At 44.8% G+C, this 71,531-nt stretch overlaps 3 protein-coding genes across 4 annotated transcripts; all 3 read right to left on the bottom strand.

Annotated features, from left to right (window-relative positions):
- Nucleotides 1-11,528: 11,528 nt before the first annotated feature.
- Nucleotides 11,529-48,742, bottom strand: stag2b (STAG2 cohesin complex component b). 2 transcript variants are annotated; one of them, XM_071399594.1, is made up of 32 exons: nt 48,500-48,742; nt 45,334-45,462; nt 45,162-45,240; nt 43,902-44,054; nt 42,731-42,904; nt 42,337-42,541; nt 42,061-42,212; nt 40,836-40,909; nt 40,579-40,702; nt 40,332-40,430; nt 39,993-40,072; nt 38,909-39,016; nt 36,477-36,588; nt 36,237-36,354; nt 36,055-36,158; nt 35,677-35,769; nt 35,498-35,587; nt 34,179-34,382; nt 27,733-27,803; nt 27,038-27,206; nt 26,761-26,853; nt 26,423-26,597; nt 26,042-26,181; nt 25,613-25,714; nt 24,621-24,769; nt 24,226-24,354; nt 23,146-23,372; nt 22,801-23,053; nt 22,087-22,194; nt 21,776-21,902; nt 16,181-16,258; nt 11,529-14,192 (listed from the first exon to the last, which is right to left on the bottom strand). In XM_071399594.1, the coding sequence occupies exons 2-32, from the start codon at nt 45,375-45,377 to the stop codon at nt 14,169-14,171; spliced, it is 3,858 nt and encodes a 1,285-aa protein (XP_071255695.1). In that variant the 5' UTR covers nt 45,378-45,462; nt 48,500-48,742; the 3' UTR covers nt 11,529-14,168. The 2 variants fall into 2 exon arrangements, 1 of the variants encoding a protein (XP_071255695.1); XR_011674825.1 differs by lacking the exon at nt 11,529-14,192 and having other exon boundaries at nt 16,246-16,258; nt 22,009-22,194.
- A 6,057-nt stretch (nt 48,743-54,799) lies between these two features.
- xiap (X-linked inhibitor of apoptosis) lies at nt 54,800-61,665 on the bottom strand. The gene is made up of 8 exons (XM_071399531.1): nt 61,503-61,665; nt 59,482-59,742; nt 58,826-59,381; nt 58,567-58,666; nt 58,401-58,479; nt 58,230-58,269; nt 56,350-56,532; nt 54,800-55,884 (listed from the first exon to the last, which is right to left on the bottom strand). The coding sequence occupies exons 2-8, from the start codon at nt 59,719-59,721 to the stop codon at nt 55,691-55,693; spliced, it is 1,392 nt and encodes a 463-aa protein (XP_071255632.1). The 5' UTR covers nt 59,722-59,742; nt 61,503-61,665; the 3' UTR covers nt 54,800-55,690.
- Nucleotides 61,666-68,630: 6,965 nt separating this feature from the next.
- psmd10 (proteasome 26S subunit, non-ATPase 10) lies at nt 68,631-71,008 on the bottom strand. The gene is made up of 5 exons (XM_071399530.1): nt 70,759-71,008; nt 70,508-70,606; nt 69,971-70,117; nt 69,545-69,711; nt 68,631-69,407 (listed from the first exon to the last, which is right to left on the bottom strand). Exons 1-5 carry the CDS (start codon nt 70,873-70,875, stop codon nt 69,248-69,250), a joined length of 690 nt encoding a protein of 229 aa, XP_071255631.1. The 5' UTR covers nt 70,876-71,008; the 3' UTR covers nt 68,631-69,247.
- Nucleotides 71,009-71,531: the final 523 nt, after the last annotated feature.

Below are 71,531 nucleotides of genomic sequence, written 5' to 3'. Positions count from 1 at the left end.
AAATCTGCCTGAATGCATAGTGCCAACTGTAAAGTTTGGTGGAGGAGGAATAATGGTCTTGGGCTGTTTTTCATGGTTTGGGCTGGACCCCTTAGTTCCAGTGAAAGGAATTCTTAACGCTACATCATGCAATTACATTCTTGACGATTCTGTGCTTCCAACTTTGTGGCAACAGTTTGGGGAAGGACCTTTCCTGTTTCAGCATGACAATGCCCCAGTGCACAAAGCGAGGTCCATAAAAAAATGGTTTGTCGAGATCTGTGTGGAAGAACTTGACTGGCCTGCACAGAGTCCTGACCTCAACCCCATCGAACACCTTTAGGAGGAATTGGAATGCAGACTGTGAGCAAGGCCTAATCACCCAACAACAGTGCACGACCTCACTAATGCTCTTGTAGCTGAATGGAAGCAAGTCCCTGCAGCAATGTTCCAACATCTATTCGAAAGCCTTCCCAGAAGAGTGGAGGCTGTTATAGCAGCTAAATGGGGTCCAACTCCATATTAATGCCCATGAATTTGGAATGAGGTTTTCGACAAGCAGGTGTCCACATACTTTTGGTCATGTAGTCTATGTGACTGTATATAAATGTAACCAAGGTTTGAAATTATGATTTTTTGGGGGGTCAAACATATCTGTTTGGGCTTCTTGCAGTCAATTTGCAAATTATTTGTAATTATGTTCCGGCCTTCTGATCATCCCCTCAAGAAAATAAATTGTCCTGTGGCTGAATGTAGTTGATGATCCATGCAATAGGGGCTGTCCATTGATGTTGAGGAAGAAATGCTATACACTTAATGATTGTGTCTGTATCTGCGCCGGCTTTGTGTGTGTCTGTGTGTCACTTGTGTGTGTGTGTTCACTATAGGTTTGAGCCCCTGCATTTGTATAATCAACGTTGCCCCCTAATGGTTGAGGAGAGATCAATTGATAGATCACCTGGAGAAAACAGACTAACATAATTGCATTAGAAAGATAGCAGGAATTTACAGTTACATAATATGTTTGGGGAATTAGTCATTGTATACTGAGTCCATAGATTTGTATTGTAGGTCTTCTACAGAAGGGCAAATCAAATTCACAGCAAGGCTGTAACAAAAGCCTGCACCTCTAGCTCTCCAAGAGGACAGTTGATCACTGGATGTGTCCCAGAAGCCACTTTGTTGTTCCTAATTCCCTATGGGCTCTGGTCAAATGTAGTGCTCTATAAAGGGAATAGACTGAAATGTGGGACACAGACCTGTGGTCCACGTTCTACATGAACAGAGACATGGTGCTACACCCAGAGACTGAGGTCTGTGGTTCTCTGTCACATATTTACACTCAGCAAACACTGAAACAATGACCTCATCACTGCGAGACGTAGCCAAGGCATGAAGTCAGCAGTACCACAGTGAATAAAACCAAAGATATTCTAGTTAATTGATTTTCCTATTCCTCTCTGATAAAACCTATCTCATCTGTCACTGGCCCGTCTCAGAGGCCTGTGTAGGTTTATAGAAGGGTTTTTCCTAACAGGTAATGATACACTGTGCCGCTCGCTGCATTGGTGCTGGTGATCATATTTATTTGTGCTAAATAAGATGTGTTGAAGAATGTTGTTTCCTAATCATCATTCTCCTCAGGACTGGAGTAGACAGATCGCGTCAAGCAGTTCAAGAGGTGCAGACAAAAATGACCTTAACATCAGAAAAAGTAGCCAGAGACACCGGCTCAAATTGAAAAACGCTCGGTGAGAAACTCTTACTACTTGGTTAAGACATGCCGTTTAGACAATAACGGCCTTCATCAGACAGACAATGAGCGGAGCCTCTCGGCATGTGGAGGGTCAAATGGTTAAACCCTCATTATCTAGAAGAGAGAATTATGGGTAGGATGTGGCCTACTTGTGATTCGCCCCTTCTAGCTGCAATCAATACCACACACACATTAACAACTGGAGAGGAACACACACACACACACACACACACACACACACACACACACACACACACACACACACACACACACACACACACACACACACACACACGTTATCCTGGGGTTATGAGGCTCTGAAATTGTTGTTACAGTAATTCATGAAGCTTTGATTTCACCACAGCCACAATAAAAGTCAAATAAAACCACTTCCTGTTTAGAAGTCTGATCACTGCCCAGATGTCCTCCTCTCTCACAGCCTCACTCGTAATTGCTACGGGAACTATTCTTCTGATTTCACTGAGTCACAGTTCCTATATTATCACCCGCAAAAAGTAACCGATTCATAATTGCTGTAGGAAATGAGTCAGACTCCTCCTCCTCTGATCTGATCTCACATCAATGTGTTTTATACAAACTAATGTCCCTCCTTTGATGGCTTCATGGCCTGAAGGACTGTTTCCATTCTAGAGGAAGAATCTCTCACTCAGGCTGTCTGCCTGTCGTTAGGTTACTCAGGCTGTCTGCCTGTCGTTAGGTTACTCAGGCTGTCTGCCTGTCGTTAGGTTACTCAGGCTGTCTGCCTGTCGTTAGGTTACTCAGGCTGTCTGCCTGTCGTTAGGTTATTCAGGCTGTCTGCCTGTCGTTAGGTTACTCAGGCTGTCTGCCTGTCGTTAGGTTACTCAGGCTGTCTGCCTGTCGTTAAATTACTCAGGCTGTCTGCCTGTCGTTAGGTTACTCAGGCTGTCTGCCTGTCGTTGGGTTACTCAGGCTGTCTGCCTGTCGTTAGGTTACTCAGGCTGTCTGCCTGTCGTTAAGTTACTCAGGCTGTCTGCCTGTCGTTAGGTTACTCGGATTTTAGATTGGAGTTAGTAAGTGAGAGAGAGCGAGATATTTAGGGGGGTGCAACGGGGTTGGAGAGAGAGAGGGAGGGAGAGGTTTCAGCGGAAGACAGAGGGACGGAGGGCTTTGGGAGGGACAAAAGTGTGTGTGTGTATGTTTGTGTGTGAGAGAGAGAGACAGAGAGAGACAGAGCGGTATCATAGATGTCTGAACCCACTTGCTCCCATCAGCTGTCAGGTCACAGTCCTGAGTCCCTGGATTAACGTGTCACTGTCACTGCCTGTCTCAGTGACGTCACTCCGGGACAGAACACACACACACACTTTAAGGAGAGCACACACACACAGGGACTAACTATAAATGTGAGGTTTTAATAAGAACCAGAGGTTTCAGGGGCTCTCTCTCCTCTCTCCTTCCCCCTCTCTGTCTCTCCTCTCTCCGTCTCTCTCCTCTCTCCTTCCCCCTCTCTGTCTCTCCTCTCTCCGTCTCTCTCCTCTCTCCTTCCCCCTCTCTCTGTCTCTCTCTCTCCCCTCTGTCTGTCCCTCTGTCTCTCTCTCTCTGTCTGTCTCTCTCCTCCCCCCTCTCTCTGTCTCTCTCTCCTCTCCCTCTCTCCCTCCCTCTCTCCCCTCTCTATGTCTCTCTCTTTCCCCTCTGTCTGTCCCTCTCTCTGTCTCTCTCTTTCCCCTCTGTCTGTCCCTCTCTCTGTCTCTCTCCCCCCCCTCTCTTTGTCTCTCTCTCCTCCCCCTCTCTCCCTCTCCTCCCCCCTCTCCCCCTCTCTCTCTCCCTTCCTCTCTCCTCCCCCCTCTCTCCCTCCCTCTCTCCCTTCCTCTCTCCTCCCCCCTCTCTCCCTCCCTCTCTCCTCCCCCCTCTCCATCTGCAGGATTTCTTTGGTCCATCTACACGCATCACCTCTAAAAACACCACAGAATGTCTTTGTGCTTCTCTACCAGGGGTATAGCTTGGTGAATAGCTTGGTGTGTCTCTACCAGGTGTATAGCTTGGTGAATAGCTTGGTGCGTCTATACCAGGGGTATAGCTTGGTGTGTCTACCTGGAGTATAGTTTGGTGAATAGCTTGGTGTGTCTCTACCAGGAGTATAGTTTGGTGAATAGCTTGGTGTGTCTCTACCAGGGGTATAGTTTGGTGAATAGCTTGGTGTGTCTCTACCAGGGGTATAGTTTGGTGAATAGCTTGGTGTGTCTCTACCAGGGGTATAGTTTGGTGAATAGCTTGGTGCGTCTATACCAGGGGAATAGCTTGGTGCGTCTATACCAGGGGAATAGCTTGGTGCGTCTATACCAGGGGTATAGCTTGGTGCGTCTATACCAGGGGTATATATTGGTGCATCTCTACCAGGGGTATAGCTTGGTGTGTCTTATACCAGGGGTATAGCTTGGTGCGTCTATACCAGGGGAATAGCTTGGTGCGTCTATACCAGGGGAATAGCTTGGTGCGTCTATACCAGGGGTATAGCTTGGTGCGTCTATACCAGGGGTATATATTGGTGCATCTCTACCAGTGGTATAGCTTGGTGTGTCTTATACCAGGTGTGTCTTATACCAGGGGTATAGCTTGGTGTGTCTTATACCAGGTGTGTCTTATACCAGGGGTATAGCTTGGTGCATCTCTACCAGGGGTATAGCTTGGTGCATCTCTACCAGGGGTATAGCTTGGTGTGTCTACCTGGAGTATAGCTTGGTGAATAGCTTGGTGCGTCTATACCAGGTGTAACTACGCCATTCAATCCTGGACAGATTGGTTTGGTGGAAAATTCTCAATTTGGGTAAGAACAACACTCCAGGCCACTCTTGAATATCTTAAACTAGATAGACAGTATGTAAATTATAATGGACATATATAACTAGATACTGTCTATGTAAATTATAATTACGTATATAACTAGACAGTATGTAAATTATAATGGACGTATATAACTAGATAGACAGTATGTAAATTATATTTAGGGTATTTGGCCCTCAAGCCCAATGGTTTGCCCACCCCTGCTATACACAAAGAAGCGGTTCTCTGAGAACACCCTCTGACCCTCCTCTCGTGCGTGCGCGTGTGTGTGTGTGTGTGTGTAGGGGGGGTTGACCTTAGTTCAAGCCCTGACCTCTACCTCTGCTCCTCAACTCTCCTGGACTTAAAAACCTCACCTAGGCCTGTTGTGGTGACAGGACCCACACACTAGTCTCTCTGCCAACCTTACACAAGGACAAGAGTGGCTGGTGCCAGTTTCACTCATTTACCAACTACAACGTCTAACACTCGTTCAGTCAGTCATTCACCACACCTTTCTTCACTCTAGCACTCGGTCACTTACAGGGGAAAATGAGAGGCAGTCAAGAGTGTGCTGAACACACCGCACCACAGGGTTCCCACGGCATAATATACACTGCTCAAAAATAAAGGGAACACTTAAACAACACAATGTAACTCCAAGTCAATCACACTTCTGTGAAATCAAACTGTCCACTTTTGTGGACAAAATTTGTGGCCTGCTGGAGGTCATTTTGCAGGGCTTTGGCCGTGCTCCTCCTTGCACAAAGGCGGAGGTAGCGGTCCTGCTGCTGGGTTGTTGCCCTCCTACGGCCTCCTCCACATCTCCTGATGTACTGGCCTCTCTCCTGGTAGCGCCTCCATGCTCTGGACACTACGCTGACAGACACAGCAAACCTTCTTGCCACAGCTCGCATTGATGTGCCATCCTGGATGAGCTGCACTACCTGAGCCACTTGTGTGGGTTGTAGACTCCGTCTCATGCTACCACTAGAGTGAAAGCACCGCCAGCATTCAAAAGTGACCAAAACATTAGCCAGGAAGCATAGGAACTGAGAAGTGGTCTGTGGTCACCACCTGCAGAACCACTCCTTTATTGGGGGTGTCTTGCTAATTGCCTATAATTTCCACCTTTTGTCTATTCCATTTGCACAACAGCATGTGAAATTTATTGTCAATCAGTGTTGCTTCCTAAGTGGACAGTTTGATTTCACAGAAGTGTGATTGACTTGGGGTTACATTGTGTTGTTTAAGTGTTCCCTTTATGTTTTTGAGCAGTGTAGTTAGAACAGACATACCGTGGAATCCCTGACCTCTTCCTGCTTGTCTTCATACTCCGTAAAACCACCTCTCTTTCTCTAATGAACAGAAATGCATTGATTCTTAGATTTAACATCCACGTCTGCTCTGATCCACAAAGTTTTTATTTTCTAATCCGATAGATGTCTTTTTGCTTGTTACATTAAAAAACAAAATCGTTATTAAATTACTCTATAGGGTACTTTCCACACCTGTCGGTCTGTCTGTGTGAGGCCAGAGGTGACTAGTGAATGAATATTCTCTTATCTCTGCCCTGACATCCCCAGCGAGATTACAACTGATTACTTCATTAATGATTTAACCAGGGAACTAGAATCCTATGGATTTAACGCTTTGAGGTGCAGCCTACAGACAAAATGTTAAAGGCTTTGTTTAAACACTAACGGATTCTAATCGATGATATTACAAAACGATACACATTGAACAGTTATTAACGGAATAGAACAGCGATGGGAGTAACTGTCAGGCAGGTCTAACTGACCCCTTAGACCAGTTCTCAGACCGCCTGCTTTAGGTTCAAACATCCGTTAAAGTTCACTGCCCAGCGCGGCTTCAGATTGCTGGTCTGAAGGGTTGCATCCCAAATGGCACCCTAGTCCCTATATATTTTCTATGGGTCTTGGTCAAAAGTACTGCACTAAATAGGGAACAGGGTGCCATTTGGGATGGAGAGGGTGTCATTTGGTATGGAGAGGGCGCCCTTAGGTTATCAGGAGTAATTATAAGCCATATCTCTGGCCTCTGCAGCTGGAGGAACTGCCAGGCTGAGATTTAACCTCTCAGCCCTGACCCTGTCAACACCTACCAGAGCAGGGCAGTGAGAGATTCTATACGTACACACACTAGAGCAGGGCAGTGAGAGATTCTATACGTACACACACTAGAGCAGGGCAGTGAGAGATTCTATACGTACACACACCAGAGCAGGGGAGTGAGAGATTCTAGACGTACACACTCTAGAGCAGGGGAGTGAGAGATCTAGACGTACACACACTAGAGCAGGGGAGTGAGGGAGATTCTAGACGTACACACACTAGAGCAGGGGAGTGAGGGAGATTCTAGACGTACACACACTAGAGCAGGGGAGTGAGGGAGATTCTAGACGTACACACACTAGAGCAGGGGAGTGAGAGATTCTAGACGTACACACTCTAGAGCAGGGGAGTGAGAGATATAGACGTACACACACTAGAGCAGGGGAGTGAGAGATCTAGACATACACACACTAGAGCAGGGCAGTGAGAGATTCTATACGTACACACACTAGAGCAGGGGAGTGAGAGATTCTAGACGTACACACTCTAGGAGCAGGGGAGTGAGAGATCTAGACGTACACACACTAGAGCAGGGGAGTGAGAGATATAGACGTACACACACTAGAGCAGGGCAGTGAGAGATTCTATACGTACACACACCAGAGCAGGGGAGTGAGAGATTCTAGACGTACACACACCAGAGCAGGGCAGTGAGGGAGATTCTAGACGTACACACACTAGAGCAGGGGAGTGAGAGATTCTAGACGTACACACTCTAGAGCAGGGGAGTGACAGATCTAAACGTACACACACTAGAGCAGTGCAGTGAGGGAGATTCTAGACGTACACACTCTAGAGCAGGGGAGTGAGAGATCTAGACGTACACACACTAGAGCAGGGGAGTGAGAGATCCAGACGTACACACACTAGAGCAGGGGAGTGAGAGATTCTAGACATAAACACACCAGAGCAGGGGAGTGAGGGAGATTTTAGACGTACACACTCTAGAGCAGGGGAGTGAGAGATCTAGACGTACACACACTAGAGCAGGGCAGTGAGAGATCTAGACGTACACACACTCAAGCAGGGGAGTGAGAGATTCTAGATGTACACACACTAGAGCAGGGCAGTGAGAGATCTAGACGTACACACACTCGAGCAGGGCAGTGAGAGATCTAGACGTAAACACACCAGAGCAGGGCAGTGAGAGATTCTAGACATACACACACTAGAGCAGGGCAGTGAGAGATCTAGACGTAAACACACCAGAGCAGGGCAGTGAGAGATTCTAGACATACACACACTAGAGCAGGGCAGTGAGAGATCTAGACGTACACACACTCGAGCAGGACAGTGAGATGGCGCTGAAGAGGATGGCTGACGTTTTACATGCTCCTGACCAATTGTGCTATTTTGTTATTTTTTTTTGCGTTGTTTGTAACTTATTGTATATAATGTTGCTGCTACCTTCTCGTATGACCAAAAATAACTTCTGGACATCAGAACAGCGATTACTCACCACGAACTGGAAGAAGCTTTTTCCTTTAACGAGTCCGACGAGAAGGATATACTGCTCTCCCGGGAACAGGCCCAAATCCCCGTTGTTTGAGTGAAGAAAAGATGGGGAGAAAAAAAAGAGGACGTGTACTCAAAGCATGCGCGGACCAACTGGCAAGTGTCTTCACTAACATTTTCAACCTCTCCCTGACCAAGTCTGTAATACCTACATGTTTCAAGCAGACCACCATAGTCCCTGTGCCCAAGGAAGTGAAGGTAACCTGCCTAAATCATTACCTCCCCGTAGCACTCACGCCGGTAGCCATGAAGTGCTTTGAAAGGCTGGTCATGGTTCACATCAACAGCATCCTCCCGGATACCCTAGACCCACTCCAATTCGCATAACGCCCCAACAGATCCACAGATGACACAATCTCGCACTCCACATTGCCCTTTCCCATCCGGACAAAAGGAACACCTACGTGAGAATGCCGTTCATTGACTACAGCTCAGCGTTCAACACCATAGTGCCCACGAAGCTCATCACTAAGCTAAGGACCCTGGGACTGAACACCTCCCTCTGCAACTCGTTCCTGGACTTCCTGACGGGCCAACCCCAGGTGGTAAGGGTAGGTAGCAACACATCTGCCACGCTGATCCTCAACACTGGGGCCCCTCCTGGGTGTGGACTTAGTCCCCTCCTGTGCTCCCTATTCTCCCACAACTGCGCGGCCAAACACGACTCCAACACCATCATTAAGTTTGCTGACGACACAACAGTGGTAGGCCTGATCACCAACAACGATGAGACAGCCTATAGGGAGGTCAGAGACCTGGCAGTGTGGTGCAAGACAAATGAGCTAATAGTGGACTACAGGAAAAGGCGGGCCGAACAGGCCCCCATTAACTTCAACGGGGCTGCAGTGGAGCGGATCGAGAGGTTCAAGTTCCTTGGTGTCCACATCAACAACAAACTATCATGGTCCAAACACACCAATACAGTTGTGAAGAGGGCACGACAAATCCTTTTCCCCCTCAGGAGAATGAAAAGATTTGGGTCCCCAGATCCTCAAAAGGTTCTACAGTTGCACCATCGAGAGCATCCTGACCGGTTGCATCACCGCATGGTATGGCAACTGCTCGGCATCTGACCGTAAGGCGCTACAGAGGGTAGTGTGTACGTCCCAGTGCATCACCGGGGCCAAGCCTCATGCCATCCAGGACCTATATAATAGGCGGTGTCAGGGGAAAGCACATACAATTGTCAGAGACTCCAGTCACCCAAGTCATAGACTGTTTTCTCTGCTACCGCACGGCAAGCAGTACCGGAGCGCCAAGTCTAGGACCAAAAGGCTCCTTAACAGTGTCTACCCCCCCCCCCAAGCCATAAGACTGCTGAACAATTAATCAAACGGCCACCGGACTATAACATTGACCCCCCCCCATTTGTTTTGTACACTGCTGCTACTCGCTGTTTATTATCTATTCATAGTCACTTCACCCCCACCTACATGTACAAATGAACTCAACTAACCTGTACCCCCCCCCCCCCCACACTGACTCAGTACCGGTACCCCCTGCATATAGCCTCGTTGTTATTGTGTTACTTTTCAGTTTATTTGGTAAATATTTTCTTAACTCTTCTTGAACTGCACTGTTGGTTAAGGGCTTTTAAGTAAGCATTTCACGGTAAGGTCTTCACTTGTTGTATTCGACGCATGTGACAAATAAAGTTTGATTTGAAACAGATTCCGGACGTATACACACTATAGCAGGGCAGTGAGAGATTCTAGACATACATACACCAGAGCAGGGCACTGACAGGGATCATGGACACACGTGTTTGAGTAAGTTCAGGGCTGAGAAAGGAACCTTTTTAGTTTCCCTACACAGCGTTACTTTGTCATTCTGAAAGGAGGGATGACGAGAGAGAAGTCTGATGTGAGAAGGATAGACCTCTCCAGATCTTTCAGACAAGTAGCGTATTGAATGAAACCCTTCCCTTCACATCCCTCTATTCCGCTCATCTCTTCACCTCTTTCCTTCTCAGCACCATTCACCAGATCACAGGCAGCAGCCGTAGTGAATGGTGCTGAATGGACCCCTTCCCTTCACCCCTTCCCTCGTTCCCTGCACTATTCTAACGAGCAGCCATTGATTGGAGGTTCTCTTTAGCGCTGTGTTTAACAGAGGCCTCCGCAGTCTTTCATCTACTGCCAGAATCTCCTATAACAGCCATGGACTCCATCTCTCCCTCCTCCTTCTCTAGACAGACAAACTGATTGCTACCAGCATGGGGGAGCTGTGCCCTGCATAACTTGTAACAGTAGGTAGAAGATAAACAATGTATAAAGAAGATGGGAGTAATATATGGAATGATACACTAGTTAGAATATCAAAAGTGGGATGGAAGTTGCACTTTAATTTTCTATTGTTGAATCGATACAGTCTGTTAACAGTGGCTACGCATATATACACGTAACACAGGCTGCTCAACCCATTAATAGTAAGACACCAGCTATATACACTGAACACAGGCTGCTCAACCCATTAACAGTAAGACACCAGCTATATGCACTGAACACAGGCTGCTCAACCCATTAACAGTAAGACACCAGCTATATACACTGAACACAGGCTGCTCAACCCATTAACAGTAAGACACCAGCTATATACACTGAACACAGGCTACTCAACCCATTAACAGTAAGACACTAGCTATATACACTGAACACAGGCTGCTCAACCCATTAACAGTAAGACACCAGCTATATGCACTGAACACAGGCTACTCAACCCATTAACAGTAAGACACTAGCTATATACACTGAACACAGGCTGCTCAACCCATTAACAGTAAGACACCAGCTATATGCACTGAACACAGGCTGCTCAACCCATTAACAGTAAGACACTAGCTATATACACTGAACACAGGCTGCTCAACCCATTAACAGTAAGACACTAGCTATATGCACTGAACACAGGCTACTCAACCCATTAACAGTAAGACACCAGCTATATGCACTGAACACAGGCTGCTCAACCCATTAACAGTAAGTGTATAAAGCTGTTATCTTAAAAGGCAAAGCAGCTCTGACAAAGTGTCGTAACAGGACCACCCTTCCAAACTTCGTCTTGTTGACTCATGAGGAAAAACAGAACGTGAGAAGCCTGCGCTTCAAAGGCTACTCTGACTGACACTTGATATGCAACAAGAAAACCCAAACATGTTGGTGTCTGGGATTTATGTGACTATATAGTGCCTGGGGCCCTGGCCAGTAGTGTAGGGAATATGGTCTTTCATTTCTGAGGAAACATCGCCCCCTTGTGGCAATGAGTAGCTGTGGTAAAATAAACAAAACATGCTTTCATTTCAAACAATGCGAACTGATTAAATAAAAATCACAGCACTGATGTCGAGTTGGTTTACTTTTATTCAAAAAGTGACTGTCTCCAGACAAGTAAAAATCTGACTGAGTGACAATAGCATGGGGGACAAACAATACCACAGAAGAGTGTGTGTGTATGTATGTATGTATGTATGCATGTATGTGAAAAGATTAAAACACACAAATGGCCAAAAAGGAAAAACACAAATGAAAATAAAGCTTGATGTTTGTTTTATATACAGGAAGGTTCAAATAAAGGAATTATACCAATGTAGTGGTAGTAAGTGACAAAACAAAAGCCACAGTCATTTTTACTCCAAAATATTTACTTACATAAAATAATAATAATTAGGTAAAACACACAGGCTGTTTTTATCTACTTCATCGACATCACATCTGGACCATCTCGAATGTTCTCTGTCGTCATAACAACCCCAATAATCACCTTTCATGGCTACCTCTGACATGGAAGAAAGTTGTGAGAGAAAACAAATGTAGGACCTTTCCAGAAACAACCCCAAGCACCCTAGTGTCACGAGGCCCAACCAAATCTCATCTACATAATCTTTCCGGGGCTACCTCAAGTCTAACCCCGAGGTGCTAGTGTAGCTCTATAGTAATTTGCTGGGTATAAGCGATACGATAGTAGCTTCACCATTTACCTCTGATAGACTAGTTGGGATGAAGCCTAATTGCTTATACCTTACCCATTCCTATCAGATAGACACAGGTGCCTTGGAGAGTCTAGGTATATAGGCAAAGAATGACTAGAATGGGAAAAAGCATCCCTTAAGCAATATCAATTTCATTCTAGTAATACTATTTCTATGGGGCTAGGGGCAGTTTCTGGACAGGGCAGTTGATTTCCTTCCACTATAGCATGTTTAAGGCTCAGGCATGGAATGATTACAAAGTAGATAGATTTACCTCAGTAGACAAAACATTTAATTAAAACTTATGGACGACATAATAGTTCATGTCACATTTAAGCTTTGTCTAGCTGCCAGAGTGCTGCTACTGTTAAGTGTCCCAAATGGCACCCTATTCCCTATATAGTGCACTACTTTTGACCAGGGCCCATAGGGAATATAGGGCCTGGTGAGGGCACTAGGGAATAGGGTACCATTTGGGATGAAAACAATCAACCTTTCTATAGGATTATAATGATGACTGGTTTTTAGTTAGTTACACAGTTTTATATTGTGGAGTTTCGTGACAGGACATTATTATTACTCATGGATGTTGAAAATCTTAAAGCTGAAATTTCACAAGCCAGATTTATTTTGTCATAATGAATCTCATCCAAACTAATTTACACGTAGGAAAAACGGTAGAAACCCCAAGACGTTAAGAAAAAAAAATACAAATTTAAAAATCTTCCGACACCTGACTACCCATGCTTTCATTTTAAACAGTTTTACTTACACATTTCTGAAACATTAACTTTAGGTTGAACATTTTAATAAAAAAAAAAAAGCACAGTTATAAAATCAGCACCGATTCATATATAACTTTATTTAAAATTTAGAGATAGCTATTTCAACACTAAATATGCTGGATTTTCAGGAGATGGAGAAATGTATTTTCTGTGTATTAACGTGCTGCTTGCTTGTCTCAGTCAGCACAGTGGTGGCACTACCAGAGAGAAAATCCCCTCGCTGTCCGTTGAGAGAGAAAACTCTACAGATAGGTAGAAGGGTGCAAATCTTTGGGTAAGCTTCAGGACTTGTGTGACAGCCTAGTTCCTTGTTAAACACTTTTGGCTGCATACCAAATGGCACCCTATTCCCTATATAGTGCACTACTTTTGAGATGCATCCTGGGCCTCTTCACAGCAACTACTGGGGTCCTCAGTCAGACAGTATCCAACAACCACAGAATGGAAACAGTACCCACACATTTGGATGTGACGAAGAGACCTTCCGGGCCAAACGTTGCAAGAAACTATACTGAAGCATTTACAACAGTGTGGCGTTATTTCTACGTGTTTCGTATGAAGGAATCTGCTCTTGGAAAACGATTGTGCCCTTTACTAGGGCCAACGGTTGGATGTGTGTTGCTACAGTCATGACTCTTACAGCTGATCTAGTTAACAGGTCACCAACTGAACCACCAGCAGTCATCATCACAACCACAGAACCAACAGATTCTGACAGTCCAACATGGAGGAAAGGAAAACTAAAAATAGCATAAAGACCGTGTCCATCCACTACTACTACAGCACAGCTAGCTAGTTACCTTTCCTACTAACAACCTGTTTATAAATTACTAGACCACACCGGGTTACTCACTATACTAGCATAGAGACAGGGTTAGAAGACATTTCCAAATCTCATTCCATCTCCATTTGGAAGAAAAATAAAACATTCTAGAATAATGGAACTTTCTTCAGACTAAATGTCGAGGATTCCTTTAGGTTTGACACTGGTTTGCCACTAACTGAAAGGGGAAAAGCTTACCCAAGGATTATAAAAGTATTTTGTTTTCATTCAGTCCCCTCTGAGCAAGCAACACTGTGTGTGTGTGTGTGTGTGTGTGTGTGTGTGTGTGTGTGTGTGTGTGTGTGTGTGTGAGACCATGGAGGATAAACCAGAGAAGACTTCAGATCCGCATCTTAACTTCTCCATAAATACAAAATGCCTCTCCTCTTCGTCTACAAATACCAGTTTAAAACATGGACACTCCAAGGACCTGCAGAGACAAAAGTGATCATTACACATCTGTAAAAGCACTTAGCAACAACATGTCGGTCTTACGTATTACTATAGTGAGGCTAAACCAACCTCCCAGATCTCATCTCGACTATTGGGAAATCTGGAGAACTTCAGTATTGGATTGTGTTTTAACGTAGCGCTGGCAGGCAAAGCTTGTGTTTGATTAGCGCGGAGTAGAAATGAAGCATTCGATAGACTGAGTAAAATTATGTTTCCCCTAAAGAGAGGCATTACCTTGATTTAGCTTTTTGTTTTCCTACTGTGTTGGACAAAGTTTCAGTAGCCTATGAGGAGTTAGTTTGTATGTTATGCATGCTAGCTTGTTGCATCACTAGACCACTGTACTCCACCCCTTTTTATCTTCTTCCTGAGGAGAACTTCCCCAGGCTTTCCAACAGAAAAAGCTCAAAAGGAATGTATTCAACCAAATGATCTTCCACATTTAACCCAACCCCTCTGAATCAGAGAGGTGCGGGGGCTGTCTTAATCAACGTCCACATCATCGCCGCCCGGGGATCAGTTATTGGGGGCCGGCTCATATTTTCGAACCAGCAATCTTTTGGTTACCGACCCAAAAGTTCTTACTAACCGCTAGGCTACCTGCTGACCAGAATGTGTATAGCCTGGGCTTCCGAGGCTAATATTACTAGAAAAATCAGAGGTTGGAACCTAAATTATTTTCCAATCATTCAGTTCTGAACAGAACCATAATTGTTTCCGTTACGTTCCACTGTTCTGACCAGCAAAATCTACGGTTTATATCGTTCCTTTCTGAAATACATTTTTTATTTATTTTTACATTTAGTGAGACATTAAATTGCTTCACCAATCATGCAGTGCGGACAGAGCAGCTTGCTAGGGAGAAATGAATACATTCATCTGAAATGGGTCTTCCGTATTTAAACCAACCCCTGAATCAGAGAGGTGCGTCAGGCTGCCTTAAATCGACATCCACGTCTTCGGCGCCCGGGGAACAGTGGGTTAACTGCCTTGCTCAAGGGTAGAACAACAGAGTTTTACCGTGTCAGCTCGGAGATTCGATCGAGTAACCTTTCGGTTACTGGCCCAACACTCCTACCCCCCAGCCTACACACGCAATGATTTACAAGTGGCAGACAGACACTGGGTGCCAGCTGGAATTGTCAATGTAATGCATCTCAATAGGAAAATTATGATTTTACACAATATAGAAACAGAAATAATCTACAAAATGACCTTGTAAATTCAATGACGTGTATTCATAACATCTTAGCTTTTATAAGAAACTAAATGACATTACAATGTTACATATTAGTTTATTTTAGTTGATGTCTTTTTTTCTTCTTTAAAAAAAAATATATATATACTTTTTTTAAATGTGCTTACGGGCACCTGGTTTGTAAGTAAGCATTTCATGGAAAGGTCAACACCTGTTGTATGTGACAAATACAACTTGATGTGGTATTTCCTGGCGGTCTCCCGTCCCAGTATTAACCAGGCCGACCCTGAACAGGCGAGGTTAGGGTGGTATGACCACAAGCGTAGTGGTGACCCAGCACAGAGGTGCAGTGCTCGTTACATATTAGTTTCTAGGGAACAATAAGTGCTTTAAAACATAGCTCGTTTTTTTTTTTTTTTACCTTTATTTAACTAGGCAAGTCAGTTAAGAACAAATTCTTATTTACAATGACGGCCTAGGAACAGTGGGTTAACTGTCTTGTTCAGGGGCAGAACGACCGATTTTTACCTTGTCAGCTCGGGGATTCGATCTTGCAACCTTTTGGTTACTAGTCCAACGCTCTAACCACTAGGCTACCTGCCTCCCAATAAAATAAAAAAAACTCTTATTTTCTGGTGCTCCTAAATTTAAGTTGCGAGCACCAGTACAACCAATGAAAATGTTTAATTTAGAGCGCTGTGTATGTATAAGGAAGAGTATTACTATAGAGTAATAATGGTTGAGTATAAGAGAAGAGAGTTACTTACAGACTCGTCCATGATAGAGCCAGGGTCAAAGTAGTCTGGTTTCAGCTCTGATCTCTCTCTCCTGTTCTTAGAGGGGGGCTGGAGAAAGAAGAGAAACAAATATGAAATGATTTAAATTCTGATTATATGAGCTGATTGTGATAATTACACACTGAACAAAAAATAAACGCAACATGCAACAATTTTAAAGATTTTACTGAGTAACAGTTCATATAAGGAAATCTGTCAATTGAAATACATTAATTAGGCCCTAATCTATGGATTTCACATGACTGGGAAAACATGAATTTGTTGGTCACAGACACCTTAAAAAAAGGTAGGGACGTGGATCAGAAAACCAGTCAGTATCTGGTGACCACCATTTGCCTCATGCAGTGTGACATCTTCACATAAGAGTTGAACAGGCTGTTGATTGTGAGCTTTGGAATGTGGTCTCACTCTTTAACGGCTGTGCGAAGTTGCTGAATATTGGCGGGAACTGGAACACACTGTCGTACACAACGATCCAGAGCATCCCAAATATGCTCAATTGATGTCATGTCTGGTGAGTATGCAGGCCATGGAAGAACTGGGCCATTTCTAGCTTCAAGGAATTGTGTACAGATCCTTGCAGAACATGAGGTGATGGATGAATGGCATGACGACTGGCCTCAGGATCTAGTCACGGTAGAGTGCATTCGGGAACTATTCAGACTTCACTTTGTCAACATTTGGTTACATAACAGCCTTATTCTAAAACGGATTTTAAAATGTTTCTCAATCTACCCCATGATGACAAAGCATAAACTGTTTAGAAATTTTACCAAATGTACAAAATTTTAAAACTACGTTTTATAAAATAAGTTTTCAGACCCTCCTGTCTCCATTGATCATCCTTGAGATGTTTCTACAACTTGATTGGAGTCCATGTGTGGTAAATCCAATTGATTGGACATGATTTGGAAAGACACACACTTGTCTATATAAGGTCCCACAGTTTTTTTGTATTCAAATTTTTTGATGTTGGTAATTTTACCCCCTTTTTCGTGATATCCAATTGCGATCGTCTCATCGCTGCAACTACCCAATGGGCTTGGGAGAGGCGTCCTCCGAAACATGACCTGCCAAGCCGCGCCACTTAACACCTGCTCGGTTAACCCGGAAGCCAGCTGCACCAACCTGTCGGAGGAAACACCGTTCAACTGACCCCCCGTGTCAGCTTACAGGCGCCCGGCCCGCCCCAAGGAGTTGCTAGAGCTCGATGAACCAAGGAAAGCCCCCCGGCCAAACCTTGGGATCGAAACCCAGGCTGTAGTGATGCCTCAACACTGCAATGCAGTGCCTTAGACCGATAAGGTCCCACAGTTGACAGTGAAAATCAGTGCAAAAACCAAGACACCGATGGTCACTGACAGAGCTCAAGAGTTTCTCTGTGGAGATGGGAGAACCTTCCAGAAAGACAATCATTTCTGCAGCACCCCACCATTCAGGCCTTTATGGTAGAGTGGCAAGACGGAAGCCACTCATCAGTAAAAGGCACATGACAGCCAGCTTGGAGTTTGCCAAAAGGCACCTAAAGGGCTCTCAGACGATGAGAAACAAGGTTCTCTGGTCTGATGAAACCAAGATTAAACTCTTTGGCCTGAATGCCAAGCGTCACATCTGGAGGAAACCTAGCACCATCCCTACAGTGAAGCATGGTGGTGGCAGCATCATGTTGTGGGGATGTTTTTCAGCTGCTGGGACTGGGAGACTAGTCAGGATCGAGGAAAATATGAAAGAAGTAAAGTACAGAGAGATCCTTGATGAAAACATTCTCCAGAGTGCTCAGGACCTCAGACTGGGGCGAAGGTTCACCTTCCAACAGGACAACGACCCTAAGCACACAGCCAAGACAACACGAGTGTCTTCGGGACAAGTCTCTGAATGTCCTTGAGTGGCCCAGCTAAAGCCCGGACTTGACCCGATGAAACATCTCTTGAGAGACCTGAAAATAGCTGTGCAGCAACGCTCCCCATCCGATCTGCAGAGAAGAATGGGAGAAACTACCCAAATACAGGTCTGCCAAGCTTGTAGCGTCATACCCGAGAAGACTCGAGGCTGTAATCCCTGCCAAAGGTGCTTCAACAAAGTACTGAGTAAAGGGTCTGAATACTTTTTTTATTTTTATACATTTGCCAACATTCCTAAAAACCTGTTTTTGCGTTGTCATTATGGGGTATTGTGTGTAGATTGATGAGGGAAATGTTTTTTTTTAAAGTAACAAAATATGAAGGGTCCAGCAACTCTGTGCATTCAAATTGCCATCGATAAATTGCAATTGTGTTTGTTGTCCGTAGCTTATGCCTGCCCATACGATAACCCCACCGCCACCATGGGGCACTCTGTTCACAACGTTGACATCAGTAAACTGCTCGCCCACACGACACCATACACGCCGTCTACCACCTGCCCGGTACATTTGAAACCGCGATTCATCCGTGAAGAGCACACTTCTCCAGTATGCCAGTGAGCATTTACCCACTGAAGTTGGTTACGACTTCCAAATTCTCTAAAGCTGGGTGTACACTACACAATTTCATCCCCGATTTAACTGTTCCAGACACATTTTTGAGATCAGAGACAAAACCCCCATGTTGATGCCTACTAGGGGGGGGCACACAGACGCTCGTTTAATGGGAGCAGATTAGAGACGCAATCCGAGGGCTATCGATCTCGACTTTGAGCAGTGCCACACGTCCCAATATTTTCAAACGTTTTGATTTTATCGGCACAAAATCTTCAATGCTTTTGTAGTGTGAGATGTGCAACGCCAATGAGCAATAGTCAATGAGAGCTCGCCAGTGAAGACCCCAGTAAGATGAGCATGCTTTACATCACCCAATGTGTAGACTCAAAGGAGCCATGACTACTACTAAACTCAGCAAAAAAAGAAATGTCCCCTTTTCAGGACACTGTCTTTCAAAGACAATTCATAAAAATCTTTTAAAAAACTTCAAAGATCTTCATTGTAAAGGGTTTAAACACTGTTTCTCATGCTTGTTCAATGAACCATAAACAATTAATGAACATGCACCTGTGGAATGATCGTAAAGACACTAACAGCTAACAGGCGGTAGGCAATTAAGGTCACAGCTATGAAAACTTAGGACACTAAAGAGGCCTTTCTACTGACTCTGAAAAACACCAAAAGAAAGATGCCCAGGGGCCCTGCTCATATGCGTGAACTTGCCTTAGGCATGCTGCATGGTGGCATTATGCCAGCAGCATACCACCCTGCATACCACTGCTGGCTTGCTTCTGAAGCTAAGCAGGGTTGGTCCTGGTCAGTCCCTGGATGGGAGACCAGGTGCTGCTGGAAGTGGTGTTGGAGGGCCAGTAGGAGGCACTCTTTCCTCTGGTCTAAACAAAGATCCCAATGCCCCAGGGCAGTGATTGGGGACACTGCTCTGTGTAGGGTGCCGTCTTTCGGATGGGACGTTAAACGGGTGTCCTGACTCTCTGAGGTCATTAAAGATCCCATGGCACTTATCGTAAGAGTAGGGGTGTTAACCCCGGTGTCCTGGCTAAATTCCCAATCTGGCCCTCAACCATCACGGTCACCTAATAATCCCCAGTTTACAATTGGCTCATTCATCCCCCTCCTCTCCCCTGTAACTATTCCCCAGGTCGTTGCTGCAAATGAGAACATGTTCTCAGTCAACTTACCTGGTAAAATAACGGTAAAATAAAAAAAATAAAAAAAATGAGGACTGCAGATGTGGCCAGGGCAATAAATTGCAATGTCTGTACTGTGAGATGCGGGAGACAGGACGGACAGCTGATCATCCTTGCAGTGGCAGACCACGTGTAACAACACCTGCACAGGATCGGTACATCCAAATATCACACCTGCGGGACAGGTACAGGATGGCAACAACAATTGCCCGAGTTACACCAGGAACGCACAATCCCTCCATCAGTGCTAAGACTGTCCGCAATAGGCCGAGAGAGGCTGGACTGAGGGCTTGTAGGCCTGTTGTAAGGCAGGTCCTCACCAGACATCACCGGCAACAATGTCGCCTATGGGCACAAACCCACCGTCGCTAGACCAAACAGGACTGGCAAAAAGTGCTCTTCACTGACGAGTCGCGGTTTTGTCTCACCAGGGGTGATGGCCGGATTTGCGTTTATCGTCGAATGAATGAGCGTTACACCGAGGCCTGTACTCTGGAGCGGGATCGATTTGAAGGTGGAGGTTCCATCATGGTCTTGGGCGGGGTCACAGCATCATCGGACTGAGCTTGTTGTCATTGCAGGTAATCTCAACGCTGTGTGTTACAGGGAAGACATCCTCCTCCCTCATTGTGGTACCCTTCCTGCAGGCTCATCCTGACATGACCCTGCAGCATGACAATGCCACCAGTTATACTGCTCGTTTGTGATGCGTGATTTCCTGCAAGACAGGAATGTCAGTGTTCTGCAATGGCCAGCGAAGAGCCTGGATCTCAATCCCATGGAGCACGTCTGGGACCTGTTGGATCGGAGGGTGAGGGCTAGGGCCATTTCCCCCAGAAATATCCAGGAACTTGCAGGTGCCTTGGTGGAAGAGTGGGGTAACATCCCACAGCAAGAACTGGTAAATCTGGTGCAGTCCATGAGGAGGAGATGCACTGCAGTACTTAATTCAGCTGGTGGCCACACCAGATACTGACTGTTACTTTTGATTTTGACCCCCCCTTTGTTCAGGTACACATTATTCAATTTATGTTAGTCACATGTCTGTGGAACTTGTTCAGTTTATGTCTCAGTTGTTGAATCTTGTTATGTTCATACAAATATTTACACATGTTAAGTTTGCTGAAAATAAACGCAGTTGACCGTGAGAGGAAGTTTCTTTTTTTGCTGAGTTTAGCATGCGTTTGTACTTGCCTTTAACCAGAGCCAAAGTGTCAAACCATTCAAGCAATGTTATTCAATTCATAATATTATTATGAATATATTTGAACTCTGTATGGCAAGCGTGAATGTCTGACTGAAATTGTTTGCGGTTGCTTTGAGCCACAGATCGTTGTAACTACTTTAAATCTACATCACATCATTGTTTTGGCGAGACAGCGTGCTATGGAGAATCCTCACGACCAAGTGAAGAATCTTGTAGTGTGTGACCTACCATCCGTGCCACATCGTTCAGTGTGCGCACCACTACGTCGGCAAGACAAACAAAAAAAAACTACAGGAGAGATTAATGTGAGAGGTTTAGCGATGTTAGGATTTTTAAAGTTGTGTAGTATACAACCGGGTTAAAATGACGTGTGAGGTAGCTTATTGTAGAGAAATTAATATTAGATTCTCTGGCAACAGCTCTGATGGACATTCCTGCAGTCAGCATGCCAATTGCACACTCCCTCAACTTGACAGCTGAAGCATTGTAGAAAATTACAGAACATTTATGGGATCTTATATTTTAGCTCATGAAAGCAACATTATACATGTTGCGGTATTTTTTTTATTATAAAGATTTATTTTCAGGATATTTAGTGTTTGACAGAGATCTTTGTGTTTCACCACATAATTCGCTGTTAAAGGTTTTATAAACCAAATGCCATATTTGTAGTAAAAGGTCAAAGGTCTCACCAGGTCGATGTCCATGGTGTCAAAGTCCATGCCCTCGTTGAGGTCTTCCATACGACCCTCTGACGACATCATCACGTCCTCTACGATAGGCTCCTCATCCTCCTCCATCAGCCCTGTACCACGCCGACTACACACACACACCATAATTAGTACAAACTACCATCAATATAGAGTAGCTGTACATAAACAAATGGTTAGTCCACAAAGAGATGTGTAAAGGAAGTAGCTCTTACATGGCCTGTTGCAGGTTGGTCCTGGGCTCGAGGTTAGGGAGGGTGTGTGTGTGTGTGTGTGTGTGTGTGTGTTCTTACATGGCCTGTTGCAGGTTGGTTCTGAGCTTGGCGTAGTTCATGGCTCTCTCCTGCTGCTGACGAACCTCCTCCTGCTGCCTCTGAGCCAGCATCCACGTCACCTGGGTACTACAAACACAGACAACAATAAGTTAAATAACCACACTGGTGGTTCAGGTAGGTATACAGAGACAGACAGAGAGAGAGAAGACGAAAGAGAGAGAGAAGACGAAAGAGAGAGAGAGAGAGAAGACGAGAGAGAGAGAGAAGACGAAAGAGAGAGAGAGAGAGAAGAAAGAGAGAAGAGAGAGAGAAGGAGAAAGAGAGAGAGAGAGAGGAGAGAGAGAGGAGGAGGAGAGAGAGAGAGAGAGGAGAAAGAGAGAGAGAGGAGAGAGAGAGAGAAGGAGAAAGAGAGAAGGAGAAAGAGAGAGAGAAGACGAAAGAGAAAGAGAGAAGAAAGAGAAGAAGAAAGAGAAAGAGAGAAGAAAGAGAGAGAGAAGGAGAAAGAGAGAGAAGAAAGAGAGAAGAAAGAGAAGGAGAAAGAGAGAGAAGAAAGAGAGAAGAAAGAGAAGGAGAAAGAGAGAGAAGAAAGAGAGAAGAAAGAGAAAGAGAAGAGAGAGAGAGAAGACGAAAGAGAGAGGAGAAAGAGAGAGAGAGAGAGAGAGAGGATGAAAGAGAGAGAGAGAAGAAAGAGAATAAAGAGAAAGAGAGAGAGAAGGAGAAAGGGAATCTTACTTGTAGTCGATGGGTGTCTGGTGGAGTTGAGGGGTTTGGGGGAGTGTGTGAGGGTGAGGATGCTGCTGGGAGTCTGAAGGGAGGGCGTACACTCCCATGTAGCTGTCGTCTCTCCCCCGTTTGGCCTCCTCCCTCATGTCCCCTGGTCCTCTCATCATGGTAGAGGTGAGGTGGGGGGAGGGCATCATCACAGGAGTCTGCATGCTCTGGTGCTGCCACGACATATCTGTACTGCTGCTACTGCTCTCCTCCGCTAGAGAGAACACACAGTGTTAAACACACACCACTCTAACATGGCCATGTAGTGACTCCAGTCTGACTTCCTGACCCTGGTGCTGTAGCTACCTTCAGGGAGTTTCCTCTTGGCTGCGGCGACGGTAGCAGTGGGAGTTGCAGCCTTGGTCTTCTTGGATCTGACCGACGACCCTCTGGAGGAGTAGCCGGAGACAACAGACATGGTGTCGTCGTCCCCGCCGGCCTGCAGGGAGTTCCTGTAGGAGATGAGCGGTAGCCAGCAGTCGTCTCTCTGGAGGGCCATCTGGAAGGTCATGAACCTCTCCAGATACATGTGACTACAGCGGAGAGAGGAGAGATGTTACACACACACACTGAACAAAAACATAAAACACAACATATAAAGTGTTCGTCCCAGGTTTCACGAGCTGAAATAAAAGATCCCAGAACAAAAAGCCTATTTCTCTCAAATTTGTTTACATCCCTGTTAGTGAGCATTTCTCTTTTTCCAAGATAATCCATCCACCTGACAGGTGCGGCATATCAAGAAGCTGATTAAACAGCATGATCATTACACAGGTGCACGTTGTGCGGGGGACAATAGACTACTAAAATGTGCAATTTTGTCACAACGCCACAGATATCTCAAGTTGAGGGAGTATGCAATTGGCATGCTGACTGCAGGAATGTCCACCAGAGCTGTTGCCAGAGAATTACATTTCTCATACTGCCAAATTTTCAAGAATTTGGCAGTACGTCCAACTGGCCTCACAACAGCAGACCACATGCAACTACACCAGCCCAGGACCTCCATCGTCTGAGACCAACCACCCGGACAGCTGATGAAACTGAGGAGTATTTCTGTCTGAAATAAAGCCCTTTTGTGGGGGAAAACTCATTCTGATTGGCTGGACCTGGCTCCCCAGTGGCCTCCCAGTCATGTGAAATCCATAGATTAGGGCCTCATTTATTTATTTAAATTGACTGATTTCCTTATATGAACTGTAACTTTGAAATTGTTGTGTTAATATTTTTGTTCAGTATAAATACACACAACTAAAGAGGGGACACGGTCCTCTTATCCTGCTTCATGACATATCATACGAGTCATCACTTACACAGACATCAGTTACCACACACACACACACAGGTGCACGTGTCTGATTAGGAGAGGCAGAGGTGTGTACTCACACAGTCCTCTTGTCCTGCCTCATTAGTTTGGAGGAAAACTCAGAGAGGATGTCTAGGAAGGCCAGGTGAAGAGGAGGGTTGCCCTCTCCCTGGGGACTGGGCTCCTTAAACGAAAACTCTATACCATCCCTGGGGGGGAAGAGAGCGAGAGAGAATAGGTAGGGAGAGGGGAGTGAGAGTAGAGGGAGACAATTTTAGATCAGAAGAATGGGAGGTATCTAACAGCATATGTAGAAACATACATTAACTAGTCCTATATACAGCTCACATTCATCATATGCTAATCATGTTCAGTAATTCTGATCATATTAAAAAGCTGAAGAATTTCTTATCTGCTGGTTATGTCAGTCTTGTGTACAATAAAGCTACGGAGAAAGAGATCAGAGGAGACTGACTTGTGCAGCATGGCGATAGCGTCTCGTGTTTTGACCTGGTCCAGACCGAAGGTGAGAGAGAAACGTCTGGCCAGCTCCTTGATCCCACAGAACGCTGAGGACGAGCGGTCAAAACCTGTCCCCAACTCTGACAACATCTCATGGAACAACTGGTGGAGACAGGGAAGAGAGGGCAAGACAGGGAAGAGAGGGCAAGACGGGGAAGAGAGGGCAAGACAGGGAAGAGAGGGGAAGACGGGGAAGAGAGGGCAAGACAGGGAAGAGAGGGGAAGACGGGGAAGAGAGGGCAAGACGGGGAAGAGAGGGGAAGACGGGGAAGAGAGGGCAAGACGGGGAAGAGAGGGGAAGACGGGGAAGAGAGGGCAAGACAGGGAAGAGAGGGGAAGACGGGGAAGAGAGGGCAAGACAGGGAAGAGAGGGGAAGACGGGGAAGAGAGGGCAAGACAGGGAAGAGAGGGCAAGACAGGGAAGAGAGGGGAAGACGGGGAAGAGAGGGCAAGACAGGGAAGAGAGGGGAAGACGGGGAAGAGAGGGCAAGACGGGGAAGAGAGGGCAAGACGGGGAAGAGAGGGGAAGACGGGGAAGAGAGGGCAAGACGGGGAAGAGAGGGCAAGACAGGGAAGAGAGGGCAAGACGGGGAAGAGAGGGCAAGACAGGGAAGAGAGGGCAAGACAGGGAAGAGAGGGGAAGATGGGGAAGAGAGGGCAAGACAGGGAAGAGAGGGGTAGACGGGGAAGAGAGGGCAAGACAGGGAAGAGAGGGCAAGACAGGGAAGAGAGGGCAAGACAGGGAAGGGTGAATAAATGTGTAGAATAAAGACATGGTTCTTGGCCTGCAGTCTGGAGATCAGGAGATCTAGCTTGACTAAAACAACAGTGTGTGTGTGTGTGTGTGTGTGTGTGTGTGTGTGTGTGTGTGTGTGTGTGTGTGTGTGTGTGTGTGTGTGTGTGTGTGTGTGTGTGTGTGTGTGTGTGTGTGTGTGTGTAACCCACCTGTTGTAGACTGAGGATGAGTGTCTTGGCACATTGGATCTTGTCTATCTGTCTGGTCTTTGACATGGTCTCCTTGATGATGTCACCATAGTCATTGTAATACTAGAGAGGGGAAGACGGTTCAGACACAAGTCAGAGTCTCTTACAGGAGAAAAAAAAAATGGACTTCTGATCATTTGCAACCAAGCAGTACATGGGATGACTCCGGTAATGAGCTGGTGTTTAATGAGTGTCGTAGGCAAGGAGAAGTGATAACCGTATAATCTATGGAATGGGCTTCTATTCAAGTCAACGATGGGATAGCGTGTGGACTGACAACCAGTGTGAGTGTACCCATGAGTTTAACAGTCAAATTGCCAGGGTTAGAGGTGCTTTGTAAAGATTCTATTTCTCTGGTCATCACTGTGTAAAGCGTTTCTCCATTCTCACCCTCATGTACTGCTTAAAGATGTCAGCGCCAGTGTTCATCTCTACTACGTTATAGATGATAAGTTTACAGTAGGCCGCCAGGAGGTTACGTCTCTTGTGAAGAGCTTCTATCTTCGCTGCCTCGTCATCCTGCTGGCCATCTGTAGATACGACATAACAGATAGTTACACAGCCAGGCAGAGGTCTTATCTAGCGCGTCCACCTGGCTGACCATTTAAAAAGGTAATGTCAGGTACACATATCACAGGGCCAGACGGTAACGTCATTCATTTAGCAGGGTCTCGTTTGGCCGTCGCTAACCAACAAGAGCTATTTTCAAGTGAAAATAAGCAACCTACTAGAAAAGACTAGCGGTATGTGTGTGGTTAGCAGTGTGTGTACCTGTGCTGCAGTTGTCATCGTCCTGGTCTATGAAGACATGGTGCAGTATGAAGGACAGTAGTTCTGTCTGTAACGAATCATCAGGACTGTAGACCAGCGGCTCCAGCTGCTCTCTGCCTCCTGAGACCATCTGATGACTGAAGACCAGCAACACATCACACAGTATGGTGAACGCCTGGGGGGGAGAGAGGAGATGGACGGTTGGTTATCAGCGGTCTGCCTCCTTGGCCACGTCTTCCTCATCTCAATGGCGTGGCACGGGGATTCTGAGAATTTCAGGTTTGAAAATAACCGGATTTAAAATCACTAGGATGTGAATAGCTGCTGCAGGACAGTACCTGTTCCTTGACGGTTGTGTTTACGTTGGTGAGGTAACGTTGACACATCAGACAGAACATCCGCATCTGTTTCCTCAGGCTCAGCAGCTCCTCCTACAAAAACACTATTACGTGATCAACACACATCCTCCGAGATTACATACAACATGAGTGAACCATCAAAAGACTTGCTGTATAAACCTTCACTGCCTCCCCAATGCCATTTTCCTAGCTACCAGATAACACAAATGAGAAGGTTCTGAGCTGCCAGCCAGTTGGCTGCCAGCCAGCTGCATACCTTTCTGTGGCTGCCCTCTGAGACCTTGGCCAGGTGCCACAGGACAACGTAGTGGGTACACTGTAGAGCATGGACCACTATCTGCTCTGGCATGTCACCGTTCTCAATGCCCGTGTTGAGCAACTTGAAGTTACTGCTGAACAGATCCCACTGGGAGAGGTCATGAGCACTGGGGGAAGAGAGTTAAGAATGTCAGGAGACAGAGAGAGAGAGACAGAGAGAGCCAGAGGAGAGAGACAGAGAGAGAGAGGAGAGAGAGAGGAGAGAGAGAGACAGGAGAGACAGAGAGGAGAGAGAGAGAGACAGAGAGAGGAGAGAGAGAGAGAGAGAGAGACAGAGAGAGAGAGAGGAGAGCCAGAGAGGAGAGAGAGACATAGGAGAGGAGAGAGACAGAGAGAGCCAGAGGAGAGAGAGCCAAAGAGAGAGAGAGGAGAGAGAGACAAAGAGAGACAGAGGAGAGAGAGCCAAAGAGAGAGAGAGGAGAGAGAGACAAAGAGAGACATAGGAGAGAGAGCCAGAGAGAGACAGAGGAGAGCCAGAGAGGAGAGAGACAGAGAGAGAGACAGAGAAAGAGCAGAGAGGAGAGAGAGACAGAGGAGAGAGAGAGACAGAGAAAGAGCAGAGAGAGAGGAGAGAGAGACAGAGAGGAGAGAGACAGAGAGGAGAGAGAGACAGAGACAGAGAGTGTTCTTTACTTGTGGAATGCTGTGATTCTCTTGAGAGTAGACAGGACCTGGTAGGCATCATCATCATCAGGCTCCTCACCCTGAACACAGAGACAGATCAGTGTCAACCACACACAGAGACAGATCAGTGTCAGTATCAACCACACACAGAGACAGATCAGTGTCAACTACACACGGAGACAGACCAGTGTCAACTACACACAGAGACAGACCAGTGTCAACTACACACAGAGACAGATCAGTGTCAACCACACACAGAGACAGATCAGTGTCAACCACACACAGAGACAGATCAGTGTCAACCACACACAGAGACAGACCAGTATCAACCACACACAGAGACAGATCAGTGTCAACCACACACAGAGACAGATCAGTATCAACCACACACAGAGACAGATCAGTGTCAGTGTCAACCACACACAAACACAGATCAGTGTCAGTATCAACCACAACCAAGATGGCGTAGCAGTGTAGACGTGTATTTTTTAGTGCTCTCGTGCACATTGTATTTTTTCGTACTTCTTGTATATATATTTTTTTTTTTTTTCTATCTCTTTTCGATTTTCAATTCGATTATACCTTCCGGTAACCTATCTCACCCAATGTGGTACGGAATCGCTATCATTTTTTATCTTTGGAACACATCCACGAACCCCCAGTAGCTAACCAGCTACAAGCTACCAGCTACAAGCTACTTAGCCATTTTTAACCGATGCTAGCAGCTTTTACCGTTGGAACTGTGGAACACATTCAAGAACCCCCAGTAGCTAACCAGCTACAAGCTACCAGCTACAAGCTACTTAGCCATTTTTAACCGATGCTAGCAGCTTTTACTTTCGGCACAGACACCAGCCCTGTTATTAGCCTGGATATTACTCACCAATTTAACAGCATCGGACTGTCTCTCGACAACAACGCCGGATCCCTGCCGTAATCCCTGAGCCACTACTTCTGATCCTCACAGCTAGCCTGCAGCTAACGCAGCTAGCACAGCTAGTGCCACTGCTACGAAGCTAGCATCAGTTAGCAAACACAATTCTACAATCACAACCTCTCTCTCGCCATCCGGCCTGGATTCTCTGTCGACACGTCCACATCTGGTCTGCAGACGAATACCCCATCCGCTGTACCCTCAACCGGCCTCCGTCTGAGCAGACCCCCTTCGTCTGAGCAGACTCACCCCCCCGGGCTACTAACTTTAAACACCGCGTGCTAGCTTAGCGGCGACTTCCCTGCTCCATCTACGGCTGCCCCCTGGACACTATGATCACCTGGCTACATAGCTGATGCCTGCCGGACTGTCCATTAATTTACGGTACTCCATTCTGTTTACTTGTGTTTTATCTGTCGGCTCTGTGTTTTAACTCAGGCTCTGTGTGTAGTTAATCCGACCCTCTCTGCCTAGTCGTCGCCATTTTTACCTGCTGTTGCTGTGTTAGCTGACTAGCTGCTGTTATCTCACCTGTTGTTTTAGCTAGCTCTCCCAATCAAGACCTGCAATCACTTTATGCCTTACTGTATGTCTCTGCCAAATATCAATATGCCTTGTATACTGTTGTTCAGGCTAGTTATCATTGTTTTGGTTTGCAATGGACCCCGTAGTTCCACTCTCCGTACCTCTGATACCCCCTTCGTCCCACCTCCCACACATGCGGTGACCTCACCCATTGAGACCAGCATGTCCAGAGATACAACCTCTCTTATCATCACCCAGTGCCTGGGCTTGCCTCCGCTGTACCCGTGCCCCACCATACCCCTGTCTGCACATTATGCCCAGAATCTATTCTACCACGGCCATAAATCTGCTCCTTTTATTCCTTGTCTCGAACGCTCTAGGCGACCAGTTTTGATAGCCTTTAGCCGCACCCTCATCCTACTACTCCTCTGTTCCTCGGGTGATGTGGAGGTTAACCCAGGCCCTGCATGTCCCCAGGCACCCTCATTTGTTGACTTCTGTGATCGAAAAAGCCTTGGCCTCATGCATGTCAACATCAGAAGCCTCCTCCCTAAGTTTGTCTTACTCACCGCTTTAGCACACTCTGCCAACCCTGATGTCCTTGCCGTGTCTGAATCCTGGCTTAGGAAGGCCACCAAAAATTCTGAGATTTCCATACCCAACTATAACACTTTCCGTCAAGATAGAACTGCCAAAGGGGGAGGAGTTGCAATCTACTGCAGAGATAGCCTGCAAAGTTCTGTCATACTTTCCAGGTCTATGCCCAAACAGTTCGAACTTCTAATTTTAAAAATTAATCTCTCCAGAAATAAGTCTCTCACTGTTGCCGCCTGCTACCGACCCCACTCAGCTCCCAGCTGTGCCCTGGACACCATCTGTGAATTGATCGCTCCCCATCTAGCTTCAGAGTTTGTTCTGTTAGGTGACCTAAACTGGGATATGCTTAACACCCCGGCAGTCCTACAATCTAAGCTAGATGCCCTCAATCTCACACAAATCATCAAGGAACCTACCAGGTACAACCCTAAATCCGTCAGCATGGGCACCCTAATAGACATTATCCTGACCAACCTGCCCTCCAAATACACCGCTGCTGTCTTCAATCAAGATCTCAGCGATCACTGCCTCATTGCCTGTATCCGCTGCGGGTCCGCGGTCAAACGACCACCCCTCATCACTATCAAACGCTCCCTAAAACACTTCTGCGAGCAGGCCTTTCTAATCGACCTGGCCCGGGTACCCTGGATGGATATTGACCTCATCCCGTCAGTTGAGGATGCCTGGTCATTCTTTAAAAGTTACTTCCTCACCATATTAGACAAGCATGCTCCGTTCAAAAAATGCAGAACTAAGAACAGATATAGCCCTTGGTTCACTCCAGACCTGACTGCCCTCGACCAGCACAAAAACATCATGTGGCGAACTGCAATAGCATCGAAGAGCCCACGCGATATGCAACTGTTCAGGGAAGTCAGGAACCAATACACGCAGTCAGTCAGGAAAGCAAAGGCCAGCTTTTTCAAGCAGAAATTTGCATCCTGTAGCTCTAACTCCAAAAAGTTCTGGGATACTGTAAAGTCCATGGAGAACAAGAGCACCTCCTCCCAGCTGCCCACTGCACTGAGGCTAGGTAACACGGTCACCACCGATAAATCCGTGATGATCGAAGACTTCAACAAGCATTTCTCAATGGCTGGCCATGCCTTCCTCCTGGCGACTCCAACCTTGGCCAACAGCCCCCCCCCCCCCCCCCCCGCTGCTACTCGCCCAAGCCTCCCCAGCTTCTCCTTTACCCAAATCCAGATAGCAGATGTTCTGAAAGAGCTGGAAAACCTGGACCCATACAAATCAGCTGGGCTTGACAATCTGGACCCCCTATTTCTGAAACTGTCCGCCGCCATTGTCGCACCCCCTATTACCAGCCTGTTCAACCTCTCCTTCGTATCATCTGAGATCCCCAAGGATTGGAAAGCTGCCGCGGTCATCCCCCTCTTCAAAGGGGGAGACACCCTGGACCCAAACTGTTACAGACCTATATCCATCCTGCCCTGCCTATCTAAGGTCTTCGAAAGCCAAGTCAACAAACAGATCACTGACCATCTCGAATCCCACCGTACCTTCTCCGCTGTGCAATCCGGTTTCCGAGCCGGTCACGGGTGCACTTCAGCCACGCTCAAGGTACTAAATGATATCATAACCGGCATCGATAAAAGACAGTACTGTGCTGCCGTCTTCATCGACCTGGCAAAGGCTTTCGACTCTGTCAATCACCATATTCTTATCGGCAGACTCAGTAGCCTCGGTTTTTCTAATGACTGCCTTGCCTGGTTCACCAACTACTTTGCAGACAGAGTTCAGTGCGTCAAATCGGAAGGCATGCTGTCCGGTCCTCTGGCAGTCTCTATGGGGGTACCACAGGGTTCAATTCTCGGGCCGACTCTTTTCTCTGTATATATCAATGATGTTGCTCTTGCTGCGGGCGATTCCCTGATCCACCTCTACGCAGACGACACCATTCTGTATACTTCTGGCCCTTCTTTGGACACTGTGATAACCAACCTCCAAACGAGCTTCAATGCCATTCAACACTCCTTCCGTGGCCTCCAACTGCTCTTAAACGCTAGTAAAACCAAATGCATGCTCTTCAACCGTTCGCTGCCTGCACCCGCACGCCCGACTAGCATCACCACCCTGGACGGTTCTGACCTAGAATATGTGGACATCTATAAGTACCTAGGTGTCTGGCTAGACTGCAAACTCTCCTTCCAGACTCATATCACACATCTCCAATCCAAAATCAGATCTAGAGTCGGCTTTCTATTTCGCAACAGAGCCTCCTTCACTCACGCCGCCAAACTCACCCTAGTGAAACTGACTATCCTACCGATCCTCGACTTCGGCGATGTCATCTACAAAATGGCTTCCAATACTCTACTCAGCAAACTGGATGCAGTTTATCACAGTGCCATCCGTTTTGTTACTAAAGCACCTTATTCGACCCACCACTGCGACCTGTATGCCCTAGTCGGCTGGCCCTCGCTACATGTTCGCCGTCAGACCCACTGGCTCCAGGTCATCTACAAGGCTATGCTAGGTAAAGTGCCGCCTTATCTCAGTTCACTGGTCACGATGGCTACACCCACCCGTAGCACGCGCTCTAGCAGGTGTATCTCACTGATCATCCCTAAAGCCAAAACCTCATTTGGACGCCTTTCCTTCCAGTTCTCTGCTGCCTGCGACTGGAACGAATTGCAAAAATCTCTGAAGTTGGAGACTTTTATCTCCCTCAACAACTTTAAACATCTGCTATCCGAGCAGCTAACCGATCGCTGCAGCTGTACATAGTCCATCGGTATATAGCCCACCCAATTTACCTACCTCACCCTCCCCATACTGCTTTTATTTCCTTTTCTGCTTTTTTTGCACACCAGTATCTCTACTTGCACATGATCATCTGATGATTTACCACTCCAGTGTTAATCTGCTAAATTGTAATTATCTGATTTATTGCCTACCTCCTCATGCCTTTTGCACACATTGTATATAGATTCTCTTTTTTTCTACCATGTTATTGACTTGTTTATTGTTTACTCCATGTGTAACTCTGTGTTGTTGTCTGTTCACACTGCTATGCTTTATCTTGGCCAGGTCGCAGTTGCAAATGAGAACTTGTTCTCAACTAGCCTACCTGGTTAAATAAAGGTGAAAAAAAAACAAAATAAAAAAAAACACAGAGACAGACCAGTGTCAGTATCAACCACACACAGAGACAGATCAGTGTCAGTATCAACCACACACAGAGACAGATCAGTGTCAGTATCAACCACACACAGAGACAGATCAGTGTCAGTATCAACCACACACAGAGACAGATCAGTCAGTATCAACCACACACACAGATCAGTATCAACCACACACACAGAGACAGATCAGTGTCAGTATCAACCACACACAGAGACAGATCAGTGTCAGTATCAACCACACACAGAGACAGATCAGTGTCAGTATCAACCACACACAGAGACAGATCAGTGTCAGTATCAACCACACACAGAGACAGATCAGTGTCAGTATCAACCACACACAGAGACAGATCAGTGTCAGTATCAACCACACACAGAGACAGATCAGTGTCAGTATCAACCACACACAGAGACAGATCAGTGTCAGTATCAACCACACACAGAGACAGATCAGTGTCAGTATCAACCACACACAGAGACAGATCAGTGTCAGTATCAACCACACACAGAGACAGATCAGTGTCAGTATCAACCACACACACAGATCAGTATCAACCACACACACAGAGACAGATCAGTGTCAGTATCAACCACACACAGAGACAGATCAGTGTCCGTATCAACCACACACAGAGACAGATCAGTGTCAGTATCAACCACACACAGAGACAGATCAGTGTCAGTATCAACCACACACAGAGACAGATCAGTGTCAGTATCAACCACACACAGAGACAGATCAGTGTCAGTATCAACCACACACAGAGACAGATCAGTGTCAGTATCAACCACACACAGAGACAGATCAGTGTCAGTATCAACCACACACAGAGACAGATCAGTGTCAGTATCAACCACACACAGAGACAGATCAGTCAGTATCAACCACACACACAGATCAGTATCAACCACACACACAGAGACAGATCAGTGTCAGTATCAACCACACACACATGGACAGATCAGTGTCAACTACACACAGAGACAGATCAGTATCAACTACACACAGAGACAGATCAGTATCAACTACACACAGAGACAGATCAGTATCAACTACACACAAACTGGTCCACTCCCCCTAATTGATGTAGAATGAATAGACTGGTGGTAGAAAGTCCCTCTCTGGCCCAAACAGCTTTCTCATCCTCTGAGCGCTCTCTTCCAATCCCCTCTCACCCCTTGTAGGAAGTCCTTTAACAGTCTTGATTGTCCACCGGTTCATTCTCCCATTCCCTCATCACTCCCCCTCTCACCTCTTGTAAGAAGTCTTCTAGCAGTCTGTTGAATTTGTCCACCAGTTCATCCAGCAGCTGTGACCTGGCGATGTCCACTCTGTTAAAGATGGTGAACTCCTCGTTGCAGAGAGCGTGGTAGGTCTTCGAGCAAGCCTCCAGCACCTCTGTGTCTGTGTGTTTCTCCACCATCTCCCTGATCTGACGCAGCAACGCCTCCAAGTGCTAGAAGAAGAGGGAGGGAGTCGGGAAATATGTTTTAGAGACGTCTTGCAGTGTTATGCATTTGATATTTCACAGCTGTCATTGTACTGCACAGTGCTTTGAATCAGGTTAGTGTAGGGTCGGGGGTTAGAGTTTGAATTAGACTACAGCGTAGGGTCGGGGGTTAGAGTTTGAATTAGACTACAGCGTAGGGTCGGGGGTTAGAGTTTGAATTAGACTACAGCGTAGGGTCGGGGGTTAGAGTTTGAATTAGACTACAGCGTAGGGTCGGGGGTTAGAGTTTGAATTAGACTACAGCGTAGGGTCGGGGGTTAGAGTTTGAATTAGACTACAGCGTAGGGTCGGGGGTTAGAGTTTGAATTAGACTACAGCGTAGGGTCAGGGGTTAGTGTTTGAATTAGACTACAGCGTAGGGTCAGGGGTTAGTGTTTGAATTAGACTACAGTGTAGGGTCGGGGGTTAGAGTTTGAATTAGACTACAGTGTAGGGTCGGGGGTTAGAGTTTGAATTAGACTACAGCGTAGGGTCGGGGGTTAGAGTTTGAATTAGACTACAGCGTAGGGTCGGGGGTTAGAGTTTGAATTAGACTACAGCGTAGGGTCGGGGGTTAGCGTTTGAATTAGACTACAGCGTAGGGTCGGGGGTTAGCGTTTGAATTAGACTACAGCGTAGGGTCGGGGGTTAGCGTTTGAATTAGACTACAGCGTAGGGTCGGGGGTTAGCGTTTGAATTAGACTACAGTGTAGGGTCGGGGGTTTGAATTAGACTACAGTGTAGGGTCGGGGTTAGCGTTTGAATTAGACTACAGTGTAGGGTCGGGGGTTTGAATTAGACTACAGTGTAGGGTCGGGGTTAGCGTTTGAATTAGACTACAGCGTAGGGTCGGGGTTAGCGTTTGAATTAGACTACAGCGTAGGGTCGGGGGTTAGAGTTTGAATTAGACTACAGCGTAGGGTCGGGGGTTAGAGTTTGAATTAGACTACAGCGTAGGGTCGGGGGTTAGAGTTTGAATTAGACTACAGCGTAGGGTCGGGGGTTAGAGTTTGAATTAGACTACAGCGTAGGGTCGGGGTTAGCGTTTGAATTAGACTACAGCGTAGCGTCGGGGGTTAGACCTTCTCTAGTCGTCCTGTGGTGTAGATATCCAGGTCAAAGAACTGAGGGAGCTGCAGCAGGTTGGTCACCTTCTCTGTATCTATGGAGTACTGAAACAAAGAGAGGCAGCACACTCACACACAGTACTGCAGGCAGGGGACACACGTTTATTAGAGAGGGTAAAGGTGCAGTGTCCTACCTTGGCCAGCAGAGGGGGTAACGTCACAGCAAACAGCTCTGTCATTCTGGTCCTGTCATCTAGCTGGGTCTTCTTCTCCTTCGCTGTCATCACCTGGCGGGAGAACAAACCCCATTGTAAATACAACCCATGTTTATTTATTTTCCCTTTTGTGATTAAACTATTTGCACATAGTAACATAACTTTACATAGCCATGACATTTGAAATGTCTTTATTCTTTTCGAAACTCGTGAGTGTGATGTTTACTGTTCATTTTTTATTGTTTATTATCTATTTCGCTTGCTTTGGCAATATAAACATACATTTCCCATGCCAATGAAGCCCATTGACTTGAGAGACAGAGAGAGTTCCCTTTTCTGACCAGTCTAGTCTCTCACCCTTTTCCCAGTTCCGCGGCCTACGGGCGGGTGGCACTCTGCAGCCTGGCGCACCGTACACAGCATGATCTCTATGAGAGCCGTCTCCTGTCTGTCTGTCAGGGCTACACACACCAGATATATTAGAGACAAGGTATAGAGGTTATGGGTCAAAGGTCAAGTATAGAGGTCAGAGGTCATACCTTCCTCCCCTGGCACAGGGTCGTCCAGTAGCAGGCTGGTCATACACTCCCAGTCCTTCAGTAGGTCTGCTCCACTCTCCCACAGAGAGTCCACCAGGTACGCAGCATGCTCATGAAGCTGGAATACACACGGGAGAGATAAGCAGGGGCAGGGTATTTCTCCCAGTGAGTCTTGTAAGTATGCAGCATGTTCATGGAGGTAGAGACACGGTCAGAGACTGTGTGTGTGTGTGTGTGTACCTCGCTCTCCAGGAAGAAGAAAACAGTAGTTTTGATGAGGTTGGCGTTGGGGCTTTGTCTCCCTCTCCTCTTGGGGGCGCCCTCCTCTTCCGGCTCCCGCGTACTGAACAGTCTGGAGAGCAGAGTCACGAGTATTAGATTTAGAAAACTATATCAAATTACCCTAAATATACATAAGTATGTGGACACCCCTTCAAATTAGTGGATTTGGCTATTTCAGCCACACCCGTTACTGACAGGTGTATAAAAATCGAGCACACTGCCATGCAATCTCCATAGACAAACATTAGCAGTAGAATGGCCTTACTGAAGAGCTCAGTGACCTTCAATGTGGCACCGTCAACAAGTCAGGTCATTAAATTTCTAGCCCTGCTAGAGCTTCCCCGGTCAACTGTAAGTGCTGTTATTGTGAAGTGGGAACTTCTAGGAGCAACAACGGCTCAGCAGCGAAGTGGTAGGCCACACAAGCTCACAGAACGGGACTGCTGAGTACTGAAGTGGTAGGCCACACAAGCTCTCAGAACGGGACTGCTGAGTACTGAAGTGCGTAAAAATCTGTCCTTGTTTGCAACACTCACTACTGCGTTCCAAACGGCCTCTGAAAGCAACTTCAGCACAAGAACTGTTCACCGAGAGATTCATGAAATGGGTTTCCATGGCCGAGCAGCCACACACAAGCCTAAGATCACCATGCGCAACGCCAAGCATATGGATGGTTGTAAAGATGGGGAGAGGTCTGTCCGTAATAAAGAGACGCTCCGCAGGCTCTAGTTTTGCCTTATCTTGATTATGGTCCAGTCATGTGGTCGAGTGCTGCAAGGAAAGACCTAGTTAAGCTGCAGCTGGCCCAGAACAGAGCGGCACGTCTTGCTCTTCATTGTAATCAGAGGGCTGATATAAATACTATCATGCCAGTCTCTCTTGGTTAAGAGTTGAGGAGAGACTGACTGCATCACTTCTTTTTATAAGAAACAATGTGTGGAAAACCCCATTGTTTGCATAGTCAACTTACACACAGCTCTGACACACACTTACCCCACTAGACATGCCACCAGGGGTCTTTTCAGTCCCCAAATCCAAATCAAATTCAACAACACGTACAGTATTATATAGAGCCATGTAACTTCCATCTCATATTGCGCAATCGGACAGCAAACCCGGTTTCAAAAACCAGATAAAGCAACACCTCACGGCACAACGCCTCTCCCATATTTGGCCGAGATAGTTTGTGTATTGACATGTAGGCCTTTAAAAAAAATGTAATTGATGTAGTTTTGTCCTTGTCTATTAATGTTCTGTATTATGTCATGTTTCATGTGGACCTCAGGAAAAGTAGCTGCTGCTTCGCAACAGCTAATGGGGATCCTAATAAAATACCAAGGCGTCCGCTGGAGTGATGTAAAGCTCGCCACCATTGGACACTGGCGCAGTGGAAACGCGTTCTCTGGAGCGATGAATCACGCTTCACCATCTGGCAGTCCGACAAACTAATCTGGGTTTCGGCGGATGCCATGAGAACGTTACCTGCCCCAATGCATAGCGCCAATTGTAACATTTGGTGGAGCAATAATGGTCTGGGGCTGGGCCCCTTAGGGTTCAGACTAGGCCCATTAGCTCCAGTGAAAGGAATTCTTAACACTGCAGCATACAATGACATTCTAGACGATTCTGTCCTTCCAACTTTGTGGCAACAATTTGGGGAAGGCCCTTTCCTGTTTCAGCATGACAATGCCCCCGTGCACAAAGCGAGGTCCACTCTGGTTTATCGAGATCTGTGTGGAAGAACTTGACTGGCCTACAGAGCCCCCTGACCTCAACCCCATCGAACACTTTTGGGATGAATTGGAACGACCTCACTAATGCTCTTGTGGCTGAATGGAAGCAAGTCCCCGCAGCAATGTTCCAACATCTAGTGGAAAACCTTCCCAGAAGAGTGGAGGCTGTTATAGCAGCAAAGGGGGGGGACCAACTCCACATTAATGCCCATGATTTTGGAATGAGATGTTTGAGGAGCAGGTGTCCACATACTTTTGGTCATATAGTGTATATAAACCTCACTTATAGGCACTAGCCCAGCCTAAATAAAACAGACAAGGAATGTGTCCACGCCAGAAAACCATATCCCAGATCTACCAACCTCAAGTTCCTACTCTCTCCTTCTCCTCACACCCCCTTTCTCCTCCTGCCTGCCCCTCTCTTTCTCTAATCCATCCACCTTCCTCTCTTCAGCTCTGCTCCCTCTATCTCTTGCTGTTCCAGGGAAGAAACCAGACATGGGGTTTTAGCATCACATTTTACATTTTGCAGGACAATCTCTTGAACTGTTTTCAAGAGTATTTTGATTGATTGATAGGACTTAAGAGAAAATAAATACATGATAGAAGAATGTGTGACAACAGATTAAATAAAAAAAATTATAAAACAAATCCTACTTCTTGAAGAGGAACTCCCCGGCTGCTATGGCGACCGGTCGGTGGGCGGAGTAGACCAGGTGATAGACGCTCTCACAGTCCTCCGGGCTCAGTACCTCATCTGTACTACTGTAATACACACACCATACAATCCACCGGGCTCAGTACCTCATCTGTACTACTGTAATACATACACCATACAATCCCCCGGGCTCAATAGCTCATCTGTACTACTGTAATACACACACCATACAATCCCCCGGGCTCAGTACCTCATCTGTACTACTGTAATACACATACAATCCCCCGGGCTCAATACCTCATCTGTACTACTGTAATACACATACAATCCCCCGGGCTCAATAGCTCATCTGTACTACTGTAATACACACACCATACAATCCCCCGGGCTCAGTACCTCATCTGTACTACTGTAATACACATACAATCCCCCGGGCTCAATACCTCATCTGTACTACTGTAATACACATACAATCCCCCGGGCTCAATACCTCATCTGTACTACTGTAATACACACACCATACAATCCCCCGGGCTCAGTACCTCCTCTGTACTACTGTAATACACATACAATCCCCTGGGCTCAATACCTCATCTGTACTACTGTAATACACATACCATACAATCCCCCGGGCTCAATAGCTCATCTGTACTACTGTAATACACACACCATACAATCCCCCGGGCTCAATACCTCATCTGTACTACTGTAATACACATACCATACAATCCCCCGGGCTCAATAGCTCATCTGTACTACTGTAATACACACACCATACAATCCCCTGGGCTCAATACCTCATCTGTACTACTGTAATACACATACCATACAATCCCCCGGGCTCAATACCTCATCTGTACTACTGTAATACACATACCATACAATCCCCCGGGCTCAATAGCTCATCTGTACTACTGTAATACACACAGCATACAATCCCCCGGGCTCAGTACCTCATCTGTACTACTGTAATACACACACCATACAATCCCCCGGGCTCAGTACCTCATCTGTACTACTGTAATAGACACAGTATAGATGAAACACAAATGAAACACCGACAGCTGAACTGTAGCAACTTACTGTAGTACCAGAGTGAGCAGTTTTATTGCTTGTACTGCGACGTCATACTCCTTGTCCAGAGTCATGGAGACAATGCGGTCCTGTGAAGAGAGGAAATTAATGACAAAGATTTCAGATTTAGCTGAAATACTTCTACTCAAAATCAACAGGGCATAGTAGTAGTTCAGCCAGGAAATACCTCTACTCAACACCGCTGGGCCACCCATATGAAAACTCATGAACGTACTACTGTAAGTCGTTTTGGATAAAATAGTCTGCTAAATGGCATTTGTTATGAAAATTGAGCCTTGAGGTAACTAGTTGTAGTGTATTGATGTGTCCACCAGGTGGCGCTCTGACCTTGAAGCGGCTGGTGAACAGCTCCAGTCTGGTGTTCAGTTCTCTGTTGTAGTAGAGACCCTGCAGCGCTGTCAAACATTTCAGACGCACCTCGCCTTGCTTCACACACACACACACACACACACACACACGTTGGAATTACACACGCTTCTAACACACACATACAAACTCGTTAGAATTGCACACACACCTAACTCAAACACAACACCTTGCTAACAAGCGCGAACACACACACACTCTCCCTCACCTTGTCGTGCATGGTCCAGCCTACGTATTTCAGGTAGCTGTCGTTGAGGAAGGCGTCACTGTACAGCTTCATCCACATTCCTATCTCCTCTATAGTGATAGCTCTGATCTCTGCTATGGCATCACTGTAACACAACACACAACCTTCATCATCATCATCATCATCATACCCTCTATACAGTGGGATAATATATCTCAAATGAAATCCATCCTATTTATGATCATTACTATGATGGGAACAATGGACAGGCCACGTACCGATATCGGTGTACAAACACACCCTTGAATATAGCATTCATCATGTTTTCAATTTCGTCCTGGTTTTCTTGAAGCTGAAATTAGAACAAGAAATCAGTAAGATAACATTTTGATCAGGGTTCATCAGGCTGAACTTACACCAAGAAAATCAAGATAACCAAACATTACAGAGAGATAGCTAGTATAGTTATGAAGGCACGGAGGTGTATAATTACACAGTGTTTCATGTTGTTCTGGTGGGGTTGTATTAGTAGTAGGAGACAACAGTGTTTCATGTTGTTCTGGTGGGGTTGTATTAGTAGGAGGAGACAACAGTGTTTCATGTTGTTCTGGTGGGGTTGTATTAGTAGTAGGAGACAACAGTGTTTCATGTTGTTCTGGTGGGGTTGTATTAGTAGTAGGAGACAACAGTGTTTCATGTTGTTCTGGTGGGGTTGTATTAGTAGGAGGAGACAACAGTGTTTCATGTTGTTCTGGTGGGGTTGTATTAGTAGTAGGAGACAGCAGTGTTTCATGTTCTGGTGGGGTTGTATTAGTAGTAGGAGACAACAGTGTTTCATGTTGTTCTGGTGGGGTTGTATTAGTAGGAGGAGACAACAGTGTTTCATGTTGTTCTGGTGGGGTTGTATTAGTAGTAGGAGACAGCAGTGTTTCATGTTGTTCTGGTGGGGTTGTATTAGTAGTAGGAGACAACAGTGTTTCATGTTGTTCTGGTGGGGTTGTATTAGTAGTAGGAGACAACAGTGTTTCATGTTGTTCTGGTGGGGTTTTATTAGTAGTAGGAGACAGCAGTGTTTCATGTTCTGGTGTGGTCGTAGTAGAATTATCGTGCAGATGGAAGCCCAGTGGGACACAGTGTTATATAAACTAGGACACAGCCATTGATGCCAGCTCAACCACAGGGCCTAGTAGAACCCTTTAACTCTCCCTGTCTGACTACAGGCTAACTGACTGGTTACGCTCCTACAGCATGTCTTCAAGCATCCTCATCTCTAAATGTAATACATCATCTGATTGGAAAACAACTCTCAGGAAGCTCCTGCACCTGGGTAACTTGTCTGTGCAGAGAGGATGTTTTAGAAAGCACATTCTGAGAAGCAGCGAGAGCAGATAACCCTAAGGAAAACATGAGCCAAACTAACCTTAAACCAAAGGCCCAAGAAGCATTAGCCAGTTCCCCAACACCAACCCAGGAGGAGCCTAACTCTGACCTCATCCCTCTCACCTCTTTGCGTTTCTGCAGCAGTAGCTCCAGCCGGTCGTTGGCTCTCTTGGCGACATTCTTGTTTCTCTCTGTCTCGTACTGCCGCTGTGTGTTGTCCATGTTGATGCTCAGGTTCAGAGCTACATTCACCAGGGCTGTCATCAGTTTCATGGCTATACACACACACACACACACACACACACACACAGTTAATCAGCGTACCCATGTGCCCAGGGAAGACAGAAATAACCGACTAACACAGACAGACATATGCCCTCGCCTCACCCACTCTATTACCTGCCAGTGTGCTGGTGTGCCTGAAGGCTCGGACCTGTGAGTCCGACAGTCCGGTGAGGAGCGATATGACCGTGTCCATGAGGTACTCATCATAGATGATGCTGTACTGACACTGTCTCACCAAGACAGCAATGAACTCACAGAAACTACCCTTAAACTTCTTCCACAGTGGACCCGCCATGGTCAGAGGATAGTCTCCGCTGTCCTATAGAGGGGTAGGAGGAGGGTGGAGAGAGAATGTTTATGAGAGTTATGGCTTCACTATTGCATGCAACTCAAAGGGCAATGACATGTAAAACTGAACCAATCAACTGGTACATTTCAGGTGACCGACTAAACTTTAACCCAGAGTGATGCACCTACCACGTCTCACACACTCACACACAAAACCTACCTCGTCAAACTCCTCTGTCATCCTCCTGATGATCTCAGAGTTCTGCATGTTTCGGAACATCTCTCCACTGACCACTCCTTTACAGCCAGAACACTGGATGAAGAAGTTGATCAGGTCTAGCAGAGCCATGTCCCTGTCGGTTTTATACGCCTCAATCCAGTCATCCACCACAGACTGGAGCCAGGACAAACAGCAGCAGAGTTAGACAATAAGTACAACTAACATACAGTCACTGTGTTTCAACTCTAATAAAGCTGTTCTGGTCATTAAATAATCAAGAACTGTTGATAATCAAATAAACTATGGGCCTGTTAAAGGCCCAAGCCACTTCTGTGTGTAGGCTCACAGATACACTATGTGTTTCACACACTATATATACAAAAGTATGTGGACACCCCATCAAATGAGTGGATTCGGCTATTTCAGCCACACCAGTTGCTGACAGGTGTATAAAAAATGTCATTACATTTACCATTGGGAGAAAAAAATCAGGCACACAGACATTCACTCTCCGTAGACAAACATTGGCAGTAGAATGGCCTTACTGAAGAGCGCAGTGACTTTCAATGTGGCACCGTCATAGGATGCCACATTTCCAACAAGTCAGTGCGTCAAATTTCTGCCCTGCTAGAGCTGCACCGGTCAACTGTTGTTGTGAAGTGGAAATGTCTAGGACCAACAACGTTGCGAAGTGGTAGGCCACACAAGCTCACTGAACGCGATCGCCAAGTGCTGAAGCGTGTAAAAATCACCTGTCCTTGGTTGCAAGACTCACTACCGAGTTCCAAACTGCCTCTGGAAGCAACGTCAGCACAAGAACGGTTCGTCGAGAGATTCATGAAATGTGTTTCCATGGCCGAGCGGCCGCACACAAGTCTAAGATCACCAGCGTCAGCTGGAGTGGTGTAAGCTCGATGCCATAGGAACAACAAATTGCGAGCCAGCCCTAATCGCCCATTGTCAGTGCCCGACCTCACTAATGCTTGTGGCTGAATGGAAGCAAGTCCCCCGCAATGTTCCAACATCTAATGGAAAGCCTTCCCAGAAGAGTGGAGGCTGTTATAGCAGCAAAGGGGGGACCAACTCCATATTAATGCCTAAGATTTGGGAATAAGATGATCAATGAGCAGCTGTCCACATACTTTTGGTCAAGCAGCGTATACACACACACCTGCATGGCGCTTTTACCCATCTTGACAACCTCGAACAGCATCAGGTTCTCCATGCCATTCTCCTGGTAGTGGCCGTTCATCCTCCCTGCACCCCCCACTCCCTTCCCTCCTTTACCCTTCTCTCCTGCCGCCTTCTTCCCCTTTTTCCCCCCCTGGGATGGAGGGAGTGGTAGAGAGAAAAAGAGTTGAGAAAAGTCAATAAAAGTGTAAACAGCATAATACTTACTAATATTATGTGTTGTGTATACAGTAACTTGAGGATGAAGTGAATATTACGTGGTGTCTATTGATGGGTTGCATGTTATGTCACAATATTGTTTTGAACGTTCGTTTTGGACTGATGCCCGATTGAGCATTCTACTGAATGCATCATCAAAGAGCGCTGATGAAGATTAATTTAAAAAAATACATTACATTGGCTTGGAAATACAATGACATTCCAAGGGGGGGTCAAATAATTAGTAGGAAAATCTTTTGATGTCACCAGATTGACTTTAGATGCAGTATAACGTTAGCTAGCATTGAGGGGAGGCCATCGGATTTGAGCTCGCTAACTTTAGCATTGCTAGCTATTTCTGACAAACTTTGCTAGCTAATAACAACATTGCCATCTCTTTTAAAGTAAATTTGACAAGATGATAATGCTGGAAAAGTAGTTTCCTAATAAATATTTAACTACTTTACCAATGTCATGGTATTTCCAGGCACTATAGTGTAATTTAGACTAAACAGTAGTTAGCCTCCATCCAGAACGACTGGGCTTCTCACCACTTTAAAACACCGCCGATAGAGGACATCTTGTGAACATTCATAACAATGGCATAACCAAGACAGAGGTGCAACCTATGAATAGCGTGAGGAAGAGGTTCTAATATTATGTTGTGGTGTATAGCGTGAGGAAGAGGTTCTAATATTATGTTGTGGGGTATAGCGTGAGGAAGAGGTTCTAATATTATGTTGTGGTGTATAGCGTGAGGAAGAGGCTCTAATATTATGTAACCTTGAGTAAGGTTACTCTTAGCCGTGGTATATTGGCGATGTAACACAAACCCCCGGAGGTGCCTTATTGCTATTATAAACTGGTTACCAACGTAATTAGAGCAGTAAAAATAAATATTTTGTCATACCCGTGGTACACGGTCAGCCAATCAGCATTCAGGGCTCAAACCACCCAGTTTATAATATGTAGTATATAGCTTGGGGAAGAGGATATAATAGGCTGTGGTGTAGAGCTTGAGGAAGACGAGGCCTGGTCGTACCTTTCCTTTGGTTGGGTTGATACTGACATCAGGAGCCTCAGAGAAGTCTGTGTCTGAGGAGAAACGGGTGTCCGAATCCCTGGCAAAAACACACACACATTAGAAACAGTCTGCTGCATGCCGGTTGACACACACACACACACACACACACACCATGGAAGTAGCCACTTACTGAGGATAGTGGAACTCTGACGGTAACTCTGGTGCTGCTATCATTTCTCTATCATGTCTGACCCAACTCAAATAAGAACAGACCTCAGATCCTCAGTGTCCACAAGGCAGTGGAACGGTAGCATAGGACCTGGAGGAGAAAACAGAAGGGGAAGAGAATGCATGGGTATTGGAGTTACATTCAGAGAAGACAGCATCCTGACTGGTTGCATCACTGCCTGGTATGGCAACTGCTCGGCTTCCAACCGCAAGGCACTACAGAGGGTAGTGCGAACGGCCCAGTACATCACTAGGACCAAGCTTCCTGCCATCCAGGACCTCTATACCAGGCGGTGTCAGAGAGAGGAAGGCCCTAAAAATTGTCGAAGACTCCAGCCACCCTAGTCATAGACTGTTCTCTCTGCTACCACACGGCAAGCTGTACCGCAGCGCCAAATCTAGGTCCAAGAGGCTTCTAAACAGCTTCTACCCCCAGGCCATAAGACTCCTGAACATCTAGTGAAATGGCTACCCAGACTATTTGCAGTGACCGCCCCCCACCACCTCATTTCTTTACACCACTGCTACTCTCTGTTGTCATCATCTATGCATAGTCACTTTATTATCTCTACCTACATGTACATACTACCTCAACTAACCGGTGCCCCCGCACATTGACTCTGTGTCAGTACCCCCCTGTATATAGTCTCGATATTGTTATTTTACGGCTGCTCTTTAATTACTTGTTGCTTTTATCTCTTATTCTTATCCGTATTTTTTTTTAACTAAAGTGACTATGCATAGATGATGACAACAGAGAGTAGCAGTGGTGTAAAGAAATGAGGTGGTGGGGGGCGGTCACTGCAAATAGTAAGTAAGCATTTCACTGCATTTCACCTGTTATATTCAGCGCATGTGACTAATACAATTTGATTTGAGAGGAGTTGTATGATAACCTGCTGCTGAACTTCTACAACATACACATTGCATCCCGTGAACAGGCCTCAGTATCAGCCAGTGGTTCTTCACACAGACCAAAAAAAACAAAAATACTGCTTTCACATGGTAACAGGGGGCGGGCTCTATCCCTACTGTCATGCTCAGTTGTGAGCTGATTGGCTATCTCGCTCCTTGGTTTACAGGAAACATCACCCCAGGGCTGGACATTGGAACGTCCCCCCATGACCATATAAAGGAGAGTTCACTTCATCCTCCGTTAGAGATCCTAACCAATCAGAACAAAGTATTAACACTAGTGGATATATTACAAAGCAAACAGCAGGGAGGAGAGTGGGATACTCAACCAAATTACGACATTAAAAACAAATATTATCTAATAGTTTTCATTTTTATATATAAAAATGAATCAACAATATTGTTAATACTAGTATGTCGTCAGGACAGGTTTTGGGCTACAGGAGGCCAAAATGAGCCTAGCAGCCTATCCTGGGTGTGTCATAATTAAGATCGTGGACATACTGTACTATACTGTACTAAGGATTGCAGTAGGAAGTGTCAATCAGAAAATGAATTGTAACGACCAACGAGGAATCAATTGCCTTTGACTGTACAATAAAATTGCTCGTGTCTGTAAGTAACCGGTTTATGCTTTTTTGCAGGTTGTAAAAAGCTTTTTTGGGGGGAGTGGGGCATCTGTGGGGCATCTTTACCCTCATCAACCAGTGAGATGTAAGGAATGGGAAATGGATGGATTCAAACTCAACTTTAAAATGCCAGATAGCTAAGTACTTTATCCCATGGTCTTGAATTAGAACACGTGACTTCCAATACACATTCGACAATTCCAATGGACATTAGACTTATTTCATGTTATCTAATTGCCCAAAGCCATTCTTGCAAGCTAAATTCATACATAATGTGTTTGAAATTGGGTCAAATACAGCTACACATGCTAGCAGTGTATTGTACAATACAGCTACAACTGTATTACCAAGCAATAAAACAGCATCAGCTAGCAACATCCTGTGTTTCTTAATACACAAGCGGAGACACTCGCGAGACAGTATTCGCTCTGGCTGGTTGACTAGAGAGGAAGACTTCGAAGATGGGGACTGAAAAAGTGGCGCCAAACCCGGGTGCCTGGGCAACACAAAGCACGTTAAAACTATATTAGCGATAGCTAACGTCGTCGAAATAACCGACGGAGAGCATCCAGAACAAGGCTAGCTACCGTTGGCTAGGTAGTATGACAGCCGCTCTCTTGGGCTTGCTCAGTGACGGCCACTGTCCAGAATTGACACCGGTATTATGTCGAGAGGTTGCCCGGACTGGCTTGCCAAAGAGCTAGCCAGCTAACGAAGCTAGCTAGCTTAACATCATCAGCTGTCATCAGAACGTCACCCTTTACGTACATGAAAATAACAACTTGCCTTCTATGGCTAACGTTAAACCAAGAGTTAAAATTGTATCCTTCAAGTAACGGTAGTACCCACTTTTCTGTAAACTAACTAGTTACAGTTCAAACAGGGCAAAAACACTCGAAAATCTCAATTTTGTCTGGGTAGCTAACTAACGTTAGCTTAGCATAGCTGCAGCTTAGCTACCATTCTCCATCTTGTTATGTTAGCTAGCTAGTTTCCTGGCTAGTTAGCTAATTAGCCATGTTAACATTAGCTATCCTAGCCCGTTGCCTGCAATCGAACGGAGTTCGGATAGCCAGCCATATTATCAATAAAACAGTTAATATTTAGCTAGCTAGCTAATACGGCGTGGCACTCAAAGTTCATGTAAATATCTAAATTAGCTTGTTTATACAACACACTTGTTGTGGAGCAACAATACAACCATTTAGTTACATAAAAACACCGCGTCCCTACGTCCTCCATCTTGCCTCGGGAGTTCCGATACGTTATCTACCTAACGTTAACTCCTCAACAGAACAACATTTATTGGATGTAAACAAACACTTTGTTATATATTAGCTTAGCTAACTTGCTAGATACGTTTCAGTGAAATTGGTCTACTTTCGGGTATGCGTAACACAGATTCACGATAAACTAGACAAAAAAAGTAGCTTACAGCGCCAGCGGCTAGCTTACGACTTTCCGTAGCTAGCAGCCTCCGCACTTCTAGCCTATGTTAGCTAGCTAGCATGAGAAGCTAGCTACCAACAAAATTGCTACAAACCAACTAACTTCGAGATTCCACTCCGCCATTTTATAACTTACCCCGTTATTCAATTTATTTCCAAACGAGACACTACTTTGTTGAGTCGTTGTCTGTTCTTGTATGGATATTACCACGATTTCCGCAAATGAGTTTGAAACTGGCGGTCAGAGGCGGTTTTGGACGCTCTCACCCCGCCACTTGCTCCGTAGTAGGGTTTGTTGTTTCGACGATGAGGGGGAAGGAAAACTCTTGGTGCACAGCTGCCCCCTAGCGGCCAGATGAAATACTTCCGATTCCCCGTGACCGTAAGTGATCTGACATCTAGCGGTTATTTACAAGCTGTGCAGCTGCTAGCTACCAGCAAGTACGTGACAGATGGGGGTTGGATGGCCCTACTGCTGAGTTTCTAAACCTAAAGGCGCAACATCGCAAGACTTCCGGATACGCTTGCAAAGACCAAACCGACCAGGCCAGGGTTTGATACAGGGGTCATGTCCCCACCACATTCTGAAATTGCCTTTTTGCCCCCCCCCCCCCCCCCAGTTTTAACATTGTGATAATAGCAGTGATACAAAAGACGGCAATGATGTACTTTAGGACCATGCGGACGCCTCCGAGCGGTCAGGTAGGCTGTTTGGAGTGGTCAGCAGGCTGTATTTAGGACGCACGACAGAGTTGGCAGACAGGCTGTGTGAATGTAACAGTATAGCTTCCGTCCCTCTCCTCGCCCCAACCTGGGCTCGAACCAGGGACCCTCTGCACACATCAACCACAGTCACTCACGAAGCATCGTTACCCATCGCGCCACAAAAGCCGCGGGGAACAACTACTTCTAGGGCTCAGAGTGAGTGACGTCACCGATTGAAACACTATTAGCGCGCACCACCGCTAACTAGCTAGCCATTTCACATCGGCCACATGAAGGCAAAACTTCTGGAAGGCTGGCTGGACCAGCACAGGAGAGTTGGTTTTAGCTTGTTTAGGAGGCGTGCAAAGGAAAATTGAGTTATTGCACACACACACTTCACAGAGTAGGCGTTCCCTAACTGAAATATGCAAATGTATGCTAGAACGCACCAATAGGATCTCGCTAGCTTGTGCTTGGCTCTGCCCACCTCCTTGCTTGTTCTGCCCACTATGACTAATTTGTTCCCATTTAAAACAACGGGCTGTGGTCTATCTTGGTTTAGTTATAAAAATATTTGCTACTACTACAACTACTGAAGGAGGAGATTTTACTAGAAACTATTAGATTCCCCTTTTATCTGTGGATTAAATGTCTCAGTAGAGAACACACTATTTTGTGTGACTCAAAATGGGTCCAAATTCTAAAAAGATCCAGAAAAAAATGACCTTGTGCCTTTCAGGTAAAATAACAACCCAATGTTTATATCCCAGGACAAATTAGCTAGCAACAGCAGGCTAGCTAGCTAAATGTCCATGAATGTTTAATTTGTTTAGACATGTCCCTAAATTAATATAGTTGGGACAGAGTTTGTTTTGATATTTCAAACTGCGTGTCTGGATCGCGTCTGGTGTGGATGTACAAAATCAACATGCGCACGATGGCGGACACGGATGCATCTTTGTGCCTGGTCTAGACAGCATGTAAAAAAAATATATTGCGGGACTAGGTTGTTTTTGGGACCAGTTCTTGCAGTAGCTAGTAGGAGTCAGACCGAAAGCCAGCGGGTGTGGTGGGAGCAGGATGAAGAAATCGGTTCTGCGTAGACCTCTACTGTGCACCATGACAGTGAAGCCTGTTATGTTAGAGCTGTTTATTACTGTGCCAGTGTGAAAAGTAGGGAATTAGCTAGGGAAACTGACAGATCAATAACATTGCCATACTGACTAATAAAACTCACGCTGCAATGAAAAGAACGTCAGAATATCAGTCTTCAATCATTTGGCCATCTGGTTTCATCGTTTGATTCAGGTCTAGTGTGATTGAGGCAAAATTAATAGCTAAAGTTAGCCAACTTTTGGCCAGCTCTCTCTCTAACAGTACACCAACTGGAGAAAGCTAGCCAAGTTAATTTACTTCTGAAATGGAACAAAACGAAGGCTACACAACATTTCTATACAAACAACAGCTAACAGCAACAGTAATAATCGCCACCTCATATCGCTATCTGACAGATAACTAGAGGCTAAAGCTGACCTGGCTGTGGTAGCTTATATATTCACCTCAGTTAAGAGGGAATGAAACATTAGCTAACATTACATGTCAGTTACAATACTAGCTCAGCACTTCAAATAAACAATAGTTAAAAAAATGTATGTTAAGTTAAACAGCAGTTACATTGACAGCTAAATCAGTAAACTAATGAGTAGCCCGTTTCTGCTCTGCTTGCTTTTACAACTCGGTGAATGAGCGCAACACATACACACTGACCTAAGCTCAATAATGAATGTTTCACTAAGATCCTAAAGCTGAGTGGGGTGTGTTGGGTTGGGGAGCTGCAGGGTGGTGGACCCCTAGGGACAAGACGGGGTGACCCGGCTAAATTGTGTGCAAGTAAAAAGACATCTACAGTACTATTAGTCCTATGAGATTAATTATATGGAGGATTTTCTGTTTCTGTGTGTTAATGTATATTTGAGGTGTATGTGTGTTTTTTTTTTTGTTTTTTGTTTCTAAACCATTTCCTTGGGAATTAAAACAATTAAAGGTGTGAACTGGGAAGGAAATTGTGTTGGGACAGAGTTGAGTTATTGACTAGACTGGTGGGGGGTTGGGCGTCCAGGCAGCTCGGGCTGGCTGGTCGGTCTGGCCGAAATTTGATATAGAGGATGTCTTAATAAAGACAATCAAAAGTCTGTATTTTTTCAAGAATTGTTCATTTTTTAGGCTATTGGTTAAAGGTGCAACACAACATTTGTTATTGAATTATCTTTGATCTAGTTTAGTCTTATTAATCACTTAAACATATTTAATAATGAGCTCTTACCTAGCTTGATTTTTGCTTACTTTTTGTTCTACATAGAGACGGCATATTGGTGTAAAAATTCAGGAAATAAACTTTAGATGCCCCCAAAAAAATTCTGGGGGAGGACCCTCAGAACCCACACCAGGTTATGTCCCCTCCACTTCTAAAACCAAAGTGGCGCCCTTGGTTTGAGAAGTCAATGAGAGAAGTGAACAATTCTTCCTTAGTTGTTCATTTTCTCGAAATCTAAAGACACAACCTAGGTTTGAGTCAATGTCTTGAGTAGAGGAACATATTATTACTCCAACCTCGTGAAAGTGACAAACTGACACGTTTTCATTTTCGTTAAAAAAAAGTACGTCAAATCGAAGGAATGCCTTTGATTTGACGGCCTGCACTTACGCAGTTCGGCGAGAGACGAACGTTAGACCCGATGACGGGTTTTTGTGCATGAGTTTAGTTTACCAATGTCGCCATGACATCGCCTATACATACGGATTTCTATTGGAGAAGCAGTTTCTGCCTATCTTCATACTGTACTAACTTTGGCCCTGCAGTCAATGGTGTGGCCGCATCTCAATACTAGGTGAATCTCAATTGCATTTCCTTGACTCCCCATGTCCTCTCTTCTCACCTCCTCAAAATCCATTGGAGGAGAAGGTCAGAGGGGAGGACATCTGGAATCAAGGAACCCAATTGAGATTATCCCATTGTGGGAGGAATAATCTTCCTCCGTCCTTCCTTCCTTTCTTTTCTCTTTAATTAGAACTGTTTCAGATTCTGAAGACACATATAGTGTTAGACAGTGTTTCCCAACCCTGGTCCTTTTGACAAACACCTCATTCAACTCATTGAGGGCTTGATGATAAATTGAATCAGGTGTGCTTGTCCAGGGTTACAATAAAAATGTGTACTGTTGGGGGTAATCGAGGACTAGGGTTGGGAAACACTGGTGTAAGAAATGGCAGACCTATTTTGGGACTTTCTCCTATCTGTTTCTTTTATAGAAATGGGGATGAAGGAAAGCAGACAATGTGAGGAAGTCCGTTTAAACGATTGACATCTACCCGAAGAGGGTAGTCACTAATCTAGATACCAGTATCTCTGCCTGGTGTTCAAGAAGATCACAACCTGCCGTGATTGGGAGTCCCATAAGGCAGCGCACAATTGGCCCAGCGTCGTTAGGGTTTGACCTGGGTAGGCCGCCATTGTAAATAAGAATTTGTTCTTAACTGACTTGCAAAGTTAAATAACGGATAAATACAATTTTAAAAAGTAGTGCTAGTAATGTTAGTAGTGTTAGTAATGTTAGCAGTGTTAGTAGCATTAGTAATGTTAGCAGTGTTAGTAGCATTAGTAATGTTAGCAGTGTTAGTAGTGTTAGTAATGTTAGCAGTGTTAGTAGCATTAGTAATGTTAGCAGTGTTAGTAATGTTAGCAGTGTTAGTAATGTTAGCAGTGTTAGTAATGTTAGTAGTGTTAGTAATGTTAGCAGTGTTAGTAGCATTAGTAATGTTAGCAGCGTTAGCAGTGTTAGTAATGTTAGTAGCGTTAGTGTCATTGTTAGCAGTGTTAGTACCGTTAGTAATGCTAGCAGTGTTAGTAGCGTTAGTAATATTAGCAGTGTTAGTAATGTTAGCAGTGTTAGTAATGTTAGCAGTGTTAGTAATGTTAGCAGTGTTAGTAGCATTAGTAATGTTAGCAGCGTTAGTAATGTTAGCAGTGTTAGTAATGTTAGCAGTGTTAGTAGCATTAGTAATGTTAGCAGTGTTAGTAATGTTAGCAGTGTTAGTAGCGTTAGTAATGTTAGTAGCGTTAGTAATGTTAGCAGTGTTAGTAATGTTAGCAGTGTTAGTAGCATTAGCAGTGTTAGTAATGTTAGTAGCGTTAGTAATGTTAGCAGTGTTAGTAATGTTAGCAGTGTTAGCAGCGTTAGTAATGTTAGCAGTGTTAGTAATGTTAGCAGTGTTAGTAGCATTAGCAGTGTTAGTAATGTTAGCAGTGTTAGTAGCGTTAGTAATGTTAGCAGTGTTAGTAATGTTAGCAGTGTTAGTAATGTTAGCAGTGTTAGCAGTGTTAGTAATGTTAGCAGTGTTGGTAATGTTAGCAGTGTTGGTAATGTTAGCAGTGTTGGTAATGTTAGCAGTGTTAGTAATGTTAGTAGCGTTAGTAATGTTAGCAGGGTTAGTAATGTTAGTAGCGTTAGTAATGTTAGTAGCGTTAGTAATGTTAGTAGCGTTAGCAGCGTTAGTAATGTTAGCAGTGTTAGTAATGTTAGCAGCGTTAGTAATGTTAGCAGTGTTAGTAATGTTAGTAGTGTTAGCAGCGTTAGTAATGTTAGCAGCGTTAGTAATGTTAGCAGTGTTAGTAATGTTAGTAGCGTTAGTAGTGTTAGCAGCGCTAGTAGCGTTATCAGCGTTAGTAATGTTAGCAGTGTTAGTAGCGTTAGTAATAGTAGCATTGGTAATGCTAGCAGTGTTAGCAGCGTTAGTAATGTTAGCAGCATTAGTATTAGCAGTGTTAGTAGTGTTAGCAGCATTAATGTTAGTAGTGTTAGTAATAGCAGCGTTAGTAATATTTGTAGTGTTAGTAATAGCAGCGTAGGTAGTGTTAGTAATAGCAGCGTAGGTAGTGTTAGTAATAGCAGTGTTAGCAGTGTTAGTGTTAGTAGTGTTAGTAATAGCAGTGTTAGTGTTAGCAGTGTTAGTAATGTTAGCTGTGTTAGTAGCGTTAGTAATAGCAGTGTTAGTGTTAGCAGCATTAATGTTAGTGTTAGTAATAGCAGTGTTAGTGTTAGTAATAGCAGTGTTAGTGTTAGTAATAGCAGTGTTAGTGTTAGTGTTAGTAATAGCAGTGTTAGTGTTAGTAATAGCAGTGTTAGCAGCATTAATGTTAGTGTTAGTAATAGCAGTGTTAGTGTTAGTAATAGCAGTGTTAGTGTTAGTAATAGCAGTGTTAGTGTTAGCAGCATTAATGTTAGTGTTAGTAATAGCAGTGTTAGTGTTAGTAATAGCAGTGTTAGTGTTAGCAGCATTAATGTTAGTGTTAGTAATAGCAGTGTTAGTAGCATTAATGTTAGCGTTAGTAATAGCAGTGTTAGTGTTAGTAGTCTAAGCAGCATTAATGTTAGCGTTAGTAATAGCAGTGTTAGTAATGTTAGCAGCATTAATGTTAGTGTTAGTAATAGCAGCGTAGGTAGTGTTAATGTTAGCAGCATACATGAAAGTACAGATATTTTTAAAAACATGATTTATTTTCCACTTTTGGTCAAACAGGAGTTGCACTGAAGTGCAAAGGAAAGATTAATTCCAGAATAACATGATTTAAAGAGGTACAATATTTTGATGTGATCACCACAACTAAATCAAATGATGAAGTGGATATATCAGTTATGCCGTTATACCTAAATAATGGAAATTGATCCAAGTATACAATTCATCCATTTATTCACACAGAGCACACATAATGAATCATACAAGTGAAAGCATACTAGTTGGCCTAAGGAACATAAGTTTGGGAACCCTTAGGACTTCTATTTTAGAAACCTGTAATTTGCAAACTAACGAGAAACGCATGATTTGCAAACCAATAAGGAAAGCCCAGTCAACAACCTCATAATATTAAGAGAAATATGACAAAAACATGGAAATGGCATAATAGTCGGAATAAAGAAAATATACACACAATAAGTAAATGAAACTGTTTGAAAAGGCACTGTTGATAACTGCAATGGTAGATCATGGTTCTGTACAGCGGAAGTATCAGAACTGTGGGTATATGGAGTACAGCCATGGACAAAAAGTTGCATGTTTGACTCACCTTCGTTAGTTCTGCTAACCTGCTACGTAAAGTCCCTTCTGTCCGTAGCTGTACTCCATCTAGTCTCACAAACTTACTTTCTCAACTTGGTTTGAAGATTTAGGCCCATTGCCTCTTGGGTATTGTATCAGTGAGCGAACACTACATCACATAACAAGGAAGTGTCTGTCATTATCTTTAAAACAATCATTGAAAAACAAAATCCCCACACTTCTCATGATTCTCTTATTCATATTTACAGTGGTCCTCCTCAAATATAATATATCTTTATGTACATTTGTAGTAGGAAAGCATGTGTTAAGAAAATAATTGAGAAGGTAAAGCAGCATTGCCATTTAAAAAGAGTCTCATCCTCTTGGGCCCACATTATTTAAGCATCTCATATTAGGTGCTGATCTAGGATCACTTTTGCCTTTTAAAACATAATGAGTAAGAGACGGGACCTGGTCCTAGGTCAGCACTCCTACTCTGAGACAACAATCCCTGACACCAGGTTGCATGTTAGGAGATGTATGTCTTGATCTTTTGTGTGATGGCTCTACAGCAGATGGGACACTTGTCAAGGGCCTCGGAACACTCCTTGCAGACGACCAGGTGCCCACAGGGGATGAAGACGATGCAGATGTCTCTGTCCATACACACTTTGCACTGTTTCTCCCTCTGCAGCTGCCGTAGCTTCGCAAGGGGATCCTCGTCTGAAATAGGGGAGAAACAGCAGTTGGTAACCGAGCACAATGAAGTAGTTAGAATACTGACCAACACAGCTCGATTATGTTTTGGGGGCGGCAGGTAGCCTAGTGGTTAGAGCATTGGGCCAGTAACCGAAAGGTTGCTAGATCGAATCCCCTGAACAAGGCAGTTAACCCACTGTTCCTAGGCTGTAATTGTAAATAAGAATTTGTTCTTAACTGACTTGCCTAAATGAAGGTTAAATATTATTTATTTGTATGTTCCTTCTATAGCCAAGCCTCATGTAGGCCTACGGTGTGAATAGCACTGTTACTGGATAAACTAGGTAAAATGTCAAAATCCTGTGGAATAAATTCAGGATTCTTTTTGACTTCTACTGTAAACCTTAATACCAGTTTTAATAGAACAGTGCCCTGATATAATGATACTAGCAAGCAATGCTAAGAGTTTCCCCCTTATGAGACACACACCATGGTTCTCTGCTGCCTTTGCGTCACTGTCAGGGTCTCTGTTAAAGCAGTCCTGCAGCAGAGTTTCCAGGGTGGAGTAGCCTGTCCCATCCCTGCGTATCCTCTCCTGTATAGTCCTCTCTACCAAGGCAGGCTCCAGACCCATCTCCACCGCCTTCTGGGCATTGGCTGACTGCAGCACCTCTGTAGAGAGAAGGAGGAGACTAAGCATGTACTAGTAGGTGTTGGAAATAGCAGCCTGTGAGAGAGAGATATAGTACTAGTCAAACATTAGGACACACCAACTCATTCAAGGGGTTTTCTTTATTTTTTGCTATTTTCTACATTGTAGAATAGTGAAGACATCAAAACTATGAAATAACATATGGAATCATGTAGTAACCCCAAAAAAGTGTTAAACAAATATATATATCAAAATATATTTTATATTTGAGATTCTTGAAAGAAGCCACCCTTTGCCTTGACAGCTTTGCACACTCTTGGCATTCTCTCAACCAGCTTCATGAGGTAGTCACCTGGAATGCATTTCAATTAACAGATGTGCCTTGATGAAAGTTAATTTGTGGAATTTCTTTCCTTCTTAATGCATTTGAGCCTATCAGTTGTGTTGTGACAAGGTAGGGGTGGTATACAGAAGATCGCCTTATTTGGTAAAAGACCAAGTCCATATTATGGCAGGAACAGCTCAAATAAGCAAAGAGAAATGACAGTCCATCATTACTTTAAGATATGAAGGTCAGTCAATCCGGAACATTTCAAGAACTTTGAAGGTTTATTCAAGTGCAGTCGCAAAAGCCATCAAGCGCTATGATGAAACTGGCTCTCATGAGGACCGCCACAGGAAAGGAAGACCCAGCGTTACCTCTGCTGCAGAGGATGTTCATTAGAGTTACCAGCCTCAGAAATTGCAGCCTAAATAAATGCTTTAGAGTTCAAGTAACAGACACATCAACATCAACTGTTCAGAGGAGACTGCATGAATCAGGCCTTCATGGTCAAATTGCTGCAAAGAAACCACTACTAAAGGACACCAATAATAAGAAGAGACTTGCTTTGGCCAAGAAACATGAGCAATGGACATTAGACCGGTGGAAATCTGTCCAAATTTGAGATTTTTGGTTCCAACCTCCGTGTCTTTGTGAGACGCAGAGTAGGTGAACTGATGACCGCAAGTGTGGTTCCCACCATGACGCATAGAGTAGGAGGTGTGATGGTGCTTTGCTGGTGACACTGTTGGTGATTCATTTAGAATTCAAGGCACACTTAACCAGCCTGGCTACCACAGCATTCTGCAGCAATACGCCATCTCATCTTTGCGCTTAGTGGGATTATCATTTGTTTTTCAACAGGACAATGACCCAAAACACACCTCCAGGCTGTGTAAGGGCTATTTGACCAATCACTCAACCTCAACCCAATTGAGATGGTTTGAGATGAGTTGGACCGCAGAGTGAAGGAAAAGCAGCCAACAAGTGCTCAGCATATGTTGGAACTCCTTCAAGACTGTTGGAAAAGCATTCCAGGTGAAGCTGGTTGAGAGAATGCCAAGATTGTGCAAAGCTGTCATCAAGGCAAAGGGTGGCTACTTTCAAGAATCTCAAATATATTTTGATTTGTTTAATACTTTTTTGGTTACTACATGATTCCATATGTGTTATTTCATAATTTTTATGTCTTCACTATTATTTTACAAATAAAATAGTAAAAGTGAAGAAAAACCCATGAATGAGTAGGTGTGTCCAAACTTTTGACAGGTACTGTATATATATATAATCTAACAATACCTTTAGCTAAAGTTCCAAAGCTCTGATGAATAAAAAAAAGTGAAAGGGGAACAACTTTACAAAAAAAAATTATGTTACATCAAAAAATGGTTTTACCTGTCTCATGACTTGAACATCCATTTAGGTGATTTGAAGCCTGGGAAATCAATAGAAGGAAGGAATTTGATATGGTAGGAGTCATGCAAGGATGGGTGCAGTTTAATATCTTTGACCACAGGTTTAGGGGTTAGAGGTCAGGGTTAGGAGGATGAAGTCTTGGAGACTTACAGCATTGTTCCAGTCAGGACCTTGTAGCTGAACGCTGCTGACGAACTCCTGTCCTTTCTCTGCCAGTAGAAAACTGCACCTGGATTAAAACATGACTCGCAATGTTAGTGACAGGGAGAAGAAGCATGCATATGGTTGTTTACTTTCTACTTGTGTGTGTTTTTACCCAGGATAGTGTTTGGCGTGCTCCTCCCAGGGATCCTCATCCTGCTGCCAGCCCTTCAGACCTCCACCACAGCGGAAACACCCCACATGGTCTGGTGCACCTGCACCAACACACACACACGTTAGGATATATACCCGGTCCTTTCTATATCAACTCCTCCCTGGCCCTTTTACCGTAGCAAGTAATGGTAAGCATGAATTGAATTTGTTATTTAGTTCTCACAGCCAAAGCTCTAGTCTACCCCACTCCCAGGTCTCACCTGTGTTGTAGAAGCCTGCTCTGGCCAGCCTCTCGTGGTCAATAGGGTGCTGGATTCCTGCAAAGCTGCCTAGCCTCTCCTCAAAGCTCTGCATGGGGACCTGAGGACGTGGCCTGGTCACCTCCACCTCCCTCCCCCCCTGAGAGGGGAGGTTCCCCACATCATGCCCCAGGATGAAGAAGCAGTAGGGGTAGTGTTTGGAGTGCTCTCCCCATGCCGTGTCCCCAGCCTCCCAGCCCTTCAGCATCCTTCCACAGCAGAAGCACTGCACCTGGTCACCCTCCCCCAGATAGAAGAGCCCCGCCTGGGCCAGCTCTCTAGGTCGGACCGGGGATGTGGAGGGCCACGGGCCGAAGGTGTTGAACCGGGAGTCTTCGCTGACCATGTGCGGGGCCATGGGGTAGGTGGTATCGTCTACCACCTCTCCCGTCCTCAGGCGGAACTCCATGTCCTCAGCGTCTTCGTTGTAGGAGGTTTCATTGGTCAGCATGGCACCTTGAAGAGAGTTAACCCTGGATCGATGGGTGCAGCTCAGGAACTTACAGGTAGGGGAGACCTGAAACATTGCAACAGTAGAATGATAATTTGGCAGAAACATGAGATAATAAAATGTAAAAAAGTTTTGCACATCATTGTCATCCCCTTTTCATCCTCACCTCCGCGTGCCTCTCCACGGGTGCGTCACCTCCACACCAGTTCTCTACAGTCTTGTGGCAGCTGAAGCAGCGCACCTTGTCGGCCTGTCCCGTGAAGTAAAACCCAGCGCGGGCCAGCCTCTCCGCTGACACCTGCTGGGCCAGGAGGGAACCCCGGAACGAGTCCAGCCGCATGTCCATCACGGACCAGTCTACTGCGTGGTCCGACTCCATATCACTGTCTCTCCCGGGGCCTGACATCACGACACAGGGCTGGGCTGCCTAGGATGAATGAGTTGAAAAAAAAATATATAAAGTAATTTCCGGAGGCGCTAGTGAACAAGCTATCAGGAATCTGGACAGACACCATGTAAATGCATAAGTTTGACAAGAGAGAGCATTGTATTTCCTAGAGTACCACTAGATGGCAATATGCACATTGCTATGGTCACATGGAGGCGTTGGCTGTTACATGTGAGGGGTGGGGAGGCAGGAACAGGCTTTAGGATATGTTCTCACACTACCAGGCCGCCCTGCTCACCACAGGAATAGATAGACCATAACACACACAAATACACAAAGCAAGCACACAACGACATACACAGCCAAATGTAACGAACACTATTATTTTAAGTGAGCACTGGCCTCAGTTTTCCATTCGTTCCTATGATCAACAAAGCTCAGCATTTCATAGGAAAGGAGTTACATAACGCTTACTTTGTGAAGTGAATCAATCAGCCCTCTTTGGGTAGTGTGTTGCAACACAATCAATACCCAGCCTTATCAATGTTGGGCTACTGTAGGCTAGGCGTTATGCTACTTTCACACCTAACACACCAACAGGGAGGAACAGGAACCGTTGTCAGTTAGAACAATCAGGTATTTCACCTCAGGCTGTATTCACCAATCAAATATGATCCAATCCCATCACTGTTCCTGCTATCAACAGTAATGCAATCAATTACATACATCGTTGCCATGCCTTGTGTTAGGATAGATAAGTTGGCTAAAGCAGCAACAGACAGGCACCCAGGCTACCAAACATAAAACGATAATTTCTATGGAATAGAAATTGGCTATTGTCTATGCTACCAATCAACCAATCAATATTGGTCATGCTGGTTTTAATCTTTTGTATACCTGCCATCCCCATCGCAGCAAGCAAGGCAAGCTTCAGACTTAAAAATGCAGTTAGACTGGAGGTTGTCATGGTTTTGCAGGCAGCACTCTCACACTAATATGAACCTGCCACTTGCCATATTGTTGTGAAAACAGATGAGTAAATATGTGATGATGTCCTAGGAACATTTGCTGTATCCACTCATCCCATGCTCTCCCTGACAGCTCCAAAAGGCATCATGTGGATGCCATCATCATAAACAGGGCCCTGAGCATAACATATTCTTGACTATGAACTGGCTAGCTTTTCATGATTGTATAACTACAGCTTAGTACTTATGTGTGGCCCGTCTGTTACTGACCAGAGCTGAAACTTAATCTCTCGAATGACAGCAATAGGCTGATCATATGTGTGCAAAGTGCATGCCAAGGGGTCTGGATGACCTTTTCCGCACACTAGCGCCGTGTCATTGGTTCAAACTCCACTCCGACTCACTGTTCCCACTCAATCGCAACAGTCAGATGGACACATGGGGGGGGGGTCTACTGACCGGCCACGTAAATTCTGGAAAGTTCACAGGCTCTTGTTTGTGTCTATAGTCAGACAAAAGCACCAAACATAAATATAAATTGACGCGGATCGCAATGTACTGCCGATTGTCCTGTCTGACAGTTGAGCTCTGCTGGGCATGGATGCGCGCTGTCAGGGATTACGCACTCTTCCAATGATATTTAGGACATAGTTAAATAAAACAAAAACAACGTTGTCTAATAACGAAAACAAAGCCAACGTTAAATGTCTATAATGCACTTTGATCAGTCGATATTGAGCTGTTTCGCCATAGACAGTAACGTAGCACGACCGACGAGCTGTCAACAGTAACAGTTGAAAATGCATGCAAAGACATACCCAATACACATACCTTGGAAAAGCTTGGATGTCACCTAGTGCCTCTGAGGTATTGGATGCTGCCTGTCTCCTTTCCAAATAAGATAGATCGCCAATATTTTTTGACCAGACTATTTAACAATGGTTTGGGGAAGTAAATTCAGCGTTGGTGTTGTTCTGCGCACTAGTAAAGGCGCAGGCCACCTGACCACCATTGTGGAAATAGATAGTTTATGACGTAGGACGAAAAGGGGGGAAGTATGGGGGAATTCGTGCGTAGTTTTACTGCGTTCAAGTTCAAATCAGAACTAGGAAACTAACATTTCTGACTTGCTAAATGGTTGAACGGAGCACGTGTATAACTACAACCAAACTTATAACTACAACCAAACTTAACTGTCAAACTTATTCCACAGAGGACAGAGTGTCTGCAGGGTTTCGCTCCTCCCTTGTACTTGATTGATGAATTAAAGTCACTAATTAGCAAGGAACTCCCCACACTTGGTTGTCTAGGGCTTAATTGAAATGAAAAACCTGCAGACACTCGGCCCTCCATGGAATGAGTTTGACACCCCTGAGTAGGCAAGTCCTAGTTCCGACTACTACTTGAACGCGGCATTTACATTACATTGGGGTCGAAACCCACCACTGTGACCTGTATGCTCTCGTTGGCTGGCACTCACTACATACCCACTGGCTCCAGGTCATCTATAAGTCTTTACTAGGTAAAGCCCCGCCTTATCTCAGCTCACTGGTCACCATAGCAACAGCCACCTGTAGCACGCGCTCCAGCAGGTATATTGCACTGGTCATCCCCAAAGCCAATACTTCCTTTGGCCACCTTTCCTTCCAGTTCTCTGCTGCCAATAACTGGAACGAATTGCAAAAATCTCTGAAGCTGGAGTCTTATATCTCCCTCTCTAACTTTAAGCATCAGCTGTCAGAGCAGCTTACTGATCACTGTACCTGTACACAGCCAATCTGTAAATAGCACACCCAACTACCTCATCCCCATATTATTACTTACCCTCTTTCTCTTTTGCACCCCAGTATCTCTACTTGCACATCATCATCTGCACATGTATCATTCCAGTATTAATGCTCAATTGTAATTATTTTCGCCTCTAGGGCCTATTTATTGCCTTTCCTCCCTACTCTTCTACATTTGCACACACTGTACATTGATTTTTCTATTTTGCTTTTGTGTTATTGACTGTACGTTTGTTTATTTGTAACTCTGTGTTGTTGTTTTTGTCGCACTGCTTTGCTTTATCTTGGCCAGGTCGCAGTTGTAAATGAGAACTTGTTCTCAACTGGCCTGCCTTGTTAAATAAAGGTATATAAATATAAATTATAAATGAGAAATGAGTAATAGGCTGTTTTGATGAAAGTGGATGTATGGACAGAGATGTAGGCTATACCAGAGAGGAAGAAGTGAAGCGAGAGGGTTTACTCCAACCAAAACCTGTCCAAGAAAATAATGCCACGAAGTGAGGAACTTTTGTATGAAGATCAATGAGTGTCGAATTTTTAAATGTAATTGCTAATTTGCTAGGTGAGGCTTATTTTATAGAATATACGTTTCGTAATGGCTAGGTTGTTATGACTGCACAGATATAAGTGGACGCACGTGGCATCTCGGGAAACTTTGGAGAAAAAAAAAATATATATATTATTGGAGTTGTGCCTGTTGTTCACACCTATTTGGCCTCTCATTGGCTATAATGGTCACACCTCGCCTCCCTTCCATGTTTGAGGACATGTATTTCCATTGTTAGAGCAGTCACTCGACCATCTTGTCAATATAATAGATACTCTTTGGCTATACATTGACTTTCAATAAGGGAGGCAAAAGGGCCAGGGCTGCTTTTTATTTTATATGCTCAAACCAATAATCCACCATTTGTTTCTCCCAAGTCTACACACACAGAGCGAGAGAGAGAGTTTGTAAACCCCGAGCAAAACAAAAGTGATATGGGAAGAATATGGGCATTTCCGTGGTTTTAGAGGTGAAACGGCACAGATCCTTCTTTCTAAAACCACCCCAGACTTTCTGTGAAGTTTACACATTAGGCCTTTGTGACATCGGAAATGTGATGCTGTCATTTATTTCCATATTTGGAGTTGTTCATTAATCCAAACATCCTCCTACCCAAAATGTAATTTTGCTGATGATCTTGTAGAGGGCAAGTCTGGGAACCAGCCTGACTCTTATACAGCGCTCGACTTGGACTGAAATAGGTGCCGGTACTCATTTTGGGTGTCGGTACTGTTTACAGTTTATGTGCAGGAGCTCAACAATACGTTTGAGCTAATATTCTACAAGAAGAACAGGAGCTCAAGCAGTAGAACATTTGAGGTGCAGTTACTCAGCTCCAATAAGCTCCTGCCCAAGAAAGCACTGCTCTTATAGCCACTGGACTTCTCCTCTTCCACTCTGTGTATCAGCCACTTGGGTGACACCTCAGCAGCTCTGTGTGCCAGAAAACTGATACCTAGTCAGTTGTACAACTGAATGCCTTCAACTGAAATGTGTCTTCCGCATTTAAACCTCTTAAGGATCTGAACCTTTTTTAAATTTTTGCCTAAAATGACATACCAAATCTAACTGCCTGTAGCTCAGGACCTGAAGCAAGGATATGGATTTCTTGATTCCATTTGAAAGGAAACACTTTGTTTCACAAGTTTGTGGAAATTTGAAATGAATGTAGGAGATTATAACACATTAGATCTGGTAAAAGATAATATAAAGAAAAAAACTATTTTTTTTGGTACCATCTTTGAAATGTAAGATAAAGGCCATAATGTATTATTCCAGCCCGGGTGCAATTTAAATTTTGGCCACTAGATGGCAGTACTGTATGTGCAAAGTTTTAAACTGGTCCAATGAACCATTGTATTTCTGTTCAAAATGCATCAAGACTGCCCAAATGTGCCTAATTGGTTTATTAATACATTTTCAAGTTCATACTTGTGCACTCTCCTCAAACAATAGCATGGTATTATTATTAATGAGTTGCATTTGTACGTAAAGCTGCATTGAGCACATTGGCCACATTTGTAATTACCCTCGGGAACCCTAAAAAGTTTCCATTTTCTCTGGTGGGTAATCAGATTTAACCACAATATCTCTCACGTTTGGAGGTCTTTTAAAAACCATATGTGGGGGATATTTAAAAATGGGTTTCAATCGTGGGTCAGTATCAATAATGTACCAGTGCTTCCTGATAATGTCCTTAAATGCCTTCCCCAATGGTGAGTATTGGGTAAAGCATGATGGGACATGTTCTGCTTTATCTTTTACTTTTGGTGTTAGGCTTTCCAACTGTGTTAGTCCTTCAAAACTATCATTGCATGTTTTACTGAATTGTCTTTGTACCCCCTTTCCTTAAAAATCTTTGTGTGAGGTCTGTGGTCTGTTTCAGATAAGCAGCATCAGAGCTGAATATTCTTCTGATACGACTGAATTGATTTATAGAGAGACTTTTAATAAGTGGACGCAGATGAAAGCTGTCACCTCTAAGGAGGGTATTCCTGTCCATAGGTTTCCTATAGAGATCTGTAGAGAGGGAGGTTTGTCCTTAATAACCATCACATCAAGAAAACTGATTTGTTATAGGTCATAGATAATGCTGAAATGAAGGTGTTCATTCATAGAGTTTAGATAAGCATGGCATTCCAAAAGTTCTTCCTGGGTGTCTGTATAGATCACAAAAATGTCCCCAAATATCTCCGAACTAGGAGAATATTAGAGAGAAAAGGGTTAAGGTCTGGATTCAGCACCACCTGTTTTTCAAACATTCATAGATATAGGTTAGCATGATTAGGAGCCATAGTGCTCCCCATCGCTGTCCCTTTGGTCTGGAGGAAGAGGTCTCCTCTGAAGAGAAAATAGGTGGAGGTTAGTACTAGTTCAGCTAAGTCCACAATACAATTGGTGCTGGGTAGAGCATTAGGGGGACACCGACCCCGTATAGGTTCGCATTTAACCCAACCCCTCTGAATCAGAGAGGTGCGGGGGGCTGCCTTAATCAACATCTGGGGAAATGCCTTGCTCAGGGGGAGAATGACAGATTTTTATCTTGTCAGCTCGGCGATTCAATCCAGCAACCTTTCGGTTACTGGCCCAACACTCTAACCACTAGGCTACCTGCTAGTCATGCTCACTATCATCCCTCTGCATCAGCACTGCTGTATTCCTCTCTCTCCCATTCCTCTCACACTTCAGGCAACTCCTCAAATTATGTTCTCAGAAGATCAGGAATTGGCAGCCAGGTGAAACAAAAAAGCTGGTACTGTCCAGATGCATTTTTCAAACAAAAATATTAGCCAGCTAGCTCTAAGTTAGCCAAGCCAAAAAGTGTTAACTTGTCAGTCAATCTGTAAATCCGTGGCTCAAAAGCACTATATATGCAATAAAAACTCTGTTATATAAAAATAAATAAAAAATCACCTACAAAATAACTCAATATATTCAGCTTTACAGGAGCTCTGTGCTTAGGCTGGCAACCTGGTCTCAGAGCATTTCGTATTATTATGTATGTAAATCGAGGTGCCCCATTTAATATTATATGTTGCCCTCTGTATGGTATGTATTAATTTTCTAAACGTACTTTATCTTACGAATTTGAAAAACATACAATATGTTATGAATTTGCAAAACCTACAATATGTTACGAATTTGCAAAATGTATGATTTGTTACATTATAGCTAGGTAGCTGGCTAACATTAGCAAGGCTAGGGGTTAGGGTTATGGTTAAGTGTAGGAGATAGGATAAAGGATTAAGGTTGGGGTTAGGGTAAGGGTTAACTAAAAGGGTTAAGGTTAGGGTTGCTAAGTAGTTGCAAAGAAGCTAAAAAGTAGTAAGTAGTTGAAAAGTTGCTAATCAGCTAAAGTTGTCCATGACGACATTCGAACTCACAACCTTTGGGTTACTAGACGTTCGCGTTATACGCCCACTCATTATATGCCCACCCATCCATCCACCCTACTTTCATTTTTGCCTTAAGTAACCATCTGTCTTATGCAACCATACCAAACATAACATCATACTAGTTTCAGTGTCCCGGATGTACTTTTACTATGTTATGTCTAGTCTATTACACCAGGCTGAGGCTGCTACTAGGGCGCCATGACAACTACAGAACTCATGTGTTTTTACATAGGCCTGAAATATGGAAATACATGGAATGTTGAATCATGATTATTTAATCATCTGATTTAATCAAGCCTATTGTTTTCCTTTTCAATTTTGGAAATAAGTTTAGGGGACAAGCTGATGGGTCAGAACCTCTGCTCAAATATTGGCTATATTATGGCGCACTTTAGAATTTGTAAATGTGCGCCAGAAGCGCACTCAGAACTGAATGTCCCAGACATGAGACCTATCCAATAGGCCCGAAGATGCGCCTCAAGCAGCAGATCCTTCTGCAGTTGATGTGGAACAGGAGATCCAACAGCGGGCCTCAATGTGTACCATACATCCACGACATCAGACAGCTGCAAGTTGAGAGCTTCAAGTTCCTTGGTGTCCACATCACCAACAAACTAACATGGTCCAAGCACACCAAGACAGTCGTGAAGAGGGCACGACAAAATCTATTCCCCCTCAGAAGACTGAAAAAAATTGGCATGGGTCCTCAGATCCTTAAAAGGTTCTATAGCTGCACCATTGAGAGCATCCTGAATGGTTGCATCACTGCCTGGTATGGCAACTGCTCGGCCTCCGACCGCAAGGCACTACAGAGGGTAGTGCATACGGCCCAGTACATCACTAGGACCAAGCTTCCTGCCATCCAGGACCTCTCTATACCAGGCGGTGTCAGAGGAAGGCCCTAAAAATTGTCAAAGACTCCAGCCGCCCTAGTCATAGACTGTTCTCTCTGCTATCGCATGGCAAGCGGTACCGGAGCGCCAAGTATTGGTCCAAGAGGCTTCTAAACAGCTTCTACCCTCAAGCCATAAGACTCCTGAACATCTAGTGAAATGGCTACCCAGACTATTTGCATTGTCCCCCCCCCCCCTTTTACCCTGCTGCTTCTCTGTTATCTATGCATAGTCACTTTAATAACTCTATCTACATGTACATATTACCTCGACTAATTGGTGCCCCCACACATTGACTCTGTACCGGTACCCTGTATATAGCCTCGCTATTGTTATTTTACTGCTGTTCTTTAATTATTTGTTACTTTTATTTCTTCTTGTAATTTTTTTAATGAACTGCATTGTTGGTTAAGGGCTTGTAAGTAAGCATTTCACTGTAAGGTCTACATGTGACAATTTTTTTGTTTTTGTTGATTCTACCTTTGTAGGTGAAACCGAGATTCCATTGGGTCTGATCACCGGTGACATCTCCACGGCAATGGGCACCTCGCGCAGCAGACACACCTGTAGCGTCATTCACGCAGGAAGTCAGAGAGGATGCGTCCCATGGAATTACAAACTACGGTTCCACTGTAGCGGTGTCTCCTCACTGCAGCCTTCAGGGGAAATATTTGAAGAGTGGTGTGGCAGTTTGAGGGAGAACTACGGGAAATGTGCAATAGTGGTGAACATTCAAAGCTGGGGGTCGCCAAGAAAAGGTAACGGTTGTAACTCGGGTTTCGCGAGGTCTGTTCGACACCTGCCTGAGGCCTCGGTGGATCTCATGCCCATGACCTGTTGCCCGGCGGTGGCGCGCACGTACGGGCACGAGCTTCTTCAAATCCCGTTCCAGTGCGCACACCTGAGCCCTCTGAACAGGGCGTGGTCCACCGTGAAATGGTTTGCAACCACTGACCGGCCATCTACAACTGAGGCACTCTACATAAATACATATTTTGGAACGAGCTATTGGAGGGAACTCTGATGATGAGCAAGAGGAAATGGGAGGAAGCCTTGTCTCGAGTTAGGATGAATGAGAATCATTACCTAAATGACAGTGACAAGGGGTTAATTCAGACTATATAGAACAGATGCAAATGACATTGGCTAAGGGACTTTTTTTTGTAAAAGTATGTGCTGTATGTGAGGTTAGTTCTATGGTCTCTGCCAAGAGGTCCGAACCTTTATGGCACAGAATAGTGCACTCACCCCATACTGCAAGGTTATTGGTTCAAGCACGGTTCCTGCTCCTCCTCAATCACTACTGGATATTATCAAACACTGACACGTTCAGATTCACAACCAAAATAGGAATTTAATGTAACTTGTTACAGATGATAAATTTAATTGGAATCAAATGAATGCAATGAACTTACTACCAAATCACATTACACATCCAGACAGTGAAACATGTTTTAAATAGGCCTGGATATTAACATATGTAGTTGAGGTGATTCATTTAATCAAGTTGTTAAGACACCAACTTATTACATCTTTTGAAAAAAAAACAATGTTTAAGAATCTGAATTTCTAGAACAGTTTCATACAACACAGGTTCCTCTGGTAAGTAGCTGTAGGATATTATCATGGTCAGTCAGATACATCCAGTCCAGTCAGAAAAGCTCTTTCCTCCAACAAAAATGCTGCCATCCAGACTGCATCTCAATAGTCCAGTGGCCTCCTCTCACTCTCCTCATCGCCACTAAACTGTAACTGGACTGGTGGAAGTACCCTCCCCCCAGACTGGAATATAGAGGATAGGTCAAAGCAATATGGAAGAGTTTATCCTGTTTCCTCAAATCAGTGCAGATGAAGGAGAGATGAGGAGAAAGGATGGAGAGGTGAGATGAGGAAGCCCATTTAGACTACGTCGACTGGATCTTCTTGCTGCTTCAGTGTGTAGTCAGATGGATCAGACGTTTCCTCCTACGATCCTCCGCAGCAGAGTGGCCAGACCTCCTTTAGAGATCTGTAGTGGCGTCTTCTCCTCCTTGTTCTCTATGTAGATGCTGGCTCCGTTCTCCACTAGGAGTTTAGCTGCCTCCACACGCTCCTCGTCACACGCCAGGTGGCTGGGGGAGACAAATATTTAGCATGGTGTAAAAAGTGTAGAAAACAGCATCATCAACACACAGACACAAACATTAAGCACAGTAAAACAAACAGCATCTAGAACACAACTTCAATACACACACACGCCAGTGCTTACAGTGCAGTGTTTCCCTCCGAGTCCTGTATGTTGGTAGAAGCGCGCTGTTTGAGCAGCAGCTGGATCAGACGGCAGTTGCCCTTGGTTGAAGCTCTGTGTAGGGGAGTAGACTCCAGCTTATCTGTGACATTAGGGTTCGCTCCACTCTCCAGCAACAGGAGGGCGATCTGTGAAGAAGACCAACCATTTGCATTATCAATCAACATAACGTTATACAGTTCTTATTTTCTGCTTTAATAGCTGCAGAACTATTGTAGCAAAGCCAGGGGAACATAGTTGGTTCTGGCAGGGATTGAACTAGCAACACTCAATCCCAAGACGGAGCTAATGGCCCCTGTGCCAACTAACTAACCCACTTGGTATTGAGTAAACCAGATTACTTCAGAACAGTATCTGTCTAACATTGTGGACCCAGTGTTGGTGTACCTCGTATCGGTCCTTGGAGGCAGCATAGTGCAGAGGGGTGCAGCCGTTCTGGTTGACCGAGTTCAGCTGAGCTCCTTTGTTTATCAGTGACTTCACTATCTCCTCCCTGCCTGCAGATGCTGCGATGTGGAGGGGAGACCAACTGGCCTGGGGACAAGGACAAGAGATGAGACATCACTCTCAGATGGACAGTAACTACTTCTTCTTCTAGGATAGTCATGTAGTGATAGAGGGAGTAACTGAGCAGGCATGAACCAGAAGCTCAGTGGTTAGAGTAAGTGTGTCTCCTGTAACATACAGGTCCAGTGTCTCCAGACCTCTTGACAGAGCCCGTAGAAATAGATGTGTGTGTTGGGGAAACTACTACCAAAGACACTTATAACCAATTCCCCTGTTCATCTGTACTAATACACTATAGTGACATAAATATATCAAACATCTACAGTACGTACAATATCAATTTAAGATCAAATTATTGCAACACAGCAAGTCAATATAACTGTACAATGTTGCAGACAATGACTTTTCAATATTTACATCATCTTGTAGGTTGACTTCCACCCCCAAATCCAACAGAAACTCAACGATCTTGACGTGTCCAGCCGAGCAGGCCCAGTGGAGAGCGGTCCTTTGGTCCTGGGAGAGGGGAAGAGCACAGGAGACCAGATGAATAAGAAGGGGGACATGTGGATGTATCCGCAAATGTAGATAGCTAGCTAACGTTAATTGACTGACTGCTGCCTGAAGCAGCTAGCTCTGGTAATGCATTTCAAGTGATGATCATTTACCTGGTCCGTTTTGCAAGCGAGCGATTTATCCGTTAAAATACATTTCTTTAATTTGTCAAATTCACCAGTGAAGGCTAAATTACAGACTTCCACATTTGAAACAGTTTGCTCCATCATGAAAGATAGCTAGCTCAACTCACTAAGCGGTAAATTGGACTGAAATAAACATCACCATGACTCGGGAAATTTACCTAGGTTCTATTTCCGGTGTAAGTGCGCGTAAATTGAGCTTTCAGAATAAAAGCTCCCAGCAGCATGGCGGGAATTTTGCTCCATTATTGGTAGAGGGATTGTTAATTTTTTAAAGGAAACGTCACAGCTGTATCAAGTAAAGAAAAAGCAAATGTCCTAGGTGGTGCATTTACAGTGGTTCATAGATGTGGGCACCTGTGTGATCAGAGTAAGAGGAGACAGGGAAAAGTTAAGTGAGTATGGAGAGTCCAGAGAAGCTATGGATGTAGAGTTCTTTATGTTTGAGATGACAAGGGTGTTGGAGGGCTGCGGGCAGACTACTCCTGGAGAAGACAGGGTGTGTTCTGTGATGTTTAAGCACACACCAGACAGTGTGTTGGAAGCAGTGTTAGGGTTGTATTTATTAAAATTTTATTTAACTTGTCAAGTCAGTTAAGAACAAATTCTTATTTTCAATGATGGCCTAGGAACAGTGGGTTAATTGCCTTGTTCGGGGGCAGAACAACCGATGTTTACCTTGTCAGCTCAGGGATTTGATCTTGCAACGTTTTAGTTACTAGTCCAACGCTCTAACCACTAGG

This window comes from Salvelinus alpinus, chromosome 4 (genome assembly GCF_045679555.1).
Source record: "Salvelinus alpinus chromosome 4, SLU_Salpinus.1, whole genome shotgun sequence".
Lineage (NCBI taxonomy): Eukaryota > Metazoa > Chordata > Actinopteri > Salmoniformes > Salmonidae > Salvelinus > Salvelinus alpinus.
The sequence above is the reverse complement of the archived record's forward strand: the minus strand, read 5'-3'. Positions and strand labels throughout refer to the sequence as shown.

Excerpts from the sequence above, each read along its gene's own strand:
- psmd10 (XM_071399530.1), bottom strand. The coding sequence starts at position 70,875 with ATGATGGAGCAAACTGTTTCAAATGTGGAAGTCTGTAATTTAGCCTTC. Across the intron at positions 70,607-70,758 it reads TCGCTTGCAAAACGGACCAG|GACCAAAGGACCGCTCTCCA; the intron begins GTAAATGATCAT and ends CCCCTCTCCCAG. Across the intron at positions 69,712-69,970 it reads CCTCCAAGGACCGATACGAG|ATCGCCCTCCTGTTGCTGGA; the intron begins GTACACCAACAC and ends TCTTCTTCACAG.
- stag2b (XM_071399594.1), bottom strand. The coding sequence starts at position 45,377 with ATGATAGCAGCACCAGAGTTACCGTCAGAGTTCCACTATCCTCA. Across the intron at positions 42,213-42,336 it reads GCACACCAGCACACTGGCAG|CCATGAAACTGATGACAGCC; the intron begins GTAATAGAGTGG and ends GTGTGTGTATAG. Across the intron at positions 25,715-26,041 it reads TCTTTAAGCAGTACATGAGG|TATTACAATGACTATGGTGA; the intron begins GTGAGAATGGAG and ends TCCCCTCTCTAG.
- xiap (XM_071399531.1), bottom strand. The coding sequence starts at position 59,721 with ATGTCAGGCCCCGGGAGAGACAGTGATATGGAGTCGGACCACGCAGTA. Across the intron at positions 56,533-58,229 it reads ATGTTCAAGTCATGAGACAG|AGGTGCTGCAGTCAGCCAAT; the intron begins GTAAAACCATTT and ends TTCTCTCTACAG. Across the intron at positions 55,885-56,349 it reads AAAGGCAGCAGAGAACCATG|ACGAGGATCCCCTTGCGAAG; the intron begins GTGTGTGTCTCA and ends CCCCTATTTCAG.